A 72089-nucleotide genomic window follows, 5' to 3' on the forward strand; every position below is an offset into this window, starting at 1 on the left:
CCACACGCCTCCAGCAACCCTTAGTTTGTTCTCCATCATTAAAAGCCTCCGGTGGCTTGTTTTCCTCTCTCCTTTTCTTTTATCCCTTCCCATATGTTCATCTGTTTTCTTTCTTAAATTCCACATATGAATGAGATCATATGGTATTTGTCCTTTTCTGACTGACTTATTTCACTTAGCATAATACACCCTAGCTCCATCTATGTCATTGCAAACGGCAAGATTTCATTCTTTTTTTTTTTTTTAAGATTTTATTTATTTATCTGACAGATCGCAAGTAGGCAGAGAGGCAGGCAGAGAGAGAGGAGGAAGCAGGCTCCCTGCTGATCAGAAAGCCCGATGCGGGACTCGATCTCAGGACCCTGAGATCATGACCTGAGCCGAAGGCAGAGGATCAACCCACTGAGCCACCCAGGTGCCCCAAGATTTCATTCTTTTTGATGGCTGAGTACATACCATGGTATATATACCACATCTTTTTTTTTTAAGATTTTATTCATTTATTTGACAGACAGAGATCATAAGTAGGTGGAGAGGCAGGCACAGAGAGAGAGAGGAGGAAGAAGGCTCCCTGCTGAGCAGAGAGCCCGATGCGGGGCTTGATCCCAGGATCCTGGGATCATGACCTGAGCCGAAGGCAGAGGCGCCCCTATACCACATCTTTTTTTAACCCATTCATCAATCAATGAATATTTGGGCTTTCTCCATAGTTTGGGTATTGTTAATAATCCTGCTATAAGCATTGGGGTGCATGTACCCCTTTGAATTGCATTTTTTTAAATATTTTATTTATTTATTTGAGAGAGAGAGAGAGTGTATAAGCAGGGGGAGCAGCAGGCAGAGGGAGAGGGAGAAGCAGACTCCCGGTGGAGCAGGGAGCCTGATGTGGGACTCGATCCCAGGACCCTGAGATTATGACCTGCACCAAAAGCAGCCGCTTAACTGATTGAGCCATCTAGGAGCCCTGAATTACATTTTCTTAAGGATTTTTAATATACTCATTAGAGAGATAGAGAGTAGTGGGGGGACGGGGAGAGGGACAAGCAGACTTCCCACTAAGCACAAAGCCCAATAGGAGGACTTGATCCCAGGACCCTGAGACCATGACCCAAGCCAAAGTCAGAAGCTTAATCCACCAAGCCAGCCACCCAGGTGCCCCTCAAATCTGTATATTTGTATCCTTTGGGTAAATACCTAATAGTGCAATTTCAGGGTCATAGGGTAGGTCACTTGACTGCTTTCCCCTTAATCCTCCAATTCACTATGATCAACTTGTCCTTTATAATTAAGTAGACTTGGGGTGACTGGGGGGCTCAGTCAGTTAGGTGTCTGCCTTTGGCTCAGATCATGACCCATGGAAAGGGACTTTTTGTAGTGATATGACACAGTGTCCAAGATCTACTGGGAAATGATTTAGAAAAAATACAAGGCACAGGGACGCCTGGGTGGCTCAATTGGTTGGACGAGTGCCTTCGGCTCAGGTCAGGATCCCAGAGTCCCGGGATCGAGTCCCGCATCGGGCTCCCAGCTCCATGGGGAGTCTGCTTCTCTCTCTGACCTTCTCCTTGCTCATGCTCTCTCTCACTGTCTCTCTCTCAAATAAATAAATAAAATCTTTAAAAAAAATACAAGGCACAGCAACGTACATAAAGGTCATCATTGTGTAAAAGGGGGGAGAGAGACTATGATACACATATATATGTATGAATAAAACAGCTCTGGAAAAATATAAAAGTGATACGATTGTTGGGGGTAGCCTGGCTGGCTCCATCAGTAGAGTACTTGACTCTTGATCCCACGTTCCTGTGTTTAAGTCCCACACTGGGCATGGAGCCTATTAAAAAAAAATTAAAATAAAAAACATATAAAAATAAACTTTAAAAATCCAGAACAGGGGCCCCTGAGTGGCTCAGTGGGTTAAAGCCTCTACCTTCAGCTCAGGTCATGATCTCGGGGTCCTGGGATCGAGCCCTACATCGGGCTCTCTGCTCAGCAGGGAGCCTGCTTCCCCCCCCCCCCCGCCTGCCTCTCTGCCTACTTGTGATCTCTCTCTGTCAAATAAATAAATAAAATCTTTAAAAAAAAACTCAGAACAGATTGTACTAGAATAATTAAAAACAAAAAGTTATGATTGTTTACTTCAAAGGAGAATAACTGAGTAGCTGGGGGCCAGTTACTACAAAGCTTTGTGAAACTTTCAAATTTTGAACCATATGGGTACATTACCCATTAGCAAAATAAAATCGTCGAGTAAGTGTCCTGAAGGGAGAAGATTGACCAATTAGGTACAAACTGTTAAAAGCAAATCAAGGCCATAGTGATTGTAAACACCACAGGAAAATGCTTCATCTTGAATTTGGTGCCCCTGCACAGTTCTTGCCTTTAGCTGATACCTTGAAGCGCCCCTTCTGTTCCCACTCAGCTTATTTCTTTGTACTTTAAAAATGGGTGTGTCATTTCAGTGGATGATATGGACTGGCTCCCTCAACCTGCATTCTGCCCTTCTCTAGGGTGCCTTCCTGTACAGGAGAGGCTAGAACACCAAAACCCGCCATCCTGGCTCCTTCGCAGGCCCAACTCTGGGTGTGAGATGGCCTCTGTCAGCTAGACACATTCAAGTGAGATTTGGAAGGGCAAAAATCAGGTGAGAGCTCTTTTCTTGCTCTTCTTCGCTTACCTCTCTGCAGCAGGTGAGGTCATGGAAATGTGAGATTTTATTATCTTACAGCAACACCTCCAGTGTCTTTCCACAGCTTTCTCGGGATTGGAGTACAGTTACTGTGGTAACAGGAGCCATGTTGGATTCCTGAATCAGGCATCTATGAAGCCTGCTTCCATGGTCCTGAACTCAGTCATTCCTAGTAGTGGCCTCAGAAGGCAGTCCCCTGGCGAGTCAGTTCCATATTGCTATAGAAGGCATTTCTGATGTTCCAGCCTAGAACACGCTTCCTCAGCCCTTTCGAAGATTTTCCAAGCACCTCAATCTATATAATATACCTCTTCATGTTTAAGATATCTCCAGTGGAGGCACCTGGGTGACTCCGTCTTTTAGCATCTGCCTTAGGCTCAGGTCAGGATCCCAAGGTCCTGGGATCGAACCCCACATCTGGCTCCTTGTCAGTGGGGAGCCTCCTTCTCCGTCTCCTCTCCACTCATGCTCTGTATTTCTGTCATTCTCTCACAAATAAATAAATAAAAATCTTAAAAAAAAAAAAAAGATACCTCTAGTGGTTTCTGTTTCCTGCACTGAACCCTAGCTGGTACAATCAGTAAGATTTTAGAGTCCACGGAAATGTTGTGCGTGGACCCTCACGTTCTAATCCAGGTTATTCTCATTACTACTCCCTTTTCGCTCCATGGTCGTGGCCTGCCCTTCACTGTGATTCCAACCTGATGCCAGGCTAGTAAGATACACAGAACCCAAATTCAGCAGTCCTCTGGCTTTGCTGCTTATTCTAACCTTTGTTCCAAGTCCTGTAGCCTTGGGCATAAGCTCCCCTCTGGAGCTGAGTTTCTACAGTTGTCACGAACTAGACTTGCTTAATCCCTTGGAAGCTGAGTTCCTGCGTAGATGATTAGAAAATTATCTGGATCTCTGCTCACTGCAAGGGCTCCAGACTGGAAACCACCGCAGGGAGCCATGACAACCAGTATGGCTATCCAGGTGGTTAAAATACTGACACAGCTACTATCCTGACATGCCGGGGTTTCCTCACACTTCCCCTCCCCCCTGGAGGCCCTCCAGGCCCTCTCTCCAATACATCCTCTCAAGAGTTAATGGTCGGGCGCCTGGGTGGCTCAGTGGGTTAAGCCACTGCCTTCGGCTCAGGTCATGATCTCAGGGTCCTGGGATCGAGTCCCACATTGGGCTCTCTGCTCAGCAGGGAGCCTGCTTCCCTCTCTCTCTCTGCCTGCCTCTCCATCTACTTGTGATTTCTCTCTGTCAAATAAATAAATAAAATCTTTAAAAAAAAAAAAAAAAAGAGTTAATGGTCTGCCCAGCAGGGACTTCCAGGCACTGGTTCCACAGCCATGGTCAGCCTCAATTCTGATTGGTCTTTGTTCCCAGTAGGTTGTCAAACATTTCGAAGAGCAGCTCTACATACAAGCCTTTAGTGTCTTTGCTGATTGGGTAATGTTTTTTTAGCTCTATTATTTCTTTGCAGCTGGGATGTTTGCTTTCCATTTACTCCATGAATCTTGACTGTTCAGCTCTGGGTTTTAGATTTCAGTTTCTGTTGATGTTCGGGATTTTTATAATATCTATCGCATCCTTCTGACAGATTTTTTAGGTTTGATTAACGTCACTAACTCCTTATTGCTGGAAAGACTCTGAGATTATGGTCACCTTTTTTTTTTTTTTTAAAGATTTTATTTATTTTTTGACAGAGAGAGATCACAAGCAGGCAGAGAGGCAGGCAGAGAGAGAGGAGGAAGCAGGCTCCCTGCTGAGCAGAGAGCCCGATGCGGGGCTTGATCCCAGGACCCCGAGATCATGACCCGAGCCGAAGGCAGTGGCCTAACCCACTGAGCCACCCAGGCGCCCCTTTGGTCACCTTTTAAAAGCCTCGATTTTTACCAGCCGTTAGTCCCAGGCTTTTGAATCAATCCTATTCTACATTATATTTATAAGAAATAATATTTTAAAAACATTTTAAATGTTAAAATATGCTTAAATTCTTTAGGCTAAATAAAAGTTTATCTCATGTCCATTATTAAAAAAATAAAATTTCTGGTTAAAATTTAGGTCTTCTCTTTAAAAGCTATAATAATTAAATTGTACACCCTTAAATTGAGTTAATCTGTGTTATTTTCTTAATAACAGTATTTCTATACTGTTAAAATCAAGACAATTTGACAAGATTGGTCAAATTCACACTCAACCTCTACAAAAGCTGGCAACTTTTATGTTGCAAAACTCATAAAAAAAAAAGTTCCTGGGTGGCTCAGTCGGTTAAGTGGCTGCCTTCGACTTGGGTCATGATCCCAAGGTCCTGGGATCGTACCCCACATCAGACTGCCGGCTCAGTGGGGATCCTGCTTCTCCCTCTCCCTCTGCCTGCTGCTCTGCCTGCTTGTGCACTCTGTCAAATAAATAAATAAAATCTTTTAAAAAATTAATTTAAAGACTACATTAATTAAAAAACACATACTAGGTTTTTCCATCTTATTTGGGTCATTATTCCACCATATAGAGAACCAATAGTTGTTCCAAGTTATGTAATTCATAATCCACCTTTTTAAAGTATATTGGTGCTTTTCTTGTAAGGAATCTTGTAAGAAGGGGGTAGCAAGATAAATTCATAAGGGAGAACATTTAAAACAGAAGAAATTCAAAAGGGTGCATATTATGTTTTTTCAGAAAGGAAAATCAAGGACATTTTTTAAAAAGATTTTACTTATTTATTTGACACAGAAAGCGAGAGAGCTCAGGTAGGCAGAGCAGCAGGCAGAGAGAGGGGTGGGGGGGTGGGAGAGAAGCAGGCCCCCTGCTGAGCAGAGAGCCCAATGTGGGGCTTGATCCCAGGACCCTGAGATCATGACCTGAGTTGAAGGCGGAGGCCACTGAGCCACCCAGGTGCCCCCAAGGACATGTTCTAAATTAGAAGAGAAGAAATCCTTGTGAAAATGTATTAATCTTTGTGAAATGTGTTCATCTGTGCTAGCAAAACAAGGGCAAAAATCCAAAAAGAAGACATGAGATACAAGAACACAGTAACTATCCATGACTCCAGTGAGGAACAATGTCAAGATGTGGCAGATTTGGAAGGCATCTATCTCCAGAGGACAGAAGTCAGTGGGTTCCCTGTATTCAAAGAATGGAAGTATTTCATGCTATGGATGGATAAAAGAGGCACATATGTCTTCTCTTCAGTAGGGAAAAAGAAAGGCAATTGAGATTTGTAGGAAAAACAAGTAAAACAAAATCTCAAGAAAGCCATGGTCCAGATATGAAGTAGACTAAAATGTGGCTTGATTTTGATCATGATGGAATTCAAGGAAAGGGACATTTTCTCGTAAGTGGCAGAGGAAGGGGTCAAAAAGTGGACTCGTGAAAGGAAATGTTGTCCTAGTGTAGTACTTGTTTCCACACTGAGTAATGTTTACATTGTGATAACAGAGCAAACGTTGCTTACTGCCATTCAAAGTCTAGAGCTGATTAGGGACAAAACACTGAATATTGTTTATAGTTACAGAAGAGAATGTAGTTGCCATTAATCTTGATGTCATAAAATTAAAATCTTAAAAAAAAAATTAAAAGATAGAAAACAAAAGTGAGGCTGACAGAGGTTGGTTGGAAGGAGAGAAGGAAAGGTGGGTGTGGTAACAGCTTCATCTTACCTACAGGGGAGACAAGAGCTATGTAAAAAAAAAAAAATCTGATGGAACAAGGAGCTGTAGCTTATCTTAAGTTATAAAGACTTTCAACATAAGAACTAAAAATAATATACTAAAACTGGTGAGGGGAGAGAGAATAGCTTAAGTAGTCAAATCGTTGCCTTTCAAAGGTAGGAGTAAAGGTCTACAATTGATACATCAAGAAATATTAACATAGGAGGGGCACTGGGGTGTCTCAATCAGTTAAGTGTCTGCCTTTGGCTTGGGTCATGGTCTCAGGGTCCTGGGATCGAGCCCCACATCGGGGTCCTTGATCAGCAGGAAGCCTGCTTCTCCCTCTCTCTCTGCCTTTGCTCCCACTGCTTGTGCTCTCTGTCAAATAAATAAAATCTTTTAAAGATTTTATTTATTTATTTGTCAGAGAGAGATGGAGAGAGAGAGAGCACAGGTAGACAGAGAGGCAGGCAGAGGCAGAGGGAGAAGCAGGCTCCCTGCCGAGCAAGGAGCCCGATGTGGGACTCGATCCCAGGACGCTGGGATCATGACCTGAGCCGAAGGCAGCTGCTTAACCAACTGAGCCACCCAGGCGTCCCAAATAAATAAAATCTTTTTAAAAAAGGAAATATTAACATAGGAATATTATTTAGTTATAAAGATGACTATGTGAAAACAAAAATGACTTGCCGCAGAGAAGCAGTACTGGAATGAGTGGGGAAGGAGCAGTAGGGGCTGTGGCTTTTTATTGTAAGTCCTCTGAACTGGTTAATTTTTTTTTTTACTAAATATTAATTTAATTCCTAAAACTTTTAATAAAAATAAAAGTGCATTGAATTACAAATGGGCATAATAATTTTTGTTCTTAACATATAAGATGTGGGGGCACCTGGGTGGCTCAGTGGGTTAAGCCTCTGCCTTTGGCTCAGGTCATGATCTCAGGGTCCTGGGATCAAGCCCCACATCGGGCTCTCTGCTCAGCTCTCTGCTTCCCCTTCTCTCTCTGCCTGCCTCTCTGCCTACTTGTGATCTCTGTCTATCAAATAAATAACATCTTTAAATATATTTAAAAAAATATCAGATGTGAGGATAACTGGTAATAGATCTAGAACATTTTAGAAAATAAATGATTAAACTTCATCATAAATAAATACAGTTAAATAAGTAATTTGATAAGTTTCTAAAGAATATTAGTACTTGGGGGCAACTGACTGGATGGCTCAGTCGGTTAAGCATCTGCCTTCAGCTCAGGTCATGATCCCTGGGTCCTGGACTGAGCCTGCATAGGGCTCCCTGCTCAGCCAGGAACCTGCTTTTCTCTCTCCTCCCCGTTCGGGCTCTATCTCTATCTCTCTCTTTCAAGTAACTATTTTAAAAAAAGAATATAAATGCTTGTATTCCTTAAGTAATTTTCACCTATTTCCTCACTTCAAAGGTTTCTAGACACGTGAGGTAATCATTGCATATGACACATTAAACACGATACTAAGATTTTGTTTATTTATTTGAGAGAGAGAAAGCATACGCAGGGGGAGCAGCTGAGCAGAGAGCCCAATGCAGGGCTCCATCCCAGGACCCTGAGATCACGATCTGAGCAGAAGGCAGGCACTTAACAACTGAGCCACCCAGATGCCCCAAACATGACTTTTTCAAAACTATCAGATGATCTGAGATTTTCCTATGGATTGATGAAGCTTTGTGGACATTTCCTTTCCTAGTGAGATATAAAACCAAGTGATGGTGTAAGGGAACTCCCAGCACTTTGTAGCTTCTCCATTTTTGGGGCACCTTCAAGCTTATGCTCCTGGGGAGTAGAGCAGTGATAAGTAACTTCCTACTACTTTGTTTTGCTCAAGCACAAAATAAGCAAAGGAGGACGGGGAGAGATTTATCCTCTCTCATTTGTTAGGACAAGTTGTTTTGCCCTGAACAGCTTTAAAATTTTGCACAGCATGTGAACACTTACAAGGCTGGATTATTTTTTTTTTTAAGATTTTATTTATTTATTTGGGAGAGAGAGAGCAGAAGTAAGAGGAGAGGCAGAGGGAGAGGGAGAAGCAGACTCCCCACTGAGTGGGGAGCCCGATGCAGGGCTCCATCCCAGGACCTTGAGATCATGACCTGAGCTCAAAATAGATGGTTAACCGTTTAACCAGCTGAGCCACCCAGGTGCCCCACAGGGCTGGATTCTTGTCCATGTATTGAATATCATTTGAAATTTTTGTTTTTAATGAGATTTCTTTTTTTTTTTTTTTAAAGATTTTATTTATTTATTTGACACAGAGAGATCACAAGTAGGCAGAGAGGCAGGCAGAGAGAGAGAGGAGGAAGCAGGCTCCCTGCTGAGCAGAGAGCCCGATGCGGGACTTGATCCCAGGACCCTGGGATCATGACCTGAGCCGAAGGCAGCGGCTTAACCCACTGAGCCACCCAGGCGCCCCTTTAATGAGATTTCTTAAGACATGTCTAAAATGTCATTGAAAATCCTTTCATTATACAAGAAGCCACAAAAATTTCCTTCATACTCAATCTCCATTGGATATTGCTTGTTCTCCACTTTCCTGTAACCTAGTTTATCTATAATCTTTTTTTTTTTTTGGTCTGAATTTTTTAAAAAATTTAAAAATTTTTAAATTACTTTTCAGTGTACTAGAATTCATTGTTTATGCACCACACCCAGCGCTCCATGCAATACATGCCCTCCACAATAGCCACCACCAGGCTGGCCCAACTTCCCACCCTATCTATAATCTTATATAAAAATCTCTCCCTTGCTATATTTTGAAACAAGGGTGGGATACTCACTAGGTAGCTAGCAATGAAGTTCTGATCCAGTTTTAGTGCATAGGTAAATGAGAGGAAAACCATAAATAATATTCATAAAATAAGAGCAGCACAAATTTTTTTGATTGATTAAACAAATATATATTGGATATTTATTATGTACTAAGCACAAACTAGCTGACAAAATTCTATACCAAGATAGGACTAGAAACATTATCCTTACTAGCACTTTAACTGCTTGACATTTTAGAAAATGTATTCACTTTGTGTAGGATTTCTCATCTTTGGCACTATTGACATTTTGGACCAGAGAAGTCTTTGTTGTAGGAGGCTGTCCTATGTATTGTAGGGTATTTAGTAGAATCTCTGATTTCTTTCTCTCTCTCTCTTTTTTTAAAGATTTTATTTATTTATTTGACACAGAGAGAGAGAGATCACAAGTAGGCAGAGAGGCAGGCAGAGAGAGAGGAGGAAGCAGGCTCCCAGCTGAGCAGAGAGCCTGATGTGGGGCTCAATTCCAGGACCCTGGGACCATGACCTGAGCCAAAGGCAGAGGCTTTAACCCACTGAGCCACCCAGGCGTCCCAAATCTCTGATTTCTAACACTAGATGCCAGTAATAATCCCTCCCCTTTTCACCTTCCTTTCACCCACTAGTGACACACAAACATGTCTCCAGACTTTGCAAAATATCCGCTAAAGGCAAAATTGTACCTGTTTGAGGATCATTGAGTGTGATTGTATTTGAAAATTAGAACTTATTTAATTTTAGACCCTACGGTGCCAACTTTGTTTACTTCTTACATGACGAATTTGTCTTGCACATCCGAACTTGAGAGATGCAAACCACAATGGGCTCTGAGTCTTAGAGAGGACAAATGAAATCATTAGCTCTGCAATTGATGGCATTTTCAATTAACATATGAATAGTAGGACAAAAATGATATTTTTAGCTTACAGGGGTCTATCTTAAACCATACATGGCTGATAAAAAATGAGGAAATCTAAGTTCTAGGATTTCTCTTGAGTTAACCAGATGGTGTGCTTATCATCTGCCTACAAAAATCTTTCCATTCTTTTCAAATAAAAAGCTATTTTTTACTTTCCACTTCAAGATCATATGCTTTTCAATTCTTTCCAAGTGGAAAAAAATACAGGCTATGTTGGAATCTAAAATAAACTATCACAAGTCCTGGGATTCCTGGGACTTGTGACCATCTAAGGAGAATGTCACTTATGTTCATGATCTTTACCCTCACATTCTTGTATCTTCACATCCCGTAGGTTTCTAATCTATCCTTATAATGGCAGCAAAGCCACATATACTTATGTGACAGACAATATTCTAAGCTCTTTTACATACATTAAAAATTTTTCCGGGGCGCCTGGGTGGCTCAGTGGGTTAAGCCGCTGCCTTAGGCTCAGGTCATGATCTCAGGGTCCTGGGATCGAGTCCCGCAAAGGGCTCTCTGCTCAGCAGGGAGCCTGCCTCCTCCTCTCTCTCTGCCTGCCTCTCTGCCTACTTGTGATCTCTCTGTGTCAAATAAATAAATAAAATCTTTAAAAAAAATTTTTTCCGCTTTACTGATGTATAATTGACACACAAAAACTGCACATATTTAGTGTATAGAGTTTGATGAGTTTGCACATATGCATACACCCATGAAACCATTACTATAATCAAGGTAATAAACAAATCAATTTCAGAGAGAGAAAAGTTGCAAAAATAAGACAAAGAGCTCCTTAATATCTTTTACCCAGATTCACCAACTGTTAACATTTTTAAATTTAATTTTATTTATTTGACAGAGAGAGATCACATGTAGGTAGAGATGCAGGCAGAGAGAGGAGGAGAAGCAGGCTTCCCACTGAGAGAGAGTCCGACGCGGGCTCCATCCCAGGACCCCGGGATCATGACCTGAGTCGAAGGCAGAGGCTTTAACCCACTGAGCCACCCAGGCACCCCACCAATTGTTAACATTTTACCTTTGCTTCTCCCTATTCCCTTCATATGTGTCTATAATATGTAATTTTTTTCTTGAACCATTTAAGAGTAAGTTACATTCTATTATTTTATCTTTAAGTACCTTAATAGTGAGTTTTTCCTAAAGTCATAGAAACTGTAATTGATGTAATACTATTATCTAATCTATCTAAACATTCAGGTTTCAACATTTGTTCGAAAAATGTCTTCTGAATCAGAAGAACATTCAAGATTATGTGTGCATTCAATTGTCATGCTTCCTTAGCATCCATTCATCTGGCAGTTTCTCAGCCTTTCTCTGTGGTAAATGACACTGATATTTTTGAAGAGCACAGGTCAGTTGTGTTGTGGACAGTCCCTCAGTTTGGACTTGTCTGATAGCTCCCCATGAGTAGATTCAGACTAAGTGATCTGGCAAGAATACACAGAAGTGATGTTGAGTTTTTTGTTGTTGCTGTTGGTTTTTTTTTCTTTCCCTTGTTTTTTTTTTTTCCGATGCTGAGTTCACATCAGTGCTTCAAAAGGCATATAATATTGGTTTGCCCCACTATTAGTAACATTATCTTTAATATTGGTTAAGTTGGTATCAACCAGATTTCTCCAACTGTCAAGTTATTAGTTTACTCTTTTTACTTAATAGGTATCTTGTGGAAAGATGGTCTGAGACTATGTAAATATTATTATTCCTCAAACTTTCATCCACTAGTTTTAGCGTCCATAATTATTACTATTATGGTTGCCAAATGATGCTTTCTTATTACCTCTTTTCTTTTTTTTTTTTAATTTTTTTTAAAGATTTTATTTATTTATTTGACACAGAGAGATTACAAGCAGGCGGAGAGAGAGAGAGGAGGAAGCAGGCTCCCTGGTGAGCAGAGAGCCCGATGCGGGACTCGATCCCAGGACCCTGAGATCATGACCTGAGCCGAAGGCAGCAGCTTAACCCACTGAGCCACCCAGGTGCCCCTATTACCTCTTTTCTTCCACATGACTTTCTACTTTAAAAAATGAACTGTCTCTTTATTTCTAACTTTACCATTGTGGGCCTGTTCTTTTTTTTTTTTTTAAGATTTTATTTATTTATTTGACAGAGAGAGATCACAAGTAGGCAGAGAGGCAGGCAGAGAGAGAGGAGGAAGCAGGCTCCCAGCTGAGCAGAGAGCCCGATGCGGGACTCGATCCCAGGATCCTGGGATCATGACCTGAGCCGAAGGCAGCGGCCCAACCCACTGAGCCACCCAGGCGCCCCCTGTTCTTTTTTTTTAAGAGAGAGAGAAAGAACAAGGCGGGAGAGGCAAGAGAGAATCTTTTTTTAAAGATATTTTAGAGAGACAGAGTGTGTCTCTCTAAAAGTGGGGTGCATTCGATTGCATGGCTTGAGCTGAAATCAAGAGTAGGATGTTTAACGGACTAAGCCATCCAGGCACCCCATGGCTCTGTTCTTTACTCAATAGATTATATCCCTTTTTGTTTGTTTGTTTGTTTGTTTGTTTTTGATGTTCAAACTATTCCAGATTTGGTCGATGAGAGCTCCTTCAAACAGGTTCCTGTGACTTTGACATAGCACAAAAAGATGTTCCAGGGTCATCTTGTATTTTCCTTGCCTCAGACCTGGAATCAACCATTTCTTCAAGGATTCTTGGTTCTTTTTAATGGAGAATGGAATTTAGGGGCCAACATCCCGATTCTTTGTATACTCAAGGCTACTGGGCTGCATAAGCAAATGGGAAATAGACATATTTATATACACACATGCATACATACACATACATCAACATTTAATTATCATTATAATCCTATAGAGTAGCTACTACTTTTATTATTGTCATTTTACAGTTCAAGAAACCGAGGCACGGAAGTTAAGTAACTTGCTGAATGTCTCCCAGGTAAGTGATAAGGGTGAGATTAGAAACTGGGTGGTCTGGTGGTCAAATATTTTAGCATAAATATTTTTTAAACATTTTTAAAAAAGATTTTATTTATTTATTTGACAGACAGAGATCACAAGTAGGCAGAGAAGCAGGCAGAGAGAGAGGAGGAAGCAGGCTCCCTGCTAAGCAGAGAGCCCGATGCGGGGCTCGATCCCAGGACCCTGGGATCATGACCCGAGCTGAAGGCAGAGGCTTTAACCCGCTGAGCCACCCAGGTGCCCCTTAGCATAAATATTTGAGGATAAAAGTATTCTCAGAGTTGAGAAGAAAGTTTATACTATATAATCTAAAATGCTTATGGGTTGACTTTAATGTCATATCTGTTTTCCATCGGGGAAAGAAGGGAGTAGGGAAGGTACTGTTGACCTGTGAATCAAATCCATGTTTCAGACTTGGTACAGAATTTTCTCTTACCTCAGAAAAAGTAAAAGTATGCAGTTGTGCTAAATTTACTATGCCTGGTTCTCTCTTCCCCAAGGATGAGTTCAGTCCTTTAAGCATTTGCAGGCCCTCATGGAAATGGGCTTCTGGTGAGCCTGTCCAGCAATCCTGTAAATGTGCTCAGACTTCATCTCGGGCTAAACCAAGGCTCTACCTCCTGCTGCTTATTCACACTTCAAGGTATGCAGGAAAAGTAAGATTAGTGTATTTTTTAAAGTGGAGCATGAAGAGGATCATGGATGTTTAGAGAAATTTATTACTTTAAAAATGAATCAGGAAATACTATATGGTGGGATATGGGAAAGTTTTTATTATCTATCCAGAGAACATTTGCCTTGCTCATGATTATGTTTCTCTAAAGGAAGCAAAAATATTAAGAATGACTTGTAAGCCAAGTTGAATTCTGACCAGAAAGATAGATTTATATCATGACACCAGTGTGAATTTATCCTTGGAAGATACTATAACAGCAAAAGGAACGATGTTGAACATACATTAGACATATACCTTAAACTTTGGGAGTGATAAGAAAAATTTTATTTTTTATTTAAAAGATTTTATTTACTTATTTAACACAGAAAGAGAGAGAGAGAGAATATGAGTGCAAGGAGACAGAGAGGAGGGTCAGAGAGAGAGAGAGAAGCAGACTCTCCACTGAACAGGGAGCTCAATGTGGGGCTAGATCCCAGGACCCTGAGATCATGAACCGAGCCAAAGGCAGACACCCAACCGACTAAGCAACCCAGGCTCCCCCAAAAGAGTTGTCTTTTAGAACAAGATTAAAGCACACATGAAAGAAAACTGACATTTAACTAAAGTTTTAAAATTCTATACATTCAAATATACCATAAGCAAAATAAAAAGACAAGCTGCAGATTGGAAGAATATATTTGCAAATGTAAGCCAATGACAAGGAATTAATTTTTTTTAAAAAAAATTTTATTTATTTGAGAGAAGGAAAGAGCATGCACACAAGTCGGGGGAGGGGGCAGAGGGAGAAGGAGAAGCAGACTCCCCACCGAGCAGAAAGCCCGATGCCTGGTTTGATCCCAGGACCCTGAGATCATGACTCGAGCCAAAGGCAGAGGCTTAACTGACTGAGCCACCCAGGCGCCCCAAGGAATTAATTTCTTGAACACATAAAGAACTCTTATAAATCAGTATCAAAAAAAGACAACCCAATATTGTAAAATAACAATAATGATGACGACGACAGAGAGTATGATCAAACACAAGAGCCCTTTACAGAATAGGAAACCTGAACAGCTAACAAGCATATGAAAAATGCTCCACTTCATTGGTAATCAGGGACATTAAAACCACAATGAAATACCATTACATTGTCAAAAGCTAAGAGTTCTGGGCATGTTAAGCATTGGTAAAGATGTGAAGCAAAAGGTAAGCTGGTGTATGGGTGTCTCAACTATGGAGACCAATTTACGGCTGATAATGAATTAGAAGATGTTCATGCCCTAGGATCCAGCAACTCTACTCCTAGGTAAAGTTTCCTGTAGAGAAATGTTCCTTCAGTCAACAAGGCACTATGGAAAAGAATGTTCATAGCTACATCGTATGTAATACCTGGTAATACATACTTGGTTACAACCTACCCCATCTACTGGAGAAAGGGTGAGTAGGATGTGATTTATTCATTCAAGGAAATTCTCAACGGCAGCGAAAATGTGTATCTGCAGCTGTCTCCCCACAGATGAAGCTGGATGCAGAGGAATACACACCAGAAGATACTACCAACATACAAACTTAAAACACACAAAACAATCATACATACACTGCTCAAGGATACATACATATGTAGTAAAATTGTAACGAAATTCATGGAAATGAGAACCACAAAATTTAGGAAGAGTCTTCATTTCTGTTGGGAGGAAAAGTAAGGAAAATATGACTATGGAATACAAACTGTTAGTAATGCTTTATTTCTTAAACTTTAGTTTTTACTTTTTTAAAAGATTTTTAAATTTATTTGACACAGTGGGAGAGAGCGTGCAGGGGGAGCAGCAGAGGGAGAGGGAGAAGCAGGCTCCCCGTTGAGCAGGGATCCCGATATGGGGTTCAATCCCAGAACCTCGCGATCATGACCTGAGCTGAAGGCAGAACCACCCAGGACCCCGTATTTTTTAAACACAGGTGCTGATTACATTAATGTGCACATCTTTTTTGTAAGTCTGAAATGCCTCATAGTATATTTAAAAGAAATATCACCTTTGTCTTTTTTTCCTGACTGTAACTCCTCATGATAGAAATGTATTTTCTCATTTTGACAAGAGAGGTATCACCTATTTTCCAATCAAGACTTTATTTTCCAGAACTGGGGTTCTTCCCCACTGGTTATTTGTAGAGAGTGGGGTATGATGCAGCTCCTTTGTATTTCAGAGGTTGTCATGGAAAAAAATTCTTCCAGTACTTTGTTGAAAAGGAATTACCCTGGTGATGACGATGGAACAGGGATGTGGAAGATATTGGTGCTTGGGATGGAAAAAGGAGTAGCCTGGTTAGAGTAAAAGGAGTCCCAGGGACTGGGAAAGGGATTGGGTTTGGGGGAGTTTTCTTAAGAGTGCTGGATGTGTCAGGACACCTTGGTTAAGTATCTGACTCTTGATTCTGGCTCAGGTCATGATCTCAGGGTTGTGAGATCGAGCCCCACATTGAGCACACCCTGGGTGTGGAACCTGCTTAAGGTTATCTCTCCTTCTCCCTGTGCCCCTTCCCACTTCCAAAAAAAAGAAGAAGAAGAAGAAGAAGAAAAAGAGGTTTGGATGTGTCTCTTTAATGTGTCTGTGTCCAGAGTGGCCAAGGCTGGCATAAGTGCAGGGGCCCTGAGAGCAAAGTGGAAGTTTCTGTGCTGTGCCAGCCTGTGGTCAGTGGGGAGATGGCAGTGAGGGCATTTTGATGAGCTTTACAGAGCAACAGGGCCTGATGAACGACCATCCCCCAACAATAGCATTCTCTAAAAGAAGCAATGGGAACAATGGAAAACTCAAAAAACCACAGAAGAAAGATCCTTGGCAGCCAGTAAGGTCGGGGGTTCTCGTAAGATCCAGTGAAGGGGTTAGAAAATCCCATATTCCACCCATACTGGAAGTCCTTTAGCCAGGCCTGAGGAAGCTCAAGGTTAGATTTAATTTAGAAAAACAGAGAAATATGATGTTTCTTGCACCTTAATGAATACACATTAAATAGTATTAGAGAGCTACCACACTGAATAAGCAAAGGCTAGAGATTATTAGGAAAAGGTCCAAATACAGAGAAGATAGTGCAGACTTAGAAGGTAACAGGAAGGAAACAGCTAGGAGTCTCTTTTTCCTAGTTTCTCAAGGGAAGAAAATAACCTCCAAAGCACCAGGCCAGACCAATAGTAAAACAAGAAAATTTAGGTTCGTAATAAGAGAACTTGTGTAACCAACGTGTTAGATAAACCAATCAGCTGGGCATCGCTGTGATTCAGCTTCCAAAAAATAAACCCTGTAGCCGACTGCACTGCCAGACTTCCGAGGGTCAGATGACCAGAGAGAGAGAAATCCCACTGGGTGCCAGTTAGACCACATCCAGGTTTGAGGAACAGTGACTAGCCAAAAAATACTCAGGAGTGAGTGGAGCTTTCAGGTAACCATATTCTGTGAGAAGCCGTTCACAAGTATGATAACACACTTACAGAAAGATTTGCATTCCCTATGCTTTAAAAAGGTAAATGTTATATAACTATTTTCTCTAATATAGGTTTCTGAAAATCAATGAACACTAAAGTATACTTAGAATAAGATTGTACAAAAGTTATAAAAAATGTCCATGTTTTAAGACTATGAACAGGAAAGAAAGTATATTGGGGTTTCTCCAGAGAAATAGAACCAATAGTAAATATATAAATGTATAAATATATATATATGTATAATACATATGCAAAGAGTTTTATTATAAGGAATTAGCTCACACGATTAGAGGCTGACAAGTCCAAAGACACGCAGGGTAAGTAGGCAGGCTGGAGATGCAGGAGAGCCAATGGTGTAGTTCCAGTCCAAATGCTGGCAGGCTTGAAACCCAGGAAGAGTGGAGTCCAGAGGCAGGAAAAAAAAAGATGTTCCAGCTCGAAGGTAGTCAGAAAGGAGGAATTTCTCTCTTGGGGGGTGGGAAGGAGGGTCAGCTTTTTTGTTGTATTCAGGCCTTCAAGTTGACGTCCACTCACCTTATGGAGGGCAATCTGTTTTACTCGGTCTACTTATTTGAATATTAATCTCATCCAAAACACTCTCATAGAAAACCCCCAAATAATGTTTGATCACATATCTTTTAGTAAGGCCAAATTTCTTTTTTTTTTTTAAGATTTTATTTTTATTTATTTGACAGAGAGAGAGGGAACATAAGCAGGGGGAGTGGGAGAGGGAGAAGCCGGCTTCCCGCCAAGCAGGGACCCCGACTTAATCCCAGGACTCTGGGATCATGACCTGAGCTGAAGGCAGATGCTCAACGACTGAACCACCCAGCTACCCAGTAAGGCCAAATATCTAAAAATATTTTCATATTTTTAGAACCATCCAGGGGAACCATCCAGGGGCGCCTGGGTGGTTCAGAGGGTTAAAGCCTCTGCTTTCGGCTCGGGGCATGATAACCAGGATCCTGGGATCGAGCTGCATCCGGCATTCTGCTCGGCAATGAGCCTGCTTCCTCCTCTCTCTCTGCCTGCCTCTCTGCCTATTTGTGATCTCTGTCAAATAAATAAATAAAATCTTAAAAAATATTTTCATATTCTAAACGTTTGCTCTGATTTCCAGATTTCGAGTAAAGAAACCAAGCAAGGCTTGGTATGATTTTCAAATCACCTTTGTAGTTCTGAAACTATAGCCTGCCATTGAAGCCAAAACATAAATCCAATTACCATTATTATCATAATTCTGAGCTCTTCTGATATTAACTTTCTCAGAAAATTTTACCTTTGTTTGTAAATTTATGATAGTAAATATACAGTTTATTGGGAAAATAAAATGATTCATTTTTTTATATCTTTACTGCATTATTTAGACATACTCAAGTGTACTGACTTTTGTCAATTTAAAACACCTGGAAGTTTTTCTAAACTTTGGCTATAATTTCGGATTTCTTCTCTAGCATTTCATAATACTGTCTGTTCAAAATGCAATATAGTTCTTATTGGAATGATACTCCTTGGAACGCCTACAATAAAGTTTGGTATTTTCCCCCAGATGTTACTTTCAGCTCCACAGCAGCAATAAAAGCCATTAAACTATTTTAAAAATTGTGGTATTTTGCCTTTTAAGTAAATTACTGAGACACTTTCATGTGTAACAACTGAAGATTTGAGGTAATGATTGAAATTTACATTCTTGGGGCACCTGGGTGGCTCAGTGGGTTAAGCCGCTGCCTTCGGCTCAGGTCATGATCTCAGGGTCCTGGGATCGAGCCCCACATCGGGCTCTCTGCTCAGCAGGGAGCCTGCTTCCTTCTCTCTCTGCCTGCCTCTCTGCCTGCTTGTGATCTCGTCTGTCAAATAAATAAATAAAAATGTTAAAAAAAAAAAAAGAAATTTACATTCTTCTTTTTGTCAGATGTTTTACAAATGAGACCATAAATCTAAATTACAAAGTCTGTAATAAGTTTTATTAAACATTTCATGCCTAAAAATTCTTCTTTGTACTTAACATTAACACACAGTAGTTGGTATTAACAATGTGAATGGTACTTTTAAAATATTTTTTCTTTGATAAATAGGTTCTCTCAGGTGAAATTTATATAAAACACTATTTCAAATTCCTTATTGTTGAAAATGATATATAATCTTTTTAATATTCTCATTGATGACTGCAAATCTTTGAACTATGAGCTTTAAGCAAGAATGATTGCTTTTTGGATGAAGTATGAGTTAGCACTTCCAAACCAGCACATTTCTGATCACTGTTTGCATTCATCCTTCACATCACCTGCAAAAAGTCGTGTTTTCATTTCAGAAATGAAAATCACTTGTTTTATTTTATATTAATTCTTACACCGTATCAAAAGACATTTCAGGATGTTTCAAGAAATGTTCTAAGCTAAAGTTCATTATCATATTTTTCCACAGTTTTAGAACATGAACATTTATGACATTTAAAAGGAATGTTAAGAAGCTTACCAACATTTTGCTGACACTTCTTTCTGGGTTGTTTTTTTCCCCCCCTCTCCAATTTACAAGGTTCAAACACAGTATCCTTATAGAAAGTATGCATGTGGGGGGCACCTGGGTGGCTCAGTGGGTTAAAGCCTCTGTTTTCGGCTCGGGTCATGATACCAGGGTCCTGGGATCGAGCCCCACATCAGGCTCTCTGCTCAGCGGGGAGCCTGCTTCCTCCTCTCTCTCTGTCTGCCTCTCTGCCTACTTGTGATCTCTGTCTGTCAAATAAATAAATCTTTAAAAAAAAAAAAAGAAAGAAAGTATGCATGTGGGGTGCCTGGGTGGCTCAGTCATCAGGTGTCTGCCTTCGGCCCAGGTCATGATCCCAGGGTCCTGGGATTGAGACCCGCATCGGGCTCCCTGCCTAGTGGGAAGCCTGCTACTCCCTCTCCCATTCCCCCTGCTTGTGTTCCCTCTCTCACTGTCTGTCAAATAAATAAATAAAATCTTTAAAAACAAGTATGCATGTTACAAGTGTACAGCTTGATAAATTTTCACAAACTGAACACACCCATATAATTACCACCCAGATTAAAAAATAGAACAGCATCCTAGATGCCTAAATCCTGAACCCTCTTTCAGTCACTTCCTCCCCACCAGAGAGTAACCAACATCCTGTTTTTGTACTTTACATAAATAGAACCATAAAGTATGTATTATTTTGTGTTTGGCTTCTTTGGCTAAGCACTCGGTTTTTGAACTCATCTGTGATTTTACATGTAGTTATAGACCTTTCAATCTAATTATATTCTATTGTGTGAGAGTGCCAGAATGTGTCTGTGTTGTTTCCAGTTTTGTGTGTTATTAATGGTGCTGTTACACTTACTCTGACCAATATAGTACCTAATAACCACAGGTGACTCCTTAAGTTTAAATAAAATTAAGTTGAAAATGAGGGGCTCCTGCCTGATTCAGTAGGTAGAGCATGGGGCTCTTGATCTAAAGGTCGTGAGTTCAACTGCTCATGTTGGGCAGAGAGCTTACTCAAAAAAATAATAGTAACTTTCTCAGTTGATTTAGTCACATTCCAAGTACTCAAAACCCACATACCTGCTGTGTAGATAACAAAGAATACAGACTATTTCCATCATTGTACCAAGTTCCATCACACAGTGCTGAATTCATGTGTTGGTGTGCATACGGAATTGCTGGGCCACAGGATATGCACATGTTCCAGTGTCAAACAGTTTTGGGATATCCATTATTAATATTTTGTTATAAATTCTCCTATTTTTTTAAAGACTTTATTTATTTGACAGCTAGAGATAACAAGTAGGCAGAGAGGCGGGGAGAGAGAGAGAGGGAGAGAGAGAGAGAGAGAGAGAGGAGGAGGAGGAAGCAGGCTCCCTGCTGAGCAGAGAGCTGGATGTGGGGCTCGATCCCAGGACCCTGGGATCATGACCTGAGCCGAAGGCAGAGGCCTCAATCCACTGAGCCACCCAGGCGCCCCATATATTCTCCTATTTTATTTATTTTTTTTTAAAGATTTATTTATTTGACAGATAGATATTACAAGTAGGCAGAGAGGCAGGCAGAGAGAGAGAGGAGGAAGCAGGCTCCCTGCTGAGCAGAGAGCCCGATGCGGGACTCGATCCCAGGACCCTGAGATCATGACGCAGCGGCTTAACCCACTGAGCCACCCAGGCGCCCCTATTCTCCTATTTTAAAATACTAAATGTATTTACTTTTCGTCTAAGAATTACAATGCAGTAAAAGTAAAACCAAATTAAAACCAAACTATTTAGAAGTAGCAATTGTTGGGGCATGAAAAGTTTCACAGGTAAAGCAAATGTAGCAACATTATTTACCAAGACAAAGACCACACCAAACAATGTTGCAAATGTTTCTCCTATGCCATTACAACAAAAGGTCCATTACCAACGAATGTCACAATAGGACTAATAAATCTTTACCAGGATTTACCTAATTAACTTCAGTGCTAATGTAGTAACAGTAATACTACTTACCAATGCTAGCATGCATTTCAATATTTCAGCAATTTAGACAGCCATGCTCATGTTTATCAGTTAAATCAGAGCTGCTCATAATCTGAACTAACCCTGGATATTACCAATCTTTTTAAGTTTAGGCAATCAGAGGGGCCAATGTTGCTACTGTTTAAACTGCATTTAATCACAAATGAATTTGTACATTTGTACATATGCATTGGTCTTATTTTTAAATCATTTCTCCCCTCCTGGATTGCTCATTTATATCCCCTGCTCATTTTAATTATATTCTTTTACTATTAGGTATTACATAATACATAATTGCCCTTATATATCCTTTGAACATTTTAAATTACTAGTTAATATTTTTTTATTAAGGAAATTAGTCATTTGTCTATGTAAGTCTTATAAACATTTCTCCTCAACTTGTAATTTATCTTTTTTTTTTTTTTTTAAGATTATATTTACTTGAGAGAGAGAACATGCAAGCAGGGAGTGCGGCAGAGGGAGTGGGAGAAGCAGGTTCCTGACTGAGCAGGAAGCCCAGACACACCTTGATCACAGGACCCAGGGATCATGACCTAAGCCTAAGGCAAACACTTAACTGATTTATAGAAACACTATCCTTATTTATAGAATAATTTTAAATGCCATGTAGCCAACTTTCTTAATCTCTTCCTTTTTGGTTTTTGTGTATTATGCCAGCATGCTTTGAAAACCCTAATTTCTCAAAGAATTCTATGAAAAATTAAATCCTGTTTTTTTCCCTTGGCTTTTGTTTTTAAAATATTTGATAGACCTGTAATTTACTTTGGCATAAAAAATGAGGTGCAGATCCAGCTTTATATTTTTCCAAGTGGCCTGCCATGGAAAAATATATAATACTTCAGTATTATTAATAGCTAACATATAAGCTAATGTTTACTGAATACCAGGACAATTCAAAGGATGACAACCCTTTTCTAAGACACTGCTATTTACCTACCTGGCATCCATTTTCCCTTTACTAACAGAACTGTGACTTTGTTTAGAGCAAGTAATTTGCCCAGCTTAAAATAGCATCCCAGACTCTTGCAGCAAGAGTGTCCAAGGGATGCAGCTCTGTATGAAGATATAAGGGGAAGTCATGGAGTGCCATTTCTAAATAAGGGCAACTTTGACTGACACGATCATTTTGGCCTCTTTCACCTTTCTTTCTGCTAGGAATCTAGATTTAATACCTAATATGAAGCACCTACCTTGATACAATGAAAATGAAAGCCACCCACCCAAAATGACTCAACAAGAAGATAAAACAAGCCTGAGTTATTGATGACATTAAGTTGCCATATTAGTCCTGGATTATATATCCTTGGATTTCTTATGTGAGAAATATAAACTCCTATTTAATGAAGCCATTGATCATAGGGTTGCTTCTTATAACCACATATGTTCTTATCTGATGCAGTACTGCTACTTATTTAATAATTCATATCCCTCTAATAATTCCTACATTTAACGTGGGGCTCAAACTACAACCCCAAGGGTGCCTGGGTGGCTCAGATGGCTAAGCATCCAACTCTTGGTTTTGGCTCAGGTCATGATCTCGGGGTCCTGGGATGGAGCCCCAAGTCAGACTCCCTGCTCAGCATGGAGTGTGCTTGTCTCTCTCTCTCTGCTTCTCCCCCTGCTTGCATTCTCTCTCTCCCTCTGTCTTTGCCTCTCTCAAGTAAATAAATAAAAATATTTTTTAAAAAAACAAAACAAACACAAGCAAAACAAATTCACAACCTGAGATCAAGAGTTGCATGCTCTTCTGACTGGGCTAGCCAGGCACCCTGATAATGCATCTTTTTATATAAATTTGACATGCTACCATTATCATATACTAATTTTCCACATATAGTTGGGTATGTTACTGGGAATGCTATTAATCTAAATGACTTCAGTATTATTAATAGCTAACATATAAGCTAATGTTTACTGAATACCAGGACAATTCAAAGGATGACAACCCTTTGAGCCTTAATTATTTAATATTAATGTGTAGTACTTGAAAGCCTAAAACTAACAGTGGACTTTAAAAAGTGGAAAAGAAAGGATTAAAGGATTAAAAAGGAAAGCAAAGATGTTTCCATTATTTTTATGATGGACTATGGTAAAAGGCAACTACACCTATGTTGCTAAGTGGCAACACTGTTATGCCATGCTGTAATGAAAAACACTAGGTTTGCGGTTTGGAGACAAACTTTTTTTTTTTTTAATTTTTTATAAACATGTAATATATTTTTATCCCCAGGGGTACAGGTCTGTGAATCGCCAGGTTTACACACTTCACAGCACTCACCATAGCGCATACCCTCCCCAATGTCCATAATCCCACCCTTCTCCCAACCCCTCTCCCCCCAACAACCCTCAGTCTGTTTTGTGAGACGAAGAGTCACTTATGGTTTGTGGAGACAACTCTTAATTGGTCGGTCAACAGTGTTATTTCAGACACTAATTTCCTCATCTGTATAATGAGAAATGATTATTCTCATTAGATGATCTCTAAGGTTTTGCCAAACTCTAACACTTTTTTTTTTTGAAGATTTTATTTATTTATTTGACAGAGATCACAAGTAGGCAGAGAGGCAGGCAAAGAGAGAGGAAGGGAAGCAGGCTCCCTACCGAGCACAGAACCCTACGACGTGGGGCTCACGATCCCAGGACCACAGGATCATGACCTGAGCCAAAGGCAGAGGCTTTAACCCGCTGAGCCATCCAGGCACCCCTGACTCTAACACTCTTTTTTTTTTTTTTTTTTTTAAAGATTTTATTTATTTATTTGACAGACAGAGATCACAAGCAGGCAGAGAGGCAGGCAGGCAGAGAGAGGAGGAAGCAGGCTCCCCGCTGAGCAGAGAGCCCGATGTGGGACTCGATCCCAGGACCCTGGGATCATGACCTGAGCTGAAGGCAGCGGCTTAACCCACTGAGCCACCCAGGCACCCTGACTCTAACACTCTTAAAGACTAATGATTAAGGCTTTGAAATTCACTGGATGTGATCTGAGTTCAGGATTCAACGATCAGGTTTATGTATGCATTCAAAAAGTACTCGGGATAAACTGATGAACATGTCAGAAAATGTCCTATCCCAGTGAAGCTTGCATTACTGTGGAGAATAACAATAATAATAAAGATGGGAAGTGATAATTTACCTCTGTTAAAATGTGTCACCTGTCTACAACAATTTAAAAAATATAAGACTGCATTGTAACACACAGAGAAGACATAAAACATAACAGCTTAATGATATTAAAAACCAAACACCCATGAAAGGAGTCCTTCTCATGACTCCAAATACAAACCTTCTCCTTCCCCATTAAGGGTAACCACTATTAACCTTTTATAGTGATCACTTTATTTTTTATAAAAATGACTTGGCCAATTGGATTGCGGTAGTGGTTGTACAACTATACAAACTTACTAAAAATTATCGAACTGTATACTTACGATGGATGAACTTTGTGGTGTGCAATATTTCTCATTAAAACTGTTTAAAAAAGGGCGCCTGGGTGGCTCAGTGGGTTAAGCCGCTGCCTTCGGCTCAGGTCATGATCTCAGGGTCCTGGGATCGAGTCCCGCATCGGGCTCTCTGCTCAGCAGGGAGCCTGCTTCCCTCTCTCTCTCTCTGCCTGCCTCTCCAACTACTTGTGATTTCTCTCTGTCAAATAAATAAATAAAATCTTAAAAAAAAAAACTGTTTAAAAAAGACTTCGCACCTCAGTATGTATCTCTAAACGCTACTGCTTAATTTTGCCTGTGTTTGAACTTCATATAAATAGAGTAATACAGGGTAAGTTCTTTGGCTTCTCCTTTGTTCACCCATAATGATTGTGAAACTCTCCACGTTATATGTGGTTTTAGTCATTCATTTTCATCGTGTAACATTTCATTGTGTTACACCTATATATCCACTCTATGTTGATGGACATGCTGTTTCCAATTTTTGGCTATTATGAATTATGTTACTACGTACATGTCTCTTGTGGCATATGTATATGCATTTCTGTTGGGTATATATCGAGAATAGAATTGTGTATCTTAGCTTTTAATATTAAAAACACGTTTCTGATACTGTACTTCTTAACAAAAGCCATGAAAAGGAAAACATGGCTTAGAATGTCGGATATGGACTACTGCCAATTTAACCTGTTCAATTTCATGAACTACTGAACTTCAGCCAAATGAGTTTTCATTTCCTTCTACATACCTACTATTCTCTGTCTAAATAGTCTTCCCTCCTATCTCTGCCTCGTTGACTTCTTTTTTTTTTGAAGATTTTATTTATTTATTTGAGAGAGAGAGAGAGAGACAGCAAGAGAGGGAATACAAGCAGGAAGAGTAGGAGAGGAAGAAACAGGCTTCTCGCTGGGCAGGGAGCCTGATATGGGGCTCGATCTCAGGACTCTGGGATCATGACCTGAGCCAAAGGCAGATGCTTAATGACAGCCACCCAGGTGCCCCTGCCTAGTTAACTTTTACTTATCCCTAAGATTTTAGCTTGAGCATCATGGCTTTTCTTCAATGATAGATTCTCTTGCTTCCTCAGACCTATACTTCTTATTTCTCCACTTGCTGCAACTGTTTTACAACTGTGAAACTAACTGGCGATCTCTCCAACAATACTGCCGCCTTAAAGTCAGGGTATGCATAGGTGGTTTCTGCATCACAGTATCCTTGCACTTAGCACAGCACCAAATAGGTCAAAGAACTCAGTAAGTACTTGATGCATATTTACCTTCTCTTCACAGTCAGGGTACCAATTCAAATGTTGTTTCTTCTGAATGTTTTGTTCTTGGGGCCACCACTGATACCAGCCTTTGAAAATAAAGTTTTATTATGCAAAAGACTGTCCTAAGTCCCATGGGCCAAAGAAGATTGAATATGAGGGACTTAGCACCTAGACCCATCATCATAGAGAATAATTCTGCATAAAGCTTAGAAAACATGGAGTGTTTATCAAATGGCGCATACTATTTAAGTGATACTTCACATAGCAACTGATTAATTTCACAAAGGTGAGCAGGGTCATAATAAAATCAAGCAAAAAGAGGGAATTTCAATCATTTACTTTCAACATAATGTGAACAGCAGCAATCTACTTTTCTATTATTTTTTTTTCCTTTATCACCAGAAGACAGATTTCTCCCATAACCAGTCATTCTGTGTAATTAATCCTGTATAAATACTTTGGTATTTTGACATCAGTAAAGTCTGCTTGTTCCGTTGTTTGTTTTTTTTTTTTTAAGATTTTATTTATTTATTTGACAGAGAGAGATCACAAGTAGGCAGAGAGGCAGGCAGAGAGAGAGAGAGAGGGAAGCAGGCTCCCCGCTGAGCAGAGAGCCCGATGCGGGACTCGATCCCAGGACCCTGAGATCATGACCCGAGCCGAAGGCAGAGGCTAAACCCACTGAGCCACCCAGGTGCCCCTGCTTGTTCAGTTTTTAATAAAAATTGCTCAGTGGCAACTATTGTAGAAAATCCAAGGTTTCTGTTCTTGATACATCTAATTTACTTATATTCCAAGTGTTAATTTAACAAAACTATTACAGATAGCAAAGTTTACTTCCCCACTAAATTAATAACCTTCATATGCTCTAATTACAAGTTAAATGTAAAAACTGTACAAAAAGTATTTTTCCTATCAATACCTAACTTATAAGAAAATCTCAGTGACAGCATTTGTATAGCACTGAATGGTCTACAAGGGATGTTGAAGAAATTTTTTTCAAGCCCTTGCAAACTATTAATATCTTCTAAGTAAAAACTTGTGGATACTAAAACTGAAAATAACTGAAACTGAAACTAAGTAAAGTTAAAACCAGGGTCACTACCAACACACAGTGTAAGACTGGGAATTATTTTACTAGTGTCATTAAAAAAATTTTTTGGGGGGTGTCTGGGTGGCTCAGTGGTGGTGCCTCTGCCTTCGGCTCAGGTCATGATCTCAGGATCTTAGGATCAAGTCCTGCATTAGGCTCTCTGCTCAGTGTGAAGCCTGTTTCTCCCTCTCTGCCTGACTCTCTGCCTACTTATGATCTCACTTTCTTTCTGTCAAATAAAATCTTTAAAAAAATTTTTTTTTTTTTTTTTTTGGAGAGAGAGTGTGCATGCACGCGGGGAAAAGGGGTAGAGGGAGAGAGAGGGAACCTCAAGCAGACACACAGCTGATCTTGGAGCCTGATGCGGGTTCAAAATCATGACCTGAGCCGAAATTAAGAGTCAGATGCTTACCACAGAGTCACCCAGGAGCCCCTTACTAATGCCACCTTAATCATCCTGACACTCTTTCCTTTAATTAACCTTCAACCATGCTGCAACCTCAGCATATCAAAAGAATTTCAAATGAGAACCCTAACCTTAAGCTTCAGGTTTAATAATATACCGTGTACAGGGAATTCTTTCAGATCACTACACTCCGTAGAGACATGGGTAGTGTCCAATGTTTATACCAGTCTGTTGCAAAGAAAATATATTCACAAGTGAAACTTTCCTCAGAAAATATCATAATTTGAAGTTCAAAGATGTAAGAATGTCTAGACTTTACTGATGTCAAAATCTTATTTTTGGATTTATTTAAGAAGTGGCAACAGATTCTCAAACATATAAACTACTGCCAGGAAATCATACAAATGAGAAACAATACAGAAACTGTGATTCAGTTTCTTAAGGGAAATTAAAGAAACTATTTATGGAAGGATGATAAAGCACCATTATTTTACGTTACCAGAGCAGAGAACTGCTTAGGGTGATTTTTAGCTCTATTAAGCCTTATTTCAGTCTGCCATGCTATGCAACCAGAAAGAAATGTATTAATACAAGCCTCTGATTTGTGTTGTTTTCCTTTGTTGCATAGAACAACACAACAAACCCAACTTCTTCAACTACAAAGAGAAATAAAAAAAGAATTGTACGAGAGGCGCCTCGTTAGCTAAGTAGGCAGAGCATGCAACTCCTGATCTTGGGGTTGTGAACCCCATGTTGGGTGTAGAGACTACTTAAAAATAAAAATCTTAAAAAAAAATTATATGGAAGATATTATAACTTCAAAATGGCGTCACAATTCCCTAGAGCCTAAAACTGGCTAAAATATACATAAAAATGTAAAAGACAAGTAAATAACAATTATCTTAAAATATTCAACTAGTTTTGCTGAATATGAAAAATACTGTTTTTATTAGTTTGTAGAAGCTTTATTTTATTCAATGTTTAATTACACTGAAATTTAAAAAAAAATTTGACTAAATTTTAAACAATAAAAATATCTACTTCGTTATTTTAAGTCAATGCAAATTTTCACTAATTTAAAACTCTATTTAGCATTTTAATATTGGGGAATTTTTGGAAACATACATTGTTATATATATAAAACTGTCTCATAATAGACCTTAGAAATAAGCTAGTTTAATAATGGTTCATAAAGCTTTATAAACCTTCCTAACTTGTTTAATACAATGAAAATTATAGGTTTTCAATTTAATCAAAATTTCAATTATTTTACAATCACTTTGAAACAGAAGTAAATATTTCTCATAATTCTCCTTTTAATGATTAACATTTATCATGACTACTACAACTGGTAACACTTAAAAACAGACACACACATACACACACGCAACTAGAAGAGATGATCTGGCTAGTTCTGTCTTAAAAATACTAATAAACTAATAATTAGGTTGGAATCATGATTTAAAAATAATATGACTTAGAAAATATTATGATATAAAAACTCAAGGAAAGGACATTGTCATGGTCAGCTTATCACTGTTAGTACTGTACCTTGTACAAATTTACAAATCATTTCCAAACTGACAATTTGTTTTAACGACCTTGCTTAGCACATGAAGATGTTGGCTGGGCTTGTAACATTATGAACTGTATCTACACAGACCCTGAGCAGGGTAGTTCTCACGATTAAATGCTATCATTTTTAAATACCTTTTTAGAACACAAATACCTTATCTTACATCATTAGGGAATAAACATGATCCACATATGTAACCTTTTATTCACATCTTAAAGAAATGATAGCTTAAAAAAATTAAACCATTTTTTGATAGAATGGGTCCCAAAATGCCTTGACTTATTGCTTAGTAAAATATTACCCCCTGGTACCAAACCCCCAGCTTCTTAGGGAAGATTCCAGAGTCAACACCATGTACATCAAATATAATAATTCATTTTAAGAAAGTACTGACTTTAGAAATTCCTTATACGTGACAAATATTTATTTTACAGTTGCTGCATCTGTAGTTATTGATCCTTCCTCATAACTTCATATTATTTTAAGCTCTAGAAGTTCTATCCCTCTGGGTGCTTCTATTTGTTGCCCTAAGCTTGTTTAAAAAAATTAGTATATGTAATTTTCATATTACTCTACCTCAAAGATAGTTTCACACTTCTCCTGCAGCTTAAAATAAGTTTTTTCTTTTCTTTCTTTTTTTTTTTATATAGGGAGAAGGGGTCAAAGGAGGAGAGACAGGCTTGGTACCTTGTTAATTTTAAGACTGGCTTGAGAGTTGCTGGGTATTTCCTGACACATTCAGCTGCTAAAGGAATACATACTAAGAGATGGCCATGGCCATGTTAGCACATTGAGGACAGCAGTTAACTCTTCCAGCTGAGACCAGAAATAATATAATAATTTGCTAACAGTTATCAGGCATTTGCCATTTTATGGACATAAATATTTTATCTACTTTACAAAGTAATAGTAACTAAAGTACATGCAGAGTCTATGAAATAATTTGCAACAAAATTTTTACTAGTTAAATTTCTTAGGGCTTAACAAATACTGTACATTTGTTAAAGAGTACCTGATACTTGTTAGTAATACAGGACAAGGTGTTCTAAAGCAAAACACGGCTGGGAAGCATTTTATTTTTTTCTACTTCATTTAACATTGTTCAGGACCACAAGATTTTAAAGGTCTCTTCCAGCAACTTTTATAACTTAGGAGTACCACTTAAAAATATTTACTGATGCTATAAATATTAGTATTTTCTACATATTAACAATTATAATAATGCCATATCCATTAAACCTCTGTTCCTTTGGTCAGAAAGATGAACAGAAACTGAAATCAGACAGTTAGGCATTCCAAAAAGTTTTTTCAAAGCATAACCAAGCAAACCTACGTCAGCAACTGTTAAAATTAGTATTAGTTAGACTTCTTAATAAGGACATACTGAAGCACAAGTGAGACTTTTTAAAGTATATACAATACAAAAAACAAATTTAAATTTATAAATAAAAAGATTAATGGCCAAATTAAAGAATGGTTAAGCATCAGATTTAAAATATCTTAACTTTTAGGCTATTCAGAAATATATTTTGTGACTAATAAGAATTATTTCATAAATATATATGTATAAATATAAATATATATCTACAGGATCTGTGATGCAGGAGAAAACCCTTTAAAGAAAAAAAAATTGCACTTTTAGATTATGAGGATGCTGCCATATTTACCCTTTGAATGAAATATAATTACCATTCCAGGTGCTTTTGGCACAAGTTTTTAGGTGAATATTGACACAATCTTAAAAACACAATGCTTTTATATTTTATTCACTGGAATATGAAGAATCAAACAGAATTTGGAATTCTGACCCCAAAAAGTCCAGAAAACTGCAAATGCTTAAATACAAAAAATATGGTTTTAAAAAGACCTCAAACTGCCTTTACATGTAGAACATGTAAAATTTTACCATCAACAGGTTTTCTTCAATCACCTCAGCAAGAATTCCCCGACTACACACAAATGTAACATTGCCTTTTTCTACTCATATATGACTTGAATCACACCCCAGTATATAAGGACAAAAAATAAATGTATAGTAAAAAGATAGGATAAATCAGGAGAGGCTTTTTGGTCTTGAATTCTTCACCCACTAACAATGAAGCAGCACTGTAGGCAGCCCAAAACACACCAAACAGCTTTAAAAAAACAAACAAAAAAGACAAAAGACAGCGTATTAGCAAGTCAATTAACATTTTTGGTATCAGAGAGTAAAATAAAATTAACAGTATTTTCTTAAAACAACCCTGACAACCAACTGTGATAAACAGTACAACTTACTGAGAATGTTTAAAATTATTAAAAATGTTTGTGCTTGTTCTGTTCCTTGTCTTATGCAAACGAAATCTTTTGTTATCAAACTTGTCTCATCATAGAAATCACCTGGGTGCCTATTAAAAAGAGAATCCCAAGGGGCACCTGGTTGGCTCAGCTGGTGGAGCATGAGACTCTTGATCTCGGGGTTGTGAGTTCGAGCCCCATGTTGGGTGTGGAGCTGACATAAAAATAATTTTTTTTTTTTAAGATTTTATTTATTTATTTGACAGAGAGAGAGATCACAAGTAGGCAGAGAGGCAGAAAGAGAGAGAGGGGGAAGCAGGCTCCTTGCTGAGCAGAGAGTCCTAAGCAGGGCTGGATTCCAGGACCCTGAGATCATGACCTGAGCCCAAGGCAGAGGTTTAACCCACTGAGCCACCCAGGCACCTCTGAAAAATAAAATCTTAAAAAGGAAAAAAAAAAAAAAAGAATCCTGGGATTCATTCTAGCTCTGCTGAATCAAAATCACTAAGGAAAGAGTCTTGTTATCAGTCTTTTTAACAGTATCCCTTGTGATTTCGGCAACTTTTGGGCAACTGCTTCAAGAATTTGGTTGCTGAAAGAAAATGAATTGATCATTACAAAGTTAACCTTCTCCTGCTTCTTCTTCTAAGAAGTAGGAAAACAGATTAAGTGAAAATTTTACACAATGTTTATTAAGTATAACAGCGTTTTCCCAGGAATAGGTAAAAGTATAGAGTTAAATAAAAAGCAGGAAAAAATTACATTTTGGTCAAGAGTTTAACTAAATAAAATGTACCATGGTTTTCTTATTATACACATAACCAATCTTAAATTATTTCAACTAGAAATTTATACAGTACTTATTGATGTAGTAATTTTATAGAGTAAAATGAGAGGAAGAACTTCAAGGGTAGAAATCAAGGAAACTATGATAGAAAAAGACTTGACACAGGATAGGATTTCTCAACCTTACACTACTGACATTTTGGGGCTGGATAATTGTTGTGGAAGCAGTCCTGTGCATTGGAGGATTTCTGGCAGTATCTCTGGCCTCTACCCACTACATATTACCAGAAGATTCCACTCTTAACCCATTTGTGACACCCTAAAATGTCTCCAGACATGGCCAAATGTCCTTGGGAGGCAAAACTGCCCTTGAAAACCACAGGTAGAGAGGTCAAAAATAAATATTGGCAGGCTGAAAATGTGTTTGAGATGGTCCAATTTTCTACTGTGTTTTTTTAAATTAAAACAAAAAAAACTACAAAATATTTTAACTTTCAGAAAAGTATAGGAAAAAAATAAGATTATGATCAAATTGCACTTGTATGTCAAACATTTTTTGTTATAAATAAATGGTTAAAGATTGGTAAGAGTTATACAGATTTAATGTTAAAAAATAGTGCTGGTAGATTAGTCTGTATTCTAATCCTAGATTTAAATTAAGAGTTTTGCAACATATTCCTCAACAAATTTTGGACTGAAACAAACATATAATACCTCACTATACAAAGAAGATTAATTAAATAACTAGGAAAAAAAATTTGGTGAAGAAAAATCTGAAGTTTAAAACAACTGTATCCTAAATTTTTAACAACAAAAAAGACTGCCATTTTGTAATAACACATTCTTAAGCTGCATAAAGAATATTAAAGACCAACTTTCAGCTAAACTCGATTACTAAAAGTGACCAGAGGACACACAGTTTTATCAATTTTGGGAGTAGTCACAGAAGTATTCAACAGTCTTTAACCCAACTTAAAACTGAATGATTCAGTAAAGTGGTGTGTTCACTAAAGTTAGGCCAGCAATGGGACTAGCTTCTGTATTGCAAGACTTGTAAGCTAAGTGCTAATAATGCCAATTAAAAAAAAAAAAAAAAAGATTTTAGGATTAGAATGGAGAGAAAAGAATGATATTCTACTTGGTCTCTAAAGTGTTCATGCAATTCTAACATACAAAGATGTTCTCAAAATATTCTTTTATAATATTTGTAATGACAACAGCTACCACTTGAGTGCCTACTCTGTATCAGATATACATCCTTTACCATCTAAATAACAAACCCTAAAAAAGAGTTGTCAAGATTCCCAATTTGCAGAGGAGGAGAAGAAAAGATATCCCCCTGCAAGGGAGGCAGCAGGTAAGTGGAAGAAACTGAACTTGAATTTAGAACTGACTAGTTCCAAAATCCATACTTTTAATACCTAATGCTATATGTCAGTATTAGCCTGTGGTTACTCAATTCTAAAAGCAATCATTTCTTCTATATATGAATTAGTAATCAACTTTAAATAAAACCAAATGTTATAAAAATTAAGTGGCTCTACTTAAAAACAAATACTTTTTAAGGTGAAGGCTACATAATGGCAGTTCTGAAAGTGGTAGTCTTAAGTTCTACATATTTTCATAAAGAAAATATTACATTCATTGTATAATATACATACATGTGCTAACGCATTTATTTCTCAAAATTTATACTTTCCCAAAATTAATACTTTATGTTATCATTAAATATTTAATATGGGTCTATATGTTAATTTAAATTTAACACAGTATAAAGAAATCCTGATCTCTGCAATATAGAAAGGCCAACTTATTACAATCATGTCCATTATATTTGATAAGGCAGTTATTATTTAAATAGGAGTAACATTAAATAAATGTCCAGTAAAATTTTAAATAAATATCTCCCATAAAATCTAAGTCATATGAGATTGTATTATAGAGAAGAAAAACTCAACATTAAAAAAATTATCTGAGTGTAGCATCTTGTAGCCTTGTTTGCTCTTTGTTCCTTACTCCCCTTCTAGACATACATTTTAATTTCTGGTGATTAAAATAGGAAAATAAAAGAAATAAAATTGGTAAAACCAATGAGTGAGATCACTGTTTCAAAACATTTAAAAATATATGACAGTTACAGATTTCAATCTTCTTAGGCAGATACAAGTATACTTTTGTTCCTGGAAAACAGTTCATTACTTTTTTATAATATACAGTACTTACTTTTATAAGTGTAGATACCACTTCAAATGATCCAACCACCAGAAGTATAGGGGCTATTACAATGAGAGGAAGTAGTGAATATCCTATAACTCCAAGAACTTGGCCATATGCAACCTGTGAATTTTAATGTTTTAAGTAAATATCATAGAAATCAAGATAATTATTTTAATCACCATAGAACATTACATATTCTTAGTTATACTTACGTAAACACAGGAAGAAATCATGAAGTATATGCTTTATATTTCAAATTATCATATTATCTGCTATGTTCCTGGATGGTCTCATCAACCCACCATAGTTTCAATTATAATAAACTTTCTGATGACACCCAAATCGACATTTCCAGCCCTCTTTCCCTTTCGAGACTTATGTATCCAATTATCTTCATTATACCTACAATATACTTTCTTGCTACCTCCCTTAAAGTTGTAGAAGGGTTATTTAAAGGGACTACAACTAGCTTATTCAAACAAAAAATTCAGGGTCTAAAGAAGCTATGTGTGATACATACAGACTACAAGGAAAGGGAGGGCAGGCAGGAGAGACGAAAGGAAAAAATATTTGGTGGCTAGTGTGTGCCAAGCTCTGTGACAGATCAAGAGAGATCAATTGCAGCAACAACTCATCAAGTAGGTATTACTACCCCACTATGGAGAAACTGAATTTTAGAGAGAAAAAATGCTTTTTCAAGAAAGTAAAACTGGCAGGATTAAGAGTTCAAATTAAGATCTAGATTTTTTTTTTTTTAGAAGATTTTATTTATTTGAGAGAGAGACAGCATGTGCACCTGTGTGTGACAGGGTTGGGGAGGCAGGTGCAGGTTGTTGGGGGGAAGGATAGAGGGAGGGGGAGAGGGGAAAGCAGATTTCCTGATGAATGTGCAGCCTGTCAGGGGGCTCACTCCCAGGATCCTGAGGTCATGACCTGAGTCAAAGTCCACACTTAACTGAGTCACCCAGCTGCCCCTAAGATTTAAGTTTCTTAACTATTACATCAACAGTCCTAAATTACCAAAACATTTAATGATACCTATTTTCATATAAATATTACATGGGGTTGTATCAAAGATACAACAAATAACATGTGAACAAATATAATCTTAAGTCTCCATTAGAATTATTTTAAATTTTTACATGCAGAGTGAAAAAAGTTTCATAGGTAAATGTTATTCCAAATTTATTCAACAGTTTTAGGTTAAGATGATGGATTGAACACATTTATTTAATATCATTCCCTCCTGAAACTATACTAAAAGGGAAGGCGGGGGAAACCCTCTAAAACGGGATAGAGGGAGGTAGAGTCTTAAGCAGACTCCATCCTGAGCAGGGAGCCTGATGCGGGGCTCGATCTCAATGGAGCGAAATCAAAAAGACGCTCAAGAGACTGTGCCAATCAGGTGTACCCATGAACTTTTTTTTTAAGAGGCATAAACAAAGGAAACTAAACCATAAAATATCTTGGGATTTGAAAACATGGTACACACCTTGGAGAAACAAAGTAACAGAGAAATTCATAGAGGTCATGTAGGTTGGTCACTGTATAAAGGAGAACTGGTTCCTAACTGATATTTTAAAAATGTATAAACCTGAAGGCACACCTCAGCACACACAAAAAGTGATAACTAAAGGCTCACCAGGTTGTGGATGAAATCTTTGTGCACCCTCCAAATATAGATAATGCAGATCAAGTTCATTCTCATTGTTCATATATCTTAGACGAGTCACAATAATGTAAGCCCCAAAATATATATGAACCCATGAATAAAATGGGAAAAAAATAATACCTCAAAAGGACCAGGAAAAAAAAGTCTGATCCTAAAATCTGTAAATTTAGATAAGACACATGATATAAAGAGAATGAGTGTAATGAAAGAAAAGCCATTTATAAGAATCAAAGTGTTATTTTGTATAAGATAACTGCATTACTTTGGAGAAAATAAAGTTTGATGAAAGCTACTTCCTCCTCTTTTATAGTAATCTTCAGTTGTGACACTTTATGAATAATGGTATTTTCATATTATTCTTTGCCTAGTGTATAATTACATAATCTGTATTACAAAATAAAACTATGTGCTTTGTTTTATTGTATTAGTAAGTGATATAATTTTCTTTTAAAAAAGAGGCTAAACAGAAGAACAGAAGATGGGACAACAGCAACATAATTTTGGAAACTGGAAAGCAGATAACTAAACTAAGTAACAGACTTGGCAGATCTTTCTATCAAATAGGAGAAAAAGGTTTAAGGTCTCTGCATTGAGCCATCAATGTTCATAGAGAGTCAGCACCCACAAGATAACTGTGCCTGGCATCCTCACTGCTTTAATCTCTCCACAGAACAAACTGCTAGGAAAAAAAAAAAGAAAAAAAGAGAGAGAATAAACTGCTAAAATTCCTAGGTTTATAGTAATTCAGAAAGTCTTTTTTAATGGGGCAGCAGTTCAGAAGGTGTGGTTCATGGGCTACCGAGGGTCCCAGAGACTCCTCCAGAAGATTGGAAGGTCAAAACTATTTACTATAAAAATAATAAAACATTATTTGCCTTTTCTCATTGGATTCATACTACAACAGCCAAAGGCAGAGGCTTTAAGCCCCTGAGCCAGCGGGGTAAAACAACAATGGATAAAATGTGCTGCTTTACTGTGAATCAAGGTGGCATATAGTTGTATAACAACTATACTAGTAGTTACTGTACTCTTCACTACTACACAATCACAGAAAAAGAAAAAAAGCTAGTTTCACTTAAGAATGTCCTTAATGAACCAGTTAAAATGATTAATTCTATTAAATGTCAGCTTTTGAGTATATCTCTTTAACATTCTGTATAACAAATGGGAAGTACATAGAAAGCCTTTTTTTTCTTTTTAAAGATTTTTATTTATTTATTTTTATTTATTAATTTAACAGACAGAGATCACAAGTAGGCAGAGAGAAAGGCAGAAAGAGAGAAGAGGAGGCAGGCTCCCTGCTGAGCAGAGAGCCCGACGTGGGGCTCGATCCCAGGACCCTGGGATCACAACCCGAGCCAAAGGCAGAGGCTTTAAGCCCCTGAGCCACCCAGGTGCCCCCATTTTTTTTTCCCCTAAGATTTTATTTATTTGTCAGAGAGAAAGAGAGCACAAGCAGGGGGAACAGTAGGCAGAGGGAGAAGCTCCTCCCCAAGGAGCCTGACACAGGACTCGATTCCAGGACCCCAGGATCATAACCTGAGCTGAAGGCAGACATTCAACTGACCGAGCCACCTAGGTATTCCCATAGAAAGCATTTCTGTTGTATCCTGGTTCAATGGTTATCCCAAAGAAAAGCGCTTCTATAACTGTTTGAGTGAAGCATTGAGTTAGATGTAATTTCAAGTAAAAATGGAACACCATTTTTACTTGAAAGAACAAATGAAAGAAAAACTATGGTTATTCAGAGTTGGGTATCATAAGCATTTTTTTTAATATTTAATTTATTTATCTGAGAGAGAGAGAGAGCATGCATGAGAGAGAGCACAAGTGGTGAAGAGGGAGAAATAGGCTGTCCATCCACCAGGGAGCTGATCCAAACTTTAGCCTGATCTAAACTTAAAGATGGGTGGATATATTAATTAATGTAATTTTCTGATATTGTACAGTAAGACGTGTCAACATTTGGAAGATTTGTAAAACTCCATGAACCAGTGTCTTCCAAATAACCGTGCATGGGTAAAAAGATCCACCCAAAGTGAAATTTTAATGAATCAAAGTATGAAAAGTTCATTTATATTGTTTGAGATTCCTTACTGCAACAAACCTTTAAGAAGCCATGACTTGTTAAAAAAACAACAACAACCCTATTACTTGTTGAATGTAGGTATAGTTTCAGAGAATAACATCCATAATCATCTGAAAAAGCTATTGAAATACTCTTTTTTCTGGATGCCAGTTAAGCAACTACCTTTGGCTCAGGTCATGATCCCAGGGTGTTGGGACTGAGCCCACATGGGCTTCCTGCTCAGTGGGGAGTCTGCTTCCATCTCTATCCCACCCCCGACCTCCCGCTTGTGCACTTTCTAAAATAAATAACATCTTAAAAAGAAATACCCTCCCTTTTCCAATTCTATGTTTAAGGCCTTCTTTTTCTCATATATTTTTACCAAAACAATGTATCATAACAGACTGAATACAGAAAGCAGATATTAGAAACCAGCTTCCATTAAGCCAGACATTAAAGCTACCTGCAAAAATGCAAAACAATGCCACTCTTAGCACTTTTTTGTTTTTGAAAAAGTTGTTTTTCTTTAAAATGTATTATTTTTTTTTTATGTAAAAAGCAGTTTGGGGGCGCCTGGGTGGCTCAATGGGTTAAGCCGCTGCCTCTGGCTCAGGTCATGATCTCAGGGTCCTGGGTTCGAGTCCCACATTGGGCTCTCTGCTCAGCAGGGAGCCTGCTTCCCTCTCTCTCTCTGCCTGCCTCTCCATCTACTTGTGATCTCTCTCTGTCAAATAAATAAATAAAATCTTTAAAAAAAAAAACAAAGCAGTTTGGTTTTTTAAAAAAAGATTTTATTTATTTATTTGAGAAAGAGAGAAAGAGAAAGATCACAAGTAGGCAGAGAGAAGAGAAGGGGAAGCAGGCTCCCCGCTGAGCAGAGAGCCTGATGCAGGGCTCAGTCCCAGGACCCCGAATGACCCAATCTGAAGGTAGAGGCTTAACCCAATGAGCCACCATATTATTTATGGACACCTGGGAGGCATAGTCAGTTGACCATGGACTCTTGGCTTTGGCTCGGGTCATGAGCTCAAGCCTGTGTTGAGCTCTGTACTCAGCGTAGTCTGCTTAAGATTCTCGATCTCCCTCCCATTCTGCCCCTCCCTGTCACGTGCTCTCTCAAATAAATAAGTAAATAAATTAAAAAGAAATTTTTAAATTAGTTATGTTAAAATGTATTTGGTTTTATTTTTATTTTCATTATTTTTTAAAGATTTTATTTATTTGTCATAGAGAGAGAGTGCAAGCACAAGCAAGGCGAAAGGCAGGCAGAGAGAAAAGCAGGCTCCCTGTTCAGCAGGGATTCAATCCCAGAACCCTGGGATCATGACCCGAGCCAAAGGCAGAAACTTAACCGACTGAGCCATTGAGGCGTCTCTGGTTTTATTTTAAATGAATAAATAAATACATATTCAAAAATTTTATTTTAATTTCTAATATGATAAGTATTAATAAATAAAACCCACACAAAAAAATCTCCTTGGGGACCTGAGATCAAAAATTTGAGAAATGCTGTACTAGAAAATAAATTATGTTTCCCTAAAAAGCTGTACATTACTTATGAGTGGTATGGGATCTTTTCTCTCTTCTTCCTTTCTTGTAACCTTTATTGAGCATGCACAATACCAGTATGGTGATCATCTTAGGGGAAGTAGTGTAACTTAAAAGCAATTCTAGGACAAGAAAGAATTATGATGAATATAGCTACTGATAATATGTACAATACCAAAAATAAAATTTATGATCAGAAACAAAGGCTATTTTCAAAATCAACTACTTACTTCTCCACCAAGAACTCTGGCCAGTAAGAAAATTGTTAGGGAACCAAATATCCAAATGGTTATAATCCATGAGACCACCTTAAGGGAAAAAAAAAAAATCATGCAATTAATAGCTTTGTACCAAATAAGGTGACAATTTCCCTCAAAGTCAATTCTCTGCTTATGTAAGACAGTTTGGGATATCCAATTTCAGGTCATAGAGAGTTTGAGTTCCCAAGTATCTTTCCAAAACCTAGTAAGAATGCAGTATGTTAATACAATTTTATATCCAAATGAAAACTTAGCAATGATCAATTGCCTAAGGAAATCTCAATATTTCAAGATCTCTGATGAAAAATTACTGCAAAAAATGAGCAAAGTATTTACTTCCAAACCTCTGGTTTACAACATCTTGCAAGGAGAATCCATCCCTATAAGAAGTTATAAGTCTTCTCCCAAGGTCTTTAAAATTTACATTAATTATATATGTAAGTGGGAGATATTTCAGGTAATTTTAACTCCTGAGACTTAGTGTGATAATCATATATGCCTCTATCTCCAAGTTGTGTCTGCTTGCAGGGTCTAGAAATAATGAAGACCCAACAGCAAAATAAGCATACTTACTGCCCAGATCCTGGTTTCTAAGCATCATTCCCTGATAAAAGGAACTAGGATTCTTTTGATAAATAACTGATGTCAGGGTTGGGGCAGGGGAGATAAAAGGAGAGCCCAGAACACTCTGTGGACTTAGAAGGAAAGGAAATGCTCAAAAAACTAATGGGAAGATGTTGAAAGGACACAGAAACTAACCTGAAGGAGTTCCCAATGCTTAAACTGGAATAATCTCACCAATAAAATAAATAATGATAGCACTGGGTTATAATCCAGAAAATAAAATAAATATTCACGATTCCATACTGACATAAATAAAAATTTTTTTTTTAATTTATTTGACAGAGAGAGGGATCACAAGTAGGCAGAGAGGCAGGCAGAGAGAGAGAGGAGGAAGCAGGCTCCCTCCTGAGCAGAGAGCCCCCATGCGGGACTCGATCCCAGGATCCTGAGATCATGACCTGAGCCGAAGGCAGCGGCTTAACCCACTGAGCCACCCAGGTGCCCCCATACTGACATAAATAAATACAACAATATTTAAGCAATGGCCAAGAACGGGTAGCTATTCCATAGAGAATACCAATCAATACATGTGGAAGGAATGAGGAAAACAGAACACCACCATGCAGTAAACACTGTAGCAGTAACTGCTGAACTCAAGATCCATCAACTAATGTTAAAATTAGTGGGCTAAAGTTTGATGAGAAATACAATGTCTGCATAGTCATAAAGTATCTCCACAAGATACTTATTTATTAATTAAAACGGAAAAATAGCAACTTTACTGTGGAGGAACTGGGCAGATAACACCCTATCACCTACTCAAGCAACCAATGTTAAAGGCACCAGTAAAAGATATATCAATATCACATATTCCCTAAGAGTATACTGAGGACACAAAATAGTATCCTTGCCAAAAATTCATGACCCCAATCTAGTCACAGAAAGCATCAAGTAAAACCAAACTGAGTGATGCTTTACGGAGGCAATAATCTGTTTTTTAGCCTTACAATCCTTTGTTCAAATGAAAGATTATACAAAATAGATAAAATTAGAGATGTTCTAGGTGAAGGATTAGTGGTGAGTAGTAGACCAGAATCCCCATTCGACTTTTTTAATGCATATTTCCAATAGAATACTTGATAGAAACTATTGATCTAAGGTAAATATTAATAAGACTAGTGTTATATTACATTAAGGATCTTGCTATTGGGAGATTATTCTGGATTATCCAAATGAGCACTAAATGTAATCACAACTGTCCTTTAAAAAAGGAGAGGGAGGGACGCCTGGGTGGCTCAGTTGGTTGGACGACTGCCTTCGGCTCAGGGCGTGATCCTGGAGTCCCGGGATCGAGTCCCGCATCAGGCTCCCAGCTCCATGGGGAGTCTGCTTCGCTCTCTGACCTTCTCCTCGCTTGTGCTCTCTCTCACTGTCTCTCTCTCTCAAATAAATAAATAAAATCTTTAAAAAAAAAAAAAAAAAGGAGAGGGAGTTTTGACTACAGTAGAGAAGAAGGTAATGTGACCACAATAGCAGAGATTATAGTCATGCCACCAGAAACCAAGGAAAGCTGACAGCCTCTAGACGTGGGTAGAGGCAATCAACAGAATCTGTCCTGGAGCCTACAGGGGAGTCAGCCCTGCTGACATTTTGATCTTAGCTCCTTCAAGCTCATTTTGAATTTCCGACTTCTGTAACCGTCAAATAAATTTTCACTGTTTTAAGCCACAAAACTTGTGGAAATTTGTTACAGAAGCAACAAGAAATGAATTCATTTCTCAATCATTCAGTGATAGAGTTATTTTTTACTTCCATAAAGCCTTAAGCCAGGTCTTAAGGAGTAAGGTGTATGTTGTTTTAAGATAAAGCCCCTGAGAGTAAAACAAAGTATTATATAAAAACAAAATTCTGATGGAATCCTTGTCATTATTTATTAACATATTTACTATTATGTTTTGAAGTAAGCTCTATGCCCAGTGTGGGGTGTGAACTCCACACTGTAAAATGTAAGGCAGATCTTGGAAGATCTGGAGCCCCTAAAATATTTATTTTGAGAATAAATAAAAGGTAAGAACATGTTGAGTACTGTGTTTCAAACTCTGCATCCCTTGGGAGAAATCATAAAGGGCAAGGGAAGCCCTTTTGGTCACTTTGGTCACTTTAGCTTAGCTTAGAGTAGTCTCATCTGTTTACCCAGTTGCAATACAATTGTTAGTACTTTCTAGAAGAATGATGATGTAAAAGTTTGGAAAGCATTAAAGTACTCCTCACTTATTTAATTAAAAAGAGTTTTAGAGATGTACAAGTTGGAAATAATGTGTAAAAGTAAAGCATTTCTTGGAGTGCCTGGGTGGCTCAGTGGGTTAAGCCTCTGCCTCCAGCTCAGGTCACTATCTCAGGGTCCTGGGATCGAGTCCCACATCGGGCTCTCTGCTCAGCAGGGAGTCTGCTTCCCCCCATCTCTGCTCTGCCTGCCTCTCTGCCTACTTGTGATCTCTCTCTGTCAGATAAATAAGTAAAAATCTTAAGAAAAAAAAAAAAGTAAAGCATTTCTTAAACATAATGTAGCATTATAGTTAACATTTGGCTACTTTTAATTTTAAAGCTCTTAAAATATTTCAATTTTCTATAAAGTAACATATACTTACCCTAAATTGTCCATACAATGATATCATGGAAAAGAAAAGAACAACAGCCAGAGGACCCCAAAAGTCAGGATTGTCCCTCACCACTTGTCTGTTAAAACCAAGTGATGGCATTGGCATCAAAACACACCGGATTTTGTAGTAAATATCCTTTAGATCGATATCCAGTTCCTCCCTATAATATAAAATAAAAATTCTTAAAAAGCATGCATTTCTGAATACTGAGACAGCTGCAATAAAATTAAAGTTTAAATATGACAGTGTCGGGCGCCTGGGTGGCTCAGTGGGTTAAGCCGCTGCCTTCGGCTCAGGTCATGATCTCAGGGTCCTGGGATCGAGTCCTGCGTCAGGCTCTCTGCTCAGCAGGGAGCCTGCTTCCTCCTCTCTCTCTCTGCCTCCCTCTCTGCCTACTTGTGATCTCTCTCTGTCAAATAAATAAATAAAATCTTAAAAAAAAATATGACAGTGTCACCTCCATCGGTCAACAAAGCATTGCATTTTAAGTACAGCATTTCACTGATTCCATGGTGTACATTTTCAACATTTTAACCTCTCTAAAATCAGGATGCTTGTCACAACTGCTTGTGTCATACCTTGTCAGCCTGGAGTGAAGCCAACTTCTTCCAAGATCTGCCTTTCCATTTTACAGTCTCCTGGAGCCACTATTTTGGGGTAACTTTAAATAAAATCTTCTGCTTGAGCCCTTGACCATACTGATAATTCAGATTACAATCCTATGAGAACTGGTGTGGGGTTTCCATTCTCAGGGGATATTTTTCTTCTAACAGCCCACCCACTGCCAAACTGAGACAAGCAAACATCCTTGCTGCCTCTTTTTGTAGGGTGGGTTCTCATTTATCCCTACACTAATAAGATAGCCTTTTGATGTCTTAGCTTTATGCTGCCTTACATACTGTTTCCTGCTTATCGATGAACATAAAATAATTGCATCTTATAACTCACTGTTTTAAAAATTTGATGAAATACAGTATATTAAGAAACAGAATATTTTAACACTTAATCTACCAACAATTACCACAGAGATTAACCTGATAATGCCTTGATTTTACAGAGCTATAGGTTCTTCCTAAGCTGTTAAATTCTTTACTTTTGTTTCTCAAATGATAATCACTTGAAAAATTTCAAGTACTATGAAGAAAGTGAAAGATTCCCTCTAGTCCTGCCAGTGCTGCCTCTAAAATTTCTGCATGGGAGAGATTTTTGGAGTGCTAATCTTTGTGGAAGTTTTAATTTGCCTTAAACTTAATTTCCATAGCAAGCAGTCTGCTTTTTTACTTAGACTGGATGTTTACTTGAGATAGCTATAAGCCCAAGTAAGCCCTAACAGTTTGGAATATCTGTGTGTGTTGGGGGGTGGCTGAGGTACGTGCACGTGAGTGAGACAAATATACAGAATTACAATTCTTTCCATTTTTGCCACTCAATAGGGTTAAAATATTCTTATTATTTTAATTTTTCTAAATACTAGTAAAATTGAAAAGCACCTAATAGTCTAACCAAAAAGGTTAAGATCAGCCATACGTGTATTTAAATAACACGAAAGAATATAATCATCCCACAGACTAGTTCTAAAAAACAAAGAAACACATATTATGATTTTTACATACAAGAGTGGCTTGTTATCTTCAGGATCATCATCTTCAACTTCCAAAAGCCAGCCATATCCTCTTTGTCTCAGAAATGTAGTAGCTGTAGATTCTTTAATAAAATCTCCACCAAGGTTTAATTTGACATCTGGAGATGCTATTGAACCACTGAGATCTTAGGAGGAGAGAGGACAAAACTATAAAAATCAAGGTAAAAATGTGTGAATCTTAACCAACATGAATATAATATTTAAGTAAAATAATTATCATTTGAAGATCTCTATGAATATCTGCTATGGCATATAATCCTATTTTACAGCTGATACATAACTAAAAAACACCTTTTATTTTACAACAAGAAAATGAAAGATGAGGGAAGTGAAGACGTTTAAAAGATTTCAGGTAATTGGTTAGACCAGTAAAAGAATCTTAGACTTAGAACAGCCACTTTATATGGATGATATATACAAAATATATTACATGGTATCATTTTGGATTCCCTTCATTATTATGCACACTATGTGCTTCAGAACAAACTGACTGTATAAATTCTAAAGGCATTATGCATATATATGTAAACTATTAGATAAAATTTGTTAAAGAAAAACTGCAAATGGCTTTCCCCTACATTTCATGTATTTATTTACACATTCTTTTCATTTAAATCACCAAATATCTATGCTAAGTGCTTTGTATATTAACGCTTGGTTCTGGATAACTTTGACTAGTAAGAGTTCCCAGCTATTTCAGCCCTTTTCTTTATATAATGACATCATTCATCTTTAGTCTGGGCAAAAATGAAGCTGTTTGGGGATTTTTGTTTTGCTTTTAGGGAAACTCTAAAAAGGAGTAAAGAGATTCAGTTATCCACATTACAAAATAAATTCCATTCATAGTCTCAACAGTGCCTTAGAGGTTACAGATAATTAAAATAGTACAAATGCCACATTTTCCGGTTGAAAAACAAATGGCAATAGTAAAGGGACTGAGGTCATACAGAAATTAAGTAAAAAAAAAAAAATAATAAATAAATAAATAAATAATCTGTAGGACCAGATAGGACCAGACAATACACACTATTAAACAACCATCGCTGCTGGTAACTAGAAGCCTCATGACTGGAGTGGTAGTTGAGACAAACTTGGCAAAGATAAACCAGAATAGTTTTAACACAGACTCTCCTTCCCTGAAGATCATATACAATATAAATAGCTTAATTTGCACATTACTCCAAATTCTAGGTTATTTTTGAGAACTGCTATTAGAATATTGGCTTACACTTCAATTAATGAGTGGCTCAATTATGAGTCACATCTTAATCTGGTTGTGACAACTCCTGCAATTAATTGTAACAAAGTTTGTATTCTGAGGATAAGTCCTAGTTTTAGCTACTGATACAGCAAATCATTAATGTCCTCTGTCTCCAGTTTCCTACTCTAAATACTTCCAGGTTTAGCAGTATATGATTCTAAAAAGTTTTTAAAAGGGAGTTGACTCAGCTTGAAATAAAATGCAAGTACTTTTGAATTCATGTCCTTCCCGATTTAGTCTAAAAATAGTTCCTGTAAATGCTATCATAGAATCTTGAGACTAAAACATTCTCTGAAATTACTTTCTGCTTGTTTCAATCTAAATTGAGAAATAAATAAAAGAGGTGAAATGTAACTAAAATTCCATTTCCAATAGGTACAAAGAGTGCTTTTCTCGATTTAACAAAGGGAAGATTTAGATCAGGAAGTCATTAGTATGGCAATAACATTAAAGGTTTTAGAATTATGAGGCAGGAAAGGACCTTAACAACTGTTTCCTGGCCTCCAGAAAGGACTGCACCTAACAGTCCTTAATCTAAACCAAAAAAGGATATATAAATTATAGTACTAAAAAATGCTGTGATGAAGAATTTTATGTTCAGCAGTTTGTCATAGCATGGATGCCAGAACCTCAAAAAGGCACCTTTAGCTTCATTTTGTAGATTTTTTTTTTTAATCCCATTTACTATAAAGTAGAAAAATATCATGGACATATGCAGGAATGCCAGTAATAGCAGTTTGACACATCCCTTAGTGTTCCCAAGATATAATTAGGTGTGGGTATGAAAAAGCAACAGAAAGTCAAAAAACTTGTAGTTAGCTTAACATGTTGACAAGAATGTCAGAAAACAAGAAGATTCCAAACTACTCCAGGAGCACAGGTTTCTTAAGTTAAACCAGAGTTAAGAACCAGCTAGCTTGGTTGTCAACTCCAGGATAGGTATTATAAAATATTAATTTTAAATTAATTCCTTCTTGCTATACTATTTATAATATTCTTGTCATTTGCTAAGTAAAACCAATGTAAAGATGATAAATATAAGTAGATTTTTTTTTTAAAAGATTTTATTTATTTATTTGAGAGCGAGTGAAAGTGAGAGATATAGAAGGAGAGGGAGGAGCGGACATGCTGCTGAGCAGAGAACCCACTGCGGGGCTCAATCCCAGGACCCTGGGATCATGACCTGAGCTGAAGGCAGACACAACTAACTGAGCCACCCAGGCGCCCTGATATAAGTGGATATAAAATAAATTAATCTTTGAAAAAAATCTACTGCAAAAGGAAATCTTAAAAACGTTTCCACTTGTTTGCCTGAGAATGAGGAAGAGTATCAGTGAATTTCAAGTTTTCCTGAAAGCCACCTGGAAATACTGCAGGGTAAGATTTAATAGTACTTTTCCCCTCCCTTTAAACTCAAGTATATTACTAGATGAGGGATCTTTTCTGTGAATCTTCTGAGCCTGAGAACTTCACTTGGAAAGAGGAGGAAGAACTCGGTCAGTGCTATAGGATATCATACTCAGGATGAGATTTACTGATCCGCAACTAGATGAGCTCTATATTTCTGAGAAAGAAGTGTTTTGCAAAGAATAATTAACATTTTGTTGATACCTGTTAACATTATATATGTGGAGAAGCTTTTTCTTATTTAACTAGCAACAAGGCAAGGATAAAAATTCTCATTTAATGTGAAAATGAAATCCATGTGTCCTTAAATCTAAAACAGAACTGAGTATTTGTGCAGCAAAATAAAACAAGCACACGTTTCACACTGAATGGATAAATTCTATTGTTCCATTTTAGAGATAAAAACATTTTAATGCTTGCATAAGGCAATGAAAAGAGATCAAGAAACCGATGCAAGTAAATAACAATCTTGTAATTGCTAGACTTACATTGGATTTTGAAGTTATTTCGTAAGAAAATTTTATTTTAGATTTTATTTATTTAAGAGAGAGAGAGAGTGAGAGCATTAGCAGGGGGAGAGAGCTGGAGTAGGCCTGGAGGGACAGAGGGAGAAGCAGATCCACAATCCTGGGATCATGAACTAAGCAGAAGGCAGATGCTTAACTGACTGAGGCACAAAGGAAGAATAATTTTTATTATTCACACAGTAAGAAACATTTTTAAAGCCTCATATGAGATTGTGTCTTAGGTTATATTTTTATTCATACTGTTTTGATTTATGGTTTAGTACCTTTACTCTTTTTTTTTTTTTTAAATATTTTTATTTATTTATTTGACAGACAGAGATCACAAGTAGGCAGAGCAGCAGGCAGAGAGAGAGAGAGAGAGAGAGGAGGAAGCAGGCTCCCCGCCGAGCAGAGAGCCCGATGCGGGACTCGATCCCAGGACCCCGGGATCATGACCTGAGCCGAAGGCAGCGGCTTTAACCCACTGAGCCACCCAGGCGCCCCAGTACCTTTACTCTTCAATACTGTTAGTACATTTTTATATTGTATACAATATTAACTAAAATCAATTAAATCAGGGTGCCCAGCTGGCGCAGTTGGACAGCACGTGACTCCTGATCTCAAGGTCATAAGTTCTAGCCCCAAGCTGTATGTAAAAAAATGACTCAAAAAAAAAAAAAAAAAGAAACTTAAAAAAAGTCAATTAAATCTCCTGAACCTACCTTTGGAAAAATTAAATCTCATTTTGGCATAAACGTATTTAACAGAAATTTCTTTTGTCTTATGAATCTTTTAACCAAACTTTCTATTTTGAAATAATTATAGATTCACAGGAAGTTCCAAAACTCGTACAGAAAAGTTATATCCTTCACCCAGCTTCCTTCAATGGTACCATGTTACATAACCACCAAAACCAGGACACTATCACTGATACAGTTTGCTTTTTTTCAGATTTTACCAGTTTTATATCCACTTATTTGTATGTATATGTGTATATAGTTCTGTGTAGTTTTATCACTTTTATAAATTTATATAATGCCTTATGAATTTAAAATTTATGGAAATAGTTTAATTTTTTTAAAACAGTAAACCTTGCTTAACTACCCCAAGAAAGGCTGCCTAAAAACTTTCTTTCTTTCTTTCTTTCTTTCTTTGACAGACACGGATCACAAGTAGTCAGAGAGGCAGAGAGAGAGAGAGAGAGAGAGGAGGAAGCAGTCTCCCTGATGAGCAGAGAGCCCGATGTGGGGTTCGATCCCAGGACCCTAGGATCATGACCTGAGCTGAAGGCAGAGGCTTTAACCCACTGAGCCACCCAGGCGCCCCCTAAAAAGTCATTTTCAACTTTCAAATGGGGAAGAAAAGCTATTCTTGCCCCATTATACACCACATATCATACTACATAAGCCAACTGTATAGATGATATTTGTGATAATATCTATATGGACATAGATTTTTTTTTAAAGTAGGCTCCACGCCCACTGCAGAGCCCAGCCCAGCGCTTGAATTTACTACCCTGAGATCAAGAGCTGAGCGGAGATCAAGAGTCGGACACTTAACTGAGCCACATAGGAGCCCCACATGGATATAATCTTTTAAAAATCAAGTAGGAAATTTTTATAAAAGAAAAATTAACAATTCTCTTGTCCACACTATTAACTTGTATTAGAGATAGTATCTATTTTGGGGAGGGGGAAATTCACACAAGGAATAGGCTAAATGTTTGGGTACCTTAACAGAAAATTATCACTCAAAAGAGAACTGATAGTAACTATTGGATTATTATGATATTGTAATTTCTATATAAGAGTGTCTTAGTCTGTTCAGACTGTTGTAACCAAAGATCACAGACAGGCTGCCTTATAACAACAGAAATTTATTTCTCATAGTTTTAGAGACTCTAAAGTCTAAGATCTAAAGGCTTAGATGACTAAAGTCTTCTTTCAAGGCTAAAGTCTAAAGGCTTGGAAGTCTAAGATCTGCTGGGTCAGATAAGGGCCTTCTCCTGGTCTACAGATTTTTCCTTGTATCCTAACACAGGAGTAGTGGATAGGAAGCTCTGTAGAATCTTTTTTATAAGAACATTATTCCCATTTATGAGGACTCCACCCTCAACCTAAATACCTCCCCAAAGTTCCCTACCTCCTAACACCATCACACTGGGCATTAGGATTTCAATATAATGAACTTCGGAGGGGACCCAAATACTCAGACCATCACAGGGCGCAAGAAGACTGAAGAAGGCTGAGCTCAAAAAGCAATATATTGAGTCCAGTCCACTTCTACAGATTTATATAATCAACTATTAGCTTAATATTTCCTTTTAACTATGTCAGAAGCACCTAAAACTCAATATTCCAAAACTAAATTCTTAGCATCTAAGGTCTTCCTTCAGTTTCTTCTTTCAGTGAATGGTACCATTATTCATTCAGCATTATAAACTGGAAGCTTGATAATCCTTGACAACTTCCTTTACTCACATGCTCCCTGCTCTATCCAATCCACCACTAAATTCTGTCACTTTCACCTCTAAATATTTTTTAACCTGTCCACTTTTCTCCATTTCTACCCCAAGCACAAGCTAGACCAAACTGTATCTCCTGCCTGCCTGACTGTAATAGTCTACTAAGCGCCTTCTCCCTAATCATTCTTGTCTCCTTACAATCCATTCTCTAAATTGTAGCCAGAAGACTCTTTCTAAAATGCTGTTCTTTCACTCTCCTGTTTCAAATCCTTCAGTGGCCTTCCACAGCTTTTTCAGCTCAGGTCTAAGAATCCCTATGCACCCTACCTACTTCTCCAGAAAAATTTTCTGCACTATGCTCTAACCACACTAGGCCTCTCAAGTTCATTAAATGAACCAGGATCCCTTTTACCTCCTATGAATACCAGGCTGTTTTATCCAACTTCAGATAATTAAATGCCATCCATTTTTCAGTTCTCCTATGTACTTGCTTAAGGAAATTTTCCTTGATCTCCCAGACTAGATTAGAGTCCTTTCATTATACCCCAGGCTTTTCCTTCAGAGCATTTATCGCTGTTTATAATACCGTATTTGTGTGATTATTTGGTTAATGTTTGTAAGTTCTATGATGGCAAGAACTAAGTGTTTTGTTGTAGTTTTGTTTTGAACATATCTCCCCACCACTTATAATAGTGCCTGGCCCATAGTAGGCAACCAACAAACGTGTACTGGTTGCAATTAATGAATGAACAGAAGGGCAAATAGCTTCCTATAGCTTAAATCAGTAAGTGACATTAAAGCCCTTAAAAAAAGCAAATATACAGGGGCGCCTGGGTGGCTCAGTGGGTTAAGCCGCTGCCTTCGGCTCAGGTCATGATCTCAGGGTCCTGGGATCAAGTCCCGCATCGGGCTCTCTGCTCAGCGGGGAGCCTGCTTCCTCCTCTCTCTCTCTGTGCCTGCCTCTCTGCCTACTTGTGATCTCTCTCTGTCAAATAAATAAATAAAATCTTTAAAAAAAAAAAAAGCAAATATACAAAATTAGATTTGTATTTTGGAAACATAATCTTAGCTGCAAGATGGAAGACTGATCTAAGAGGGGAGAGATCTGACAGGGAGAACAGTCAGGCAGCTACAGCAGAGATGAGAAATGGTAAAGGCTCAAGGCAGGGAGAAGGAAGAATAGATTCATTATATAGTTATTCTGGAGGTAGTATGAAATAATGTGATGACCAAGTAAGTAAGAGAAAGTGAGACACAGACTACAAACAAGTTTCTGGCCCTTGGCAAGAGGAACTATATCACAAACATTAAGTCATTTTTATTTTAGTATCTTTCTTTTTTCAATATCGGTCAATTACTCTAACAGTTAATACTTCTGAATTACTTAGCTTATTTCTTTGATGACTTGAGAGTGATATAAAGAAGTGAGATACTGTAAGGACTTTAAAATCTAACTGATAGTACTGTATATCCAAACAATGGCACATTTTTCATCCAGAAAAAGGAAAAGTTACTAATTCAGGCTGCAACATGGATGAAACTTGAAGACATTATGCTGAGTAAAAGACACCTGATACAGGGGCACCTGGATGGCTTAGTGGGTTAAAGCCTCTGCCTTCAGCTTGGCTCATGATCCCAGGGTCCTGGGATTGAGCCCCTTGTCAGGCTCTCTGCTCGGTGGGGAGCCTGCTTTCTCCTCTCTCTGTCTCTGCCTGCCTCAACACCTACTTGAGATCTGTCAAATAAATAAATAAAATCTCTAAAAAAAAAATAGTTAAAAAAAAAAAAGACACCTGATACAGAAAGTCAAATATTACCCCACTTACATGAAATGTCTGGAACAGGCAAACCTACAGAGATAGAAAGTAAATCAGTGGTTGCCACTGTCTAGGTGGCAACAAAGAAGGACTAAAAACAAGTATAGGGTTGCTTTTTTTGGAGTGATGAAATGTTCTAGGCTTAGAAGTGGTGGTAGTTGTATAACTTTGTGAATAAACTGAAAACCACTGAATTGTATGCTTTCAAAGGGTGACAGTTAGGGTATGTAAATTATACCTCAATTTAAAAATCTAATTGAGGTAACGCATAACACAAAACCCTTTTTATACTGTAAAACACACTCTTCTGTAGGTAAACGACAATGCAAATTGCCCAGTGATCATAGGTACCAAAGGAGTAAATAGGCCTAAGCTACCAGAGAAGTGGGCAGGAAGGCTATATGGAGGTAGAACCTGAATTTGGGGATGAGGGATAGCCAATAAACAGTGAAGTAATGAGAAGAGAATTCACTCCAAGGAAAAAAAAATGGCAGGAACAAAGGCACTGAAGCTGAAGGCTTCTGATAAAGAAGTTCATCTCCAAAAGCTGTACAAGATAGGGTGGGGACAAATCATTAAGAGCATAAATAATCAAGCAAAAGGCAAATGAACTTGTCTTTATCGCTTAAGTGTTTCTTTATACACATTCTGTGTATAAATCTGGAATCTGGATTCTATGACATGCCCTTCACGAAAGGTTTTTGATGTTCACTAAGTTTGGAAAATCCTGCATACCACAATCCCCACTTGGCGTTTTAGAACTAATACTCATATTAAAGGCTCTGGGAATTCTGCATTAAGGAATTTAGCTTAACACATTACTTGTCATATGTCAAATTTATGTTCTCATGGACCTTTTCCTGCTTTGAAACACTGTTGAAGATTTTTCTGCAGATTAAAGGAAGCAAGTGAAGTGCCAACAGAGTGGTAGGGATTGTTGGATGCTGAGGAAACAGGAAAAAACAAAACAAAACAAAACAAAAAACAGGAAAAAACAGCCTAGCTGTGAAAATAAGGAAAAAGGGAAGTGGATTTAATTTACAATTCTGTCAACGAGGAGGGTACCTGTGAGTGATGGTAGAGATGGAAAAAAACAGGAGATATAGAAAATGCTAGAGAGAAAAACAGTAAAGATAAATAAAGGTTCCATAAAAGGCAGGAAGATAAAAAGCACTAGCAGAGGCTTATCCTAGGAAAGGAGAGAAGAAACCTTTCCTTTAAGATTTGCAGGAAAGATAAATGTTTCAAAATAGATACAAAGATAGTTAGAGGTAGAAAAAAATGAAGAGAGGAAAATGGCTATCAGGTGGCTTAGATCATCTTTCTTGCTTAGTTGTCTCTATTCATTACCTTTCCAACTACTTGTTGAATTTCTCTTGAATTAGTATTGGCTTCACTTCTAGGAGCACAACACCTTTATCTTAATCAAAAAGTATCATGTGGTCATTCATTCATCACAGAGTTCCTGTGAGGCTCTGTGAGCTCCGTGCTAGGCAATGCAAACAAGCAAAGCACAGCTTCTAACTGTGAGGAGCTCATGGTCTAAATCAGCATTGTTTTAGGTCTGTGAAGATGAGAAAGTTTAAGACCAAGGAACAGCCTCCAACAGGTACTGTGCTTGCACAGTTCTTAACTGAATGTTCTTCCCTCTGTTCAACTGGGAAAAAAACTTCAAAATATACCTCATTTCATAAGTCATCCCTGAAGACTTCCTTCATCCTTCCTACAGAAACCACTTCCTCCTTTGAACCATACTTTTTTTTTTCAATTTATTTATTTTCAGAAAAACATTATTCATTATTTTTTCACTACACCCAGTGCTCCATGCAAGCCGTGCCCTCTATAATACCCACCACCTGGTACCCCAACCTCCCCCCCCCCCCACCGCCACTTCAAACCCCTCAGAGTGTTTTTCAGAGTCCATAGTCTCTCATGGTTACCTCCCCTTCCAATTTACCCAAATTCCCTACTCCTCTCTAACGCCCCTTGTCCTCCATGCTATTTGTTATGCTCCACAAATAAGTGAAACCATATGATAATTGACTCTCTCTGCTTGACTTATTTCACTCAGCATAATCTCTTCCAGTCCCGTCCATGTTGCTACAAAAGTTGGGTATTCATCCTTTCTGATGGAGGCATAATATACTTTTTAAACCATTTACTACGTACAATGAAACTCTTATTAGACCATTTCTTGCTGTCAGGGACTTCTTCATAAGCAGACCCCTGCACATGGAGGTACTTAGTTCATCCTATATATAAAACATTATCTATCCTTCAAAGTTTGGCAAAATATCTCCATTAAACTGTCCCTGATCTTACAGCTAGAAAAAAATTTCCTTCCTCCCTTTCTAACCATTCATAACATTCTAAATCATTGCTTCTCAAGCATTAATATGCATATGAGTCACAGTGGGATCTTGTTAAAATGCAAATTTTGACTGAGGCAGATTCTTTATTACTAAGTGCCCAGGATATAAATCAGCTAAAGACTTACTTACTTATCTGATACAAAATAAAGTCAAAGGATCCTTGAAGACTTCTATACTACACTTTACATATATATATCATTATGTTCTTGCATTTACGGACATGCATTTCATTGCTGCTTTTGGACAGTTTTTCACTATCAACTTGAGTATTCAGGGTGGATTTCACTATTCATTTATTTACTTATTTACTGACTCATTCATACATAGCTCATGTCCTTTTAACTTGTACTTAAGGAACTTGCTTTTATACATATCTTAAATACCTCAAAATATTATGTGTGCTTTTCATTTTTCAAAAGTTTTTTTCATTTTTTGGGGCACCTAGGTGGCTCAGTTGGTTGAGTGTCTGCCTTCAACTCAGGTCATGATCTCAGGGTCCTGGGTCCTCAGCCCCACACTGGGCTCCCTACTCAGCGGGAAGCCTGCTTCTCCCCCTCTCTCTGCCTCTCCCTTTGCTTGTGCTCTGAAAAATAAAGAAAATCTTTTTTTTTTTTTTGTTAAGATTTTATTTATGTATTTAACAGACAGAGATCACAAGTAGGCAGAGAGGAAGGCAGAGAGAGAGGGGGGAAGCAGGCTCCCTGCCGAGCAGAGAGCCCCATGCGGGGCTCAATCCCAGGACTCTGGGATCATGACTTGAGCTGAAGGCAGAGGCTCTAACCCACTGAGCCACCCAGGCGCCCCTCTAAAGAAAATATTTAAAAAAATATTTTTCAGGGTCACCTGGGTGGCTCAGTGGGTTAAGCCTCTGCCTTCGGCTCAGGTCATGATCTCAGGGTCCTGGGATAGAGCCCCGCATCAGACTCTCTACTCAGCAGGAAGCCTGCTTCACATCTACCTCTGCCTGCCTCACTGCCTACTTGTGATCTCTCTCTGTCAAATAAATAAATAAAATCTTAAAAAAATATTTTTCATTTTTAAAAATTTTAAAAGATTTATTTATTTTAGAGACAGAGCAAGCGAGCCCATGAAAACATGTGCAAGTAGGGGGAAGGGCAGAGGGAGAGATAATCTCAAGCAGATGCCACACTTAAGCACTGAGCCCAATGATCCCAGGACCCTGAGATCCTGATCTGAGTTGAAGTCCAGTCAGATACAACCAACTGAGCCACCCAGGCATCCCGCTTAGAAAAAAAATTTTAATAAGTAATCTCTACACCCAATATGGAACTCAAACTCATGACCCCAAGATCAAGAGTTGTATGCTCTATGAACTAAGCTAGGCAGGTGCCCCTGCTTTTCATTTCATAGGTGATAAAACAGAAGCTTATAGAAGCTATGTAACCTGCCTGATAGCACATAGCTACTCTAAGACTCAGGACTTTAACTGAAGTCTGCTGGCTCTACATCCAGTAATTTTTTAGTTATACCATCCAAAATGTGCTGCTTTATAGTCCCAAGTATCAATGTCATATGAGTTAAAAGCAGAAATCATTTATTCCTTCAACGATTACTTTGTGATGTTTACATTCTGGATTCTGTGGTAGGTGCTGGGGTATAGAAAAGATCAGGGAATTCTGTTTCTAACGGACAGTTAAGCAAGGTTTCATCAAGGAAGGAGCATTCCAGTTCAGTCGTAAGTCTTAACTCCAGGGAAGGAGGAGAAAGGCTTTCTAAGCATGAGGACCAGGATATGCATAGGTCTGGAGAGAAGACACCAAGGGACATTTTATAACAAAGGATTTGTATGCACAAATACTACAGACAGGTATCATTGAGAGAGACCTGGACAGAATTTAGAAGGAAAATATACACTGAAAATACTCATGGTTAGAGTAAAAGCAGAAGCAAAAGGGAGAAGAAAGAATTTACATGACATGCTTAGGAACCAGAGAAAAGACTTAGAGTTGTAGAGTCAAATTTTCATGTTCGAAAACAATAAAAAATAAGTGTGGAGCCAGTTAATAGTGAAAACTGAGCAGTAGTATCATTGCTAACAAGTACCAAGCTCTTCAATCTGCCAGATATAGTACTAAGTACTGTGCATCTGCAAACTATTTCAGCACTTGTGTATTAATTCCCAGTCTGTATATGAAAAAACTGAAGCTGAGAGGCTAAGTAACTTGGGCAACATCACATGTATAGTAACTGCCAAAGCCAGGATGTAAACCCAGGACTCTTTTACAAAAATATAAGAATCACCACAATTTCATGGAAATAATTCTGATCAGCTCTGAATTCAGATCCTTCACCTGGAGGTTACTGAACTTCTCTAAGCCTCATTTTCATCATAAAATACAAGAAAAATGAAGCTCAGAAGAATTCTTATAAAGACCAAAGAAGGGGTGCCTGGGTGGCTCAGTGGGTTAAAGCCTCTGCCTTCAGCTCAGGTCATGATCCCAGGGTCCTGGGATTGAGCCCCGCATCGGGCTCTCTGCTCAGCGGGGAGCCTGCTTCCTCCTCTCTCTGCCTGCCTCTCTGCCTACTTGTGATCTCTGTCAAATAAATAAGTAAAATCTTAAAAAAAAAAAAAAAAAAAAGACCAAAGAAGTCATTTGCTTAAAATACTCTGTAAACTTAGGTGCAGCTGGGGGGCTCAATGGGTTAAGCGTCTGTCTTCAGCTCAAGTCATGATCCCAGGATCCTTGGATCCAGCCCTGCGTTAAGACTCCCTGTTCAGTAGGGAAACTGCTTCTCTCTCTCTCTCTTCCACTCGCCCTGTTTATGCTCTCTATCAAATAAATAAATAAAATCTTTAAAAAAATCCTCTGAATTTAAAATGCACGTCATCCACTTGAGGGTATTTTTATACATATATCTATTTTTGTCTATACATCTTTGGATATACAGGGAGTCTGTATCCTTAGAAACTAAATGGAGAAGTTCGAATAAACCGTACATCCGTCCATTAGGTTAAGTTTACTTATTCCAGGCTTCTTGGTTTAGTATAGAGTCAATGGGTTAGCTTGTTGTATCACTTTTAGTTTTCTTAGGTGTGTTTGAGAAAAGTTATTTCAGTGGGTTAGGGGGTATAAGGCATATATACACAAAGATATATGAGTTTGAACAATGATAAGACAATTTTTTTAAAAGTCTAGTAAATTAAAGTTGATATTCCTCCCAAATCACTATGCTACCAAATTTAGATTAAACAAACTGAAATACTTTGGGTTGCTATATTTCACCAAATATTCATATTAAGTTTAAAATGAATGTATCAAGGGAGCCTGGGTTGCTCAGTGGGCTAAGCACATGCCTTTGGCCCAGGTAATGATGCCAGCGTCCTGGGATCCAGCCCCAATGGGCTCCCTGCTCAGTGGGAAGTCTGCTTCTCCCTCTTCTCCTGTACCTGCTCTCTCTCTCAAATAAATAAAATCTTTTTTAAAAATTTAGGAAAAAACGTAAAATAGAAGTATCAGCTATGTTCTCTATGATAAATAAAAATTATATTTTCCATTTTAAATTATAACCAAAATTATAATACCATTTTTTCTTTTTTTAAAAAATAGAACTTTATCTTTTTAAAGATTTTATTTATTATTTGACAGAGAGAGATCACAAGTAGGCAGAGAGGCAGGCAGAGAGAGAGGAGGAAGCAGGCTCCCTGCTGAGCAGAGAGCCTGATGTGGGCTCAATCCCAGGACCCTTGGGATCATGACCTGAGCTGAAGGCAGACGCTTTAACCCACTGAGCCACCCAAGCGATCCCCCCTCCCGCCCGCCTTTTTTTTTAAACTTAAATTTTAGGTAGTTAACATATGCAACATTGGTTCTTTTCAAACACCACCACTCACAAATCAAGAGGAAAACAAAACAAAGAAAAGGAAAACAAGCTACACTAACTGATGCACTCTGAAACCATATTTCTTTCTTTTTTTAGAATTTATTTATTTGTCAGTGAGAGAGAAAGAGAGAGAGAACATAAGCAGGGGGACCAGCAGGCAGAGGCAGAAGCAGGCTCCCTGCCCAGCAAGGAGTCCCATGTGGGACTTGATCTCAGGGCCCTGAGATCCTGGCCTGAGCCAAAGGCAGATGCTTAACCGACTGAACCACGAAGGCGCCCCTGAAACCAGATTTCTTGGCAAACTCCAGGTTCTTCTCCTCTAGACTGAAATTTCTACAGCTTTATGCGTAATCTTTTTTATTATCAGGCAGTAAGTCCGGTTACATAGTCTAACCAAAGTAGAATTTGAAACTGACTAGCAGAGAAAAATACGGGTTACAGAGAGTCTGGTGTGGAACAGAGAAGAGGAAAACAAACTTTCCTGTGATGTAGAAAAAGAAAAATCTAGCAGAACTGCTTCCTCGCAACAGGACAAGGAATTAAGTAAAAGCCTTTGGCAACAACCCAACTGTATTAAAGAAGTTTCAAAACATACTTTGAATATTCAGAGGTCACTTCTCTGAATATTGAGGTCAAACACTATAAAACAGGAGGAAAACTGGGACGTCCGCAAGATATCAGAGTCCATAAAAAAACAAAACAAAACAAAAAAACCCCCACGAACTCCCAGAGGGAAGTTTGTATTCGCAGTACCGAATCTAATCCCAGCATGAAGTTATCCATAAATAAAAGAGGACCACCGCTCCCCTACACTGTTTTCATTCTGACACCTACCCTGGCCAATCTAACCACCCCTTTTCTGAATAACAGCAAGTCACTGCAGAAATAAAATCCTACTGCTGCGTGGGCTCACTTGAGGTGCGGGGCGAGGAATCTGGGACGTCCCCCGCCCGCCACTCAGGCCCTTCCCGAAGGCCGGGGAGGCGCAGAGGGCTCCGGTCCCCAGTCAGCTTCCTGCCCGTCCCCACCCGGCCGCAACCACCTCAGCACCAGAGAGAGCCCGCCGCGTGGGACCCCGCGTCTACTGGGGGGACCGGCCTTCTTGGGGTTCGGCCTCACCTTCCGCGTCTGCCGAAGAGACAAAGGTGAAGTCCCCGTTCGTGGGGGAATACGCCGGGGGCGGGCCCGGCGGCTGCATCTCGCGGCCCCTCTGCGGCTGGGCCCAGGCCCCAAGGCGGCCCAGGCACCCGCCCGCACGCACACCCTACGCTGAGGCCCGCGATCCGGGATGAGCAGGCTGGCAGCGAGGCCGGAGACAAGCTGCCCCCGAGGCTGCCCCAACGAAGTCCTTTAGGTGGCGACCGCCCAAGCACCACGACGCCGGCGCCCTGACAGCATCACAACAGTGACAGCGGCCCTTGGATTGGCTCTTTGTAATGTGCTCTCCCATTGGCTTCCGGGAGAAAGGTTCTGATTGGGTCTCTCCGTTGTTGATTCCGGAAGTTGACCCGAGGATGGGAAGTTTGCCTCTAATTCGTGGAAACTCGATACTTCACCTACTTTTTTTGGCTGCTATTGTTTACTTTATGTCTCTTCGCTTGTAGCTTTTCTATACTTGTTTATAACGTTTTTGTTAAGTGGATGGGTTACAGAATTTTAGAACTAGGAACGTTCCTAGAGGTCAGCTCCGGTCTAGGATACCAAGATTGCTTTGCTTTCCCATTACAGTGATTACTTGTAATGGGATTTTGAGTAAATTATATAGCGCCTCCGAGAGTCACGTTTGAAAGGAAGGGGGCTGGATTGGGTAATAATAAAGAAGCAGAGAAGTTGTAAATTGCCACCCAGAAACTGGGGCTGTACTCTAGCTACATTTTGAGGGAGACCACTGAGGCCCAAATAAGGAAGGAATAGAATTAGGATGGTACTCAAATCTTCTGATTTCTAGTCCAGTGCTCTTTTCACTACAAGGCCCTGTCTGTTGATAAACTTAACCAAATTTACGGACCCATCTACGTTTTTAAACGCTTAAATAAATATACTTAAATTTAATATACAAGTTACGTAACTGTGGCTTCCAATCTGGAGAGAGAGGGTTTGGGGTAAAACATGAGACAGACTTGCAGAGATGCGTGATGCATCAGCAGTAGAGCAATGGGAAGGCGTGGTATGGCCATCAATGAGTAGAAGGGAATATTGAAAGTTTTTGCATAGGAGATAACAATTAAGTTGGTACCTAAAGGAGGGTGAAAACTTCTGGAGAAGAAGGCGGCGGTGGGGGGGGGGGGCTTGCTGTCAGCTTGGGTCCTAATATTCCAGAGATCATTTAATGGACTTGGGAAACCGGAAGTCATTTAGATTTTTTTGAGTCTGATGGGAGAAATGGCTACAGATGAGATTGCATGAATAGGTAAAGAAGAGATCATAAGGGACGCTTGGGTGGCTGTGTTGGTTAAGCATCTGCTTTTGGCTCAGGTCATGATCCCAAGGTCCTGGGATTGAGTCCTGCACTGAGGGTCCAGTTCAGTGGGGAGCCTGCTTTTCCCTCTGCCTGCAACCTTTGTGTGCACTCATTTGCCCTCTTTCAAATAAATAAATAAATAAATAAATAAAATCTTTTTTTAAAAGATCATTAATAATCTTGCATGCTATTCAAAGGATTGGCTCCCCCCCCTCTTTTCTGGAAGCGTTAGAGGAACCATTAAAGGAATTACAACAAAGGAATGACATATCAGATATCGAGAGCACATACTTGTATGAGACATTTGCAGAAATATAAGTCTTAGGCTTTGGTTGCAGCATTGGAGATGGCAAAGAGGAAACATATATGAGATATACTAAGTTTAAGAATCCCCAGAACTTCATGATCAATAGGAAGAGTTTGGATTAAAGAAGAGGAAAGAGCCTAGTGTGATTTCATGTTTCTTGCTTAGGTGGTTGGATGTGTTTGTTATTTGTCAAGTGATGAAACAGAAGAAGAGGAAGAAGAGGACCTCGTGTGGGGAGAGGGGAAAATTTTGAACACCATGCATTTAAGAATACGCAGGCTGAGCTGACTAGTTACTCTTCGGTAATAAAGACTCAGTGCACAGAGTTCTGAACTGAAGATAAAGTGTTTTAATCATCAGTGTATGGTTGGTAATTGCATCTATGAATAAAGATGAGATGTCCCAGGAAGAGTGTGGTGAGTGGGAGAAGAGTACCAAGAATGATACTCTTTGGAACACCACTATTTACAGGCAATCTAGGAACAGTTAGCCTGCAAAGGAGGTGAGATGAGTTGCAATTTAAAATAGGATGGCCAGGTGCTCGCTTCGGCAGCGCATATACTAAAATTGGAACGATACAGAGAAGAGTATCATGGCCCCTGCACAAGGATGACATGCAGATTCATGAAGCATTCCATAATTTAAAAAATAAAAAATAAAATAAAATAGGATGGTCAGAATAGGCAAAATTGGGAAAGTGACAGTTCAGCAAACATTTGAAGGATGTGATCATTAGTACTGGATACACTCAGTTAAGTTGGAACTATGATTTGTAGAATTCATATTTATATATGCCTTCAGGTTAGAGTTTCTCAAAAGAATAGTTTGTACAAGATTTGTAAGGTAGAAGTGAAGCAGTAGCCATTGCACTGTAAGCTTCTTCTTAGATGTGGTGATGAACAAATGCAGTGAGTTCCAGCTACTCCTGATGGGCCTATGGTTTACATTCAAGTGTTCTTGCTATTTGCAAACCCTGTCAACCAACGGAGGCCACTAGACAATTAGCTGTGCCCCCACAGAGGTGATAGTTACCCAGATGAACTGTCACACTCACTTCAGGAGTTGGATGTGCTTAGCTTCTCAGATCAGTTGGTCACTCCTCTGGTTCTTCAACTCTCTCTTCTAAAACCTGCACATTCCCATTTTATTTTCAAATAATTTCTCTATCCCTTTCTCTCTCTCTCTCCTCATTGTGGTATTTCCATAATACCATAATTATTTGGTCCACTTGATGGTGTCCCACAAGCCCCTTATGCTCTGATCACCTTTCTTCATTCTTTATTAAGATTTTATTTATTTATTTGACAGAGAGAGATCACAAGTAGGCAGAGAGGCAGGCAGAGAGAGAGAGGAGGAAGCAGGCTCCCTGCTGAGCAGAGAGCCCGATGTGGGACTCGATCCCAGGATCCTGAGATCATGACCTGAGCCGAAGGCAGCGGCTTAACCCACTGAGCCACCCAGGTGCCCCACCTTTCTTCATTCTTTTTTCCTTTCTTTGGAAGCAAGATTCTCTCTCTCAAATAAATTTTTAAAATCCTTAAAAATATTTTCAATACATTGAAGATATTCCACTCTCTTTTGTTTTCTAGTTGCTGTTGGGAAATGAGCTTCATTTGACTGAAGATGATTTCTCTATTTCTTTGGTTGCTTTTAATATGTGTTTGCCTTTCTGTATGCAGAGAATGGAAATGGAAATGAGTAAGTGGTATGGATTTCTTTTTGGGTATACTGCTTGGAATTTATTGGGTAACCTGAACCTCAAGGTTGTTGTCTTTCTTCAGTTCCTGAAAATTTTAGTTATTATCTCTTCCAATAGTGCCACTACTCTTCTCTCTCTCCTCTCCTTCTGAAACTCCAATTAGATACATAACAGTAATAGTAACCCTTCGAGGATACTTTGAGCTAACAGTTTCATGGCACTTACTATGTGCCAAGTAATACTCTAAGTGCTTTTTCTAAAGATTTTCTTATTTATTCCAGAAAAAGGGAGGGGGAGGGGCAACAGGAAAGGGAGAGAGAATCTCAAGCAGACTCTACCCTGAGCATGGAGCCCAACACAGGGCTCACTCCCACAACCCCAAAACCATGACCTGAGCCAAACCTAAGAGTCAGATACCCAACCAACTGTGCCTCCCCCACCCCAACTACTGTAAATGTTTTACATTAAATCATTTAATCCTCATTACAAACTCATGAAGTAGGTATTCTTTCCCCATCTTACAAACAAGGAATATGAGGCATATAAAAATTAATCACTTGCCAAAGATCACGGAAATACTAATTGGCAAAATCAGGATGTGGATTTTGGTAATCTGACTCCAGAGCTCCGACCTCAATGCTCTGAAACCGCATTGTGTTTTGCTGCTCCTGAGAGTTCAGTATTCCCCCTTTGATGTTTAAGTTTTGTGGTGGTGGTGGTGTTTTGTTTTGTTTTGTTTGGGTTTTGGCTCTATTCAAGTTAGTGGGTCACTTCACACAGCTCTAGTTGTTTACTGAATGTGACACCTTGCATTCAACTTGCAGTGGCCACAACAGAACTTAAAAGAGTAGTTTTGATGTTGCTGTGCAAGGGCTGCTGTATTCTCAGTCACTGGGTTGTCATATAATCTTAGTAAATTGTAGACATCCATTCCTCCAATCCAGACTTTGGGCAGTTGAGGTTAGGGGATTTTCAGACTGTGATTCTTGTCTCTGGAATCTTGTTTCAGGAATTCATGTCCTCTTTTGGTTCTTTAAATAATGGATTTGTTGACCTTCAAATGCTATGTTTCATTTGCTAATTTGACTTGCATGTTTTAACTATTGTTTAAGAGGGCTAGTTTACAGACTAAGAAACTTTAACTGTGATAGTCACTGAGATTACCTCAAACTCCAGTGGGAAACCCATGGCTTGTTTTTTGGTTGTCTTTATAACTTTTTTCATCTTAAAATTGATGCATACTTATTAGAGAAAATAGAAAGGAAAAATTGCCCTATTATATTACCTATAGAGGTAAATACCATTAACATCTTCATGTAAATTTTTCCAATCCTTTTAAAAAATATATAATAATAAATAAATAAATAAAAATATAATATAAAATTATATTATCTCATACACACTGTTTTATAACATTAATATTTTCAATGTCACCATATATTTTTCTATGTTTATAATGCTGCCTTTTATTTCATTTAGTGAAGATGTTATAGTTATTAAAGAAAATTCCCTATCTTTTGACATTGGATTTCCTTCCAAATTTTCATAATTATAAACAGTACCATGATAAACAAACTTTCAGCTTTGTACATATTCATGAATGTTTCTCTAGGGTAAGATTTTCAAAGAGAAATAACTGAGGTCAAAGAAGATACAAATCTCTATAGTGTTTATTTATTTTTTTTAAAGATTTTATTTATTTATTTGACAGAGATCAGAAGTAGGCAGAGAGAGAGGAAGCAGGCTCCCCGCTGAGCAGAGAGCCTGATGTGAGGCTCAGTCCCAGGACTCAGGGACCATGACCTGAGCCGAAGGCAAAGACTTTAACCCACTGAGCCACCCAGGCGCCCCTCTATAGTGTTTAAATACATATTGCTAACCTGTCCTGTTATAGAGGTAACAAGAAGTTGTACCTCTATTGGCTGAGTGTAAGAGTACTTCTTTCTCTACTCCATTTCCATTATTAACACTAGCTATAGTCATTTTTTCAAACATGCTTATGTTGTGATACATATTTTGTTGTTTCAATTTTCATTTCATTGATTTCAATTACCTTATGATACTTTAAAGTACTTGAAAAGTGGACAGAATCTAAAGAGTGGGTAAGAGAGACATCTGAATGGGAATGAAAGGAAGTGTTTTCAATTTTTAGTTAATGTTAGTGAGAGAAGAATATAATACAAAAACTGTAATGAAAAGGTAAATAAATCCGTGACCACAGGCAACTGTCATTAAATTTATAGCCAAGGAAGCAGATGTTATGTACACCTAAAGGAATGGATAGTAAATCTGGAAAAACGGGATTGAAAGCTCTCAGAATGTATTTAAGCACATTGTAGGGTCATTACATAAGGACCAGTATGCCATACCATTGCTAATTCATTTTTCACTTGTTGGTTTTCTATTTTGGTAAATGGCACCCTCATTCACTTCATCATCAAAGCCAGAAACTTCAGTGCCGTTACTGACTCTTGTCTGTCACTTACCGGAGTCCCATCCAGTCTTGCTGGTTCTTCTGAAGACCCTCGGATCTCACCACCCAAGAATCGGACACCAGACTTCCACTGGATGCAAAAGCAAGAGGGTTTATTCTTCACAGACGCGCCTGCGGGCGGTCAGCAGCATCAGCTAGCTGAGAGCGCGGGCTTCAGGCCTACAGGCTTTTTTTATAGGGCAAGAAGGGGTACAGGAGCAACGGCTAAGCAACAGGTTTTCTATTGGTTGGTTTTAAAACACAATGGGGATTATCTGGGGTCACAGTAGTTAGTTCTTCTGGAATTCCCCGAAACGGCTGGGAATTCCCCAAAACGGCTGTTAGTCCCTCTGGAATTCCTCGAAAAGGCTGTTAGTCCCTCTGGAATTCCTCGAAACGGCTGGGCGATTGCCGGATAAGGCCTCGGGATAAGGCCTCCGGAACCCATTGTTACCTTTATCAGTTCCTGTTGGGCAATGCGGTGGTCACAACCGTTTTCTCGCCAGGCAGCTATTTACTTAATAGCAGGGGAAGGGTCTAACAGGGGAAGGGTGAAGCCAAGCGATTACAGAAAAGCAAGAAAGCGGTTAATCAATGGCTGGGGGAAGGGTGTCTATACGCGGGGTCTTTCACTTCCTCTCACACAGAGCTGGAAAGCACTTCTCTCCATCTTTGGTACCACCCCTCGTATTCAAGTTACTATGATCTCTCACGTGAACAACTGCAATCACTTTTTAACTGGTTTTACATTGGAGCGGCTAAAGCAACCTTTTAAAACACAAACACCATGTCACCATGGTTTTTTTTTTTTAATTTTTTATTGTTTATAAACATATATTTTTATCCCCAGGGATACAGGTCTGTGAATCGCCAGGTTTACACACTTCACAGCACTCACCATAGCACATACCCTCCCCAATGTCCATAACCCCACCCCCCTTCTCCCAAACCCCCTCCCCCCAGCAACCCTCAGTTTGTTTTGTGAGATTAAGAGTCACTTATGGTTTGTCTCCCTCCCAATCCCATCTTGTTTCATTTATTCTTCTCCTACCCACTTAAGCCCCCATGTTGCATCACCACTTCCTCATATCAGGGAGATCATATGATAGTTGTCTTTCTCTGCTTGACTTATTTCGCTAAGCATGATACATGTCACCATGTTTAATGTAGAATCATTCCATGGCTTCCCACTGTATTTAGGGTAAAATCCAAATTCCTTACTATCTCTTGCTTACCTCCCCAGGCTCCTTTCATATCACTCTCCTGCTTGCAATCTGTTATTCTGGCTTTTTTTTTTTTTTCTTCATTTTTTAGAATTAGCCAAGATCTTTCTTACCTCTAAGGCTCTGTGCTTGCTTCCTTCTGCTTGGAAGGTTCTTTCCTGGCACTTTTAGGGCTGGTTAAATTCACCCTTAAGACCCCAGCTTGGGGCGCCTGTGTGGCTCAGTGAGTTGACGCCTCTGCCTTCCGCTCGGGTTGTGATTCCAGGGTCCTGGGAGGGCTCTCTGCTCAGCGGGGAGCCTGCTTCCCCCTTCTCTCTGTCTGCCTCTCTGCCTACTTGTGATCTCTGTCTGTCAAATAAGTAAATAAAATCTTTTAAAAAATTGATAGATACTAATTGGCAAAATCAGGATGTGGATTTTGGTAATCTGACTCCAGGGCTCCGACCTCAATGCTTAAATGTAAACTTTCTAGATTCCTTGGCTACCACATCAATCTCTATTATAGTATCCTGATTATTTCTTTCCTAGAACTTATCACAAATATGTCATTATTCTATTTCTCTACTAACTTATTTATTTTTTCAACATGTCCAATTAACCAGAATACAGTACATCATTAGTTTTTGATGTACTTTTCAACGACTCATCAGTTGTGTATAACACCCAGTACTTATCACCACATGTGCCCTCCTTATTAACCATCACCTGGTTACCCCATTCTCCAACCCCCTTCCCTTCTATAACCCTATCTGTTTCCTGGAGTCCAGAGTCTCTCATGATTTATCTCCCTCTGATTTCTTCCCATTCAGTTTTCCCATTCCATTCCCATTCCCATTCCTTTCCTCTATGGTCCTCTGCGCCATTCCTTATGTTCCACATGAGTGAAACCATATGATAATTATCTTTCTCTGCTTGACTTATTTCACTCAGCATAATTCCCTCCAGTTCCATCCATATCAAGGCAAATGGTGGGTATTCATCCTTTCTGATGGCTGAGTAATATTACATTGTATATATGCACCACATCTTCTTTAGCCATTCATCTGTGGAAGGGCATCTCTGCTCTTTCCACAGTTTGGCTATTGTAGACATTGCTGCTATGAACATTGGGGTGAATATGGTCCTTCTTTTCACTACATCTGTATCTCTGGGGTGAACACCTAATAGTGCAATTGTTGGGTTGTAGGGTAGCACTTATTTATTTTTTACATAAAAAATAAATGAGTAAGTGAAAGAACAAATGAATGCAAACAAAATGAGATACCACTCTACACACAATAAAGATGGTTGTAGTAGGAAAGACAGATAATAACAAGTGTTGACAAGGATGTGGAGATGGGATGCCTGGATGGTTCAATCAGTTAACCGTCTGCCTTCAGCTGAGGTCGTGATCCCAGGGTCCTGGGAGGGAGCTCTGCATCAGGGGTCCCTGCTCTGTGGGGAGCCTGATTCTCCTTCTGGCTTTCCCCTGCACCAGCTTCTGCACTCTCTGTCTCTTTCAAATAAATTTTTAAAATCCTTTTTTAAAATTATGTGGAGAAATTGGGACCATCACACACTATCCTCATTAATGTAAAGTAGTGCCACTGCTTAGGAAAACAGTATGTAATTTACTCAAATGATCTATATGATCTATCAATTTTACTCCTACGTACATGCCAAAGGGAAATGAAGTATATGTCCACACAAAAGCTTGTACACTAATGGTCGTGGTAGCATCATTCATAATAGCCAAAAATGAAGAAGTTCTAATCCACAAGAACAAGTAAAATTTGGTATATCCATATACTGAAATATTATTTGGCAATAAAAAGTAATGAAGGGCAGATACATGCTACAACAGGGATAAATCTTGAAAATCTTATGCTAAGTAAAAGAAGCCATTTATAGACAACCACGTATTGTAATTCCATTTATATGAAATATTCAGAATAGGCAAGTCTGTAGAGACAGTAGATTAGTGGTTGCATAGGGGTGGGGGGGATTGGGGTTAGGGGTAATAGTTAAGGAGTACAGATTCTCTTTTGGGGATAATGAAAATGTTCTAAAATTGTAATGTTGGATATAAAATTCTGAGAATATACTAAAAGTTATTGAATTATGCACCTTAAATTAGTGAATTGTAAGGTATGTGAATTATGTCTCAATAAAGCTGTTTAAAAAGATAAGTGGATGGGGTGCCTGGGTGGCTCAGTCAGTTAAGCATATGCTTTCTGCTCAGATCATGATCCCGGAGTCCCAGGATGGAGTCTCGCATTAGGTGCTCAGCTCAGCAGGAAGCCTGCTTCTCCCTCTCCGGCTCCCCTTGCTTGTGCTCTTGCTCTCTTTCTGTGTCAAATAAATAAAATTTTAAAATAAGAATAAAGAGATAAGTGGATGACCTTGTGCAGAAAATGAAGAACATTTAAACTCAAATTTATTTTGGTAGTTACTAAAACATTGGCTTTTAGTTTTAATGTATTTCTTTTCAAATTTTACTTCTGCTGTACCATATGGCCCACCAATTCTAATCCTAAGTATTAGTTATCTTACTCTGGGGAGGTTATTTAATTTTTTCTAAGCCTCAGTTCCTCCTCTGTAAATTGAGGATGATAGTCATGTCATAGGTAAGAGTTAAATGACATAGTAAGTGTAAAACACTTCACAGTGTGGGAAGCAAACAATAAATAGTATGTGTCTTGATAAAATACACTCAGAAAATCGGTGAAGGTTTGAGGAAGATATAGTCTCCCAGTTATGGAATAAATAAATCACTGGAATGAAAGGCACAGCATAGAGAATATAGTCAATGTATTGTAATAGAGTTATAGGGCAATAGATGGTAGCTACACTTTGATGAACATGGCATAACATAGAGATCTTGAATCACTCTGTTGTACGCCTGAAAATAATGTAACATTGTGTGTCAACTATAATCAAATAAGAAAATTTGTCATAAAATAAATAAAAATAAAAATAAAATAAAAAATAAATTTTTTAAAAAACAAGATAAAAACACTCAACAAAGTAGGAACAGAAGAGCAGTTCTTCATTCTAATAATGGACATACATGGTAGGCAGAATAATGACTCCCCAAAGATATCCGCTCCTAATACCCAGAACCTTTGACTATATTATATTACAGGGCAAAGGAGGATTAAAATTGCAGATGAAATCTTTGCTATCTTGGGTTAACAAAGGTCTTAACATGATACAAAAAGCATAACTCATAAAAAATAAATGCTGAATTGTGCTTCACAATATTTTGAAACTTGAAGAAATTAAGTTAATGAAAAGACAAACTACAGACTGAAAGAAAATCTTCACAATCCATATATCTGACAAATGATTTGTCTCTAGAGTACTTAGAAAATGTTTATAACTCATTGTCATTAAAACATGGACAAAGGAGTGCTCGCTTCGGCAGCACATATACTAAAACATGGACAAAGGATTCAAAGATATATTTCCTGAAAGAAGATATTCATTTGGGGGACGCCTGGGTGGCTCAGTTGGTTAAGCAGCTGCCTTCGGCTCAGGTCATGATCCCAGCATCCTGGGATCGAGTCCCACATCAGGCTCCTTGCTCAGCAGGGAGCCTGCTTCTCCCTCTGCTTCTGCCTGCCATTCTGTCTGCCTGTGCTCGCTTGCTCTCCCTCTCTCTCTCTGATAAATAAATAAAATCTTAAAAAAAAAAAAAAAGAAGATATTCATTTGGCCAATAAGCACATTAAGGTGCCCAACATCATTAGTCAGAATGGAAATATAAATTTATAACCACACTGCAGACTCATTAGAATAGCTACATTTAAGAGGATTGATAATACTAAATATTGGAGAGGACATAGACCAACTGGAATTCTAACACATAAAGACAGCTATTTGGCAGTTTTTTAGAAAGTTAAACATATATTTACCATGTGACCTATCAATTCCAATCCTAAATATTTATCTAGTGAAAACCTATGTCTACACAAAGACTTGTACAGAAATATGCATAGTAGTTTTATTAATAACAACCATTAAAAATAAAATCTTAAGAGGCACCTGCATGGCTCAGTTGGTTAAGTGTCAGACTCTTGATTTTGGCTCAGGTCATGATACTAGGGTCCTGCGGTCAAGCCCCATGTGGAGCTCTGTGCTCATTGGGGAGTCTGCTTCTCCCTTTTCCTCTCCTTCTGTCTCACCCCTGCACCTGTGCTCTCTCTCTCAAATAAAATCTTAAAATATAAATAAAATAAAATCTTTAAAAAAATTTTAAAATGGGCACTTGTCTGGCTCTCTGACAAAATCTTTAAAAATTTTTTTAAAGGTATTTTTAAAAAAGATTTTATTTATTTATTTGACAGACAGAGTTCACAAGTAGGCAGGGAGGCAGGCAGAGAGAGAGGAAGAAGCAGGCTCCCCACTGAGCAGAGAGCCTGATGCGAGGCTGGATCCCAGGACCCTGGGATCATGACCTGAGCTGAAGGCAGAGGCTTTAATCCACTGAGCTACCCAGGTGCCCCTAAATTTTTTTTTGTATTAAATAGTTTATTCATTTATTTTTTAAGTAGTTTCCACACCTAGCATGGAGCCCAATGCAGGGCTTGAACTCATGACCCCAAAATCAAGACCTGAGATCAAGAGTTGGCGGCTTAGCCAACTGAACCACCGAAGTGCCCCTTAACGTTTTTATTTTTAAGTAACCTCTGCACCCAACATGGGGCCACAAACTCACAACTCTGAGATCAAGAGTTGCACGCTCTACCAGCTGAGCTGGCCAGGCACTCCTTTCCTTTAAGCTTGGCTTGTAAATCACCTATGGTGGAAAATTAATTGCAAGTTGTTTGTAGGACACCAGTCAAATGTACTCACCCAGCTTCCCATATTCCAACCCTTTCCCATTCTTATTCATTGAATCATAAATTCGAGAGAGACATCAGAGTGAATTTAACTTTCCACATAAAGCAAACATTAACGTCCTAGAGAACCCATGCCAATTAGGAGCTAAGATACAAGAGAACATATTCCAAAGCATTTATGCAGAAAAGAAATTTATCCGGGATATCAGACATCTCATAGAATCTTCAGGAAGCTCCAGTGAGTCACAAAAGGAGGCCATGCAGGCAAGCACAGTAATGTTAGTGCTGGATTGCTCTCTTGGAA

At 38.6% G+C, this 72089-nt stretch overlaps 1 protein-coding gene and 1 non-coding gene across 4 annotated transcripts; one reads left to right on the forward strand and one right to left on the reverse strand.

Moving 5' to 3' along the window:
- Window positions 1–17373: 17373 nt before the first annotated feature.
- Window positions 17374–60186, reverse strand: YIPF4 (Yip1 domain family member 4). 3 transcript variants are annotated; one of them, XM_044261808.1, is made up of 7 exons: window positions 59919–60186; window positions 45101–45254; window positions 43476–43647; window positions 40234–40311; window positions 34722–34835; window positions 26367–26446; window positions 17374–17673 (listed from the first exon to the last, which is right to left on the reverse strand). In XM_044261808.1, the coding sequence occupies exons 1-6, from the start codon at window positions 59995–59997 to the stop codon at window positions 26393–26395; spliced, it is 651 nt and encodes a 216-aa protein (XP_044117743.1). In that variant the 5' UTR covers window positions 59998–60186; the 3' UTR covers window positions 17374–17673; window positions 26367–26392. The 3 variants fall into 3 exon arrangements, with proteins under 3 accessions (XP_044117743.1, XP_044117744.1, XP_044117742.1); XM_044261809.1 differs by lacking the exon at window positions 17374–17673 and adding an exon at window positions 19858–19871; XM_044261807.1 differs by lacking the exons at window positions 17374–17673; window positions 26367–26446 and adding an exon at window positions 29152–31570.
- A 1918-nt stretch (window positions 60187–62104) lies between these two features.
- On the forward strand, window positions 62105–62211 carry LOC122916618. Its single transcript, XR_006386247.1, has one exon. It is a non-coding gene; the product is annotated as a U6 spliceosomal RNA (small nuclear RNA).
- Window positions 62212–72089: the final 9878 nt, after the last annotated feature.

This window comes from Neovison vison, chromosome 8, assembly GCF_020171115.1.
Source record: "Neovison vison isolate M4711 chromosome 8, ASM_NN_V1, whole genome shotgun sequence".
Taxonomy (NCBI): domain Eukaryota; kingdom Metazoa; phylum Chordata; class Mammalia; order Carnivora; family Mustelidae; genus Neogale; species Neogale vison.

What these genes read in the sequence shown, in the direction of transcription:
- YIPF4 (XM_044261807.1), bottom strand. Translation starts at nt 59,997, where the DNA reads ATGCAGCCGCCGGGCCCGCCCCCGGCGTATTCCCCCACGAACGGGGAC. An exon ending in CATTGTATGGACAATTTAGG is followed by an intron (nt 40,312 to 43,475) that starts GTAAGTATATGT and finishes TTTTCCCTTAAG; the next exon opens with GTGGTCTCATGGATTATAAC. An exon ending in CCAGAGTTCTTGGTGGAGAA is followed by an intron (nt 34,836 to 40,233) that starts GTAAGTAGTTGA and finishes TAAAATTCACAG; the next exon opens with GTTGCATATGGCCAAGTTCT.